Raw genomic sequence first — 60,948 nt, forward strand, 5'->3', positions numbered from 1 at the left:
CTGAAGATGGAATCCAGAGACAGGAGCAGGGGCGCCTGTACTACCCCGACACCGAAAATGAAACCTATGTTGTGAATGGACAGTTCAAGTAAGTTATATTATTAATGTATTTGAAAGATTACGATTTTCTTCTTAATATGTAAATCAATCTTTCTAATTCCATTCATTTATCTGCCCTGACAAGCACGTGACGAATTCTGTTTCACTTAGTTTTACCACGCCATGTATACTCTTCTGAAATCAAATTCTACTGCATTACAAATTTTGATATTTTCTGTGACCATAACATTAATTTTTCTCAGCCATTCAACAGGTGAGTACCACTCAAAATGGCTCCAAACTTCACTTTTTAATGATTTTTTGCAAATTATATACGGTTAGTTAGGAAAGTATAATTGGTTTCCAATGACAAAAATCCTCAAGATGAGACAATACCCTAAAATAAAGTCTAAATCTTAACAAAGCGGCCCTGTTTATTGGACAGACCTATGGTTGAAATTGCCCTAACATATATCTAAAACAAAATGGGAAACTTAACTACATAAGTGATGTAAAAACAATCTTATGGTCGAATTCGCCCAAGCAGGCCTAGAAAAATTATTATTGAATTATAGTCGGGTGTTACCTTAAACTATCATATATATTTTTTTAATTCTATGAAATACATACAAAAATGTCTATAAAACCATAGTTTGAAAACCATTTAAAACTTAAATTCCAGTATATTTCTACATATTTCATATAGATCTGAAAAATGTAATTTACAGTACCCATAAAAAATTTCTTCACTGGAAACCTTATACATCTTCCGAACTACTCATACAGAATATAGAGATAAACCATTCGTGTTATCTGTTGCGTTAGCCAACTACAAAGCATGTATTTTTGGGTGCACCATTAATATAGCTTCACTCTGGGCTACTAGGCTTGCTTTCTTAGGCAACTTCAAAGGATATAATAAAAAAAATTGGATTAGTTATTAATATATATTTTGTTCCAGGTACACCGGTCCTGATGGAGTAGAATACACCATCACCTACCAAGGAGATCCATCAGGATTCCACCCCGAAGGTGCCCATCTTCCCGAAGAACTCCCCAAGTAAAGATTCTGCCAATCCCGCACTTATCAGTAATAAAATCTATACTGAAATAAGCAATCATTAAGAAAATACGATAGCCAAATAATTTTAAGTTATTGGGCAGATTTTTCAAGAATTGCAATGATTTTTTGTGGATTTCACTATGGACATGGTGAAGAATTCAGATAACCCTATATTTTATGTAGGGACATCGACTGTTAATCGCCTAGTTATATCAGTATCTATATCACCAAATATTATGTTTTCATACGAAATAAAGTTTTTTTTAATCCAATATTTTGTTTAATTTTCTTTATGACTACTCATTTAAGGCGACCTTTTTTCTTACCTTTCTTATTTATTGTTATTAAGTATAATAATTGTGTAATAATTGGTGGAACTCATATGAAACATTATTTATATTCAGCTTTTTAAAGGACGTACTTGACTTACTTTAACCAGTGATTCCTGACATTATTAGGAGTAAAAAAACGTTATTGAAATTTTGGTCTCCGGTGTAATTTTTTTTTCTACAAAACATTTACAAACAATCAATAGGCATTGGACAGCTAGACTAAAATTTCCTGTACATTTTTCACTCCAAATAATGTCAGGAATGACTGGTTAAAGTAAGTTAATTGCGTCCCTTAACACACATTCAATAATATGATTATATAATTTATAATAATTTTTAAAAAACACTTTAGGCTGCGTAATTATTACTACGCGTAACAGCTGTTCCAACTATTGAAAGGATTATCAACTGTTTGATAATGCCTTCAGAAGGCGAAACAGCTGCCAGGCATTATGATAATTACAAGGCAGAACTTGTTAATAAAAACACTGTTTCTTTTATAAGTTGAATTATAGTATTCTTTATTACACGAAAAAACATACTTTGTGATCCACCACTTTTAATGAATTAATAAACGACAGACAATCAGGTTTCGCTTATCTCAATCTTCCTCGGAGCTTATTAACTAAAATGTTTTTGAATTTTCTGCAAGTGATGTCGCATATTAAAAATAAAATAATAAGATAGGTTTATCTAAAAAGACGCTGTCTAGATTGCATTTAGTTCGGGTCGAATCTTGCGATCATACATAAAGATAGTTGCCAATAAAAAATGTGCAGTGAAAAAATGAAGACAATGTTGGTAGTTCTTATTCGAAGCATGATACAGTTAAAAGTGACCGAGGGGGATTGGGTCCCATTAGCTCAGTGGTAGAGCGGTGTCCCGGCAAGACAAGGGTCCTGGGTTCGAGTCCTAGATGTGACCGTATCCTTTTCTGATTTTTCTGTTTCAGATTTTCGTTTAGAAATCGCTAATATTGTTTTCAATAATTAAAATGTGTTTGTTACAAAGTGAGTTTTTTCTTTTTTTTTATATGTGTTTATTCAGTTTTTTTTGTACATTATTTTCTCTTACTTAGATCTTACGAAACTGATCAATCAGTTTAATTGTAAGAAATCTCTCACTTTTTCTATTTATTAGCTTATAATAATATATTTAATTTCAACTTGATATCTTGATCCACAATATTAATTATTTTTATGTTTGACGGAGGTAGAACGATCTAATTTTCGTTATTATTTTTGAATAACATGTCTCATTTTTAATATCTTCTGGTAATGAGTTAAATAATTTCGGAATTTTATGTCTTTTTGTTCTATCTCCGTATACATTTTGCGATATTTTAAAAATGAACATTTGTGCTTCTCTATGCCTAGTAGGGTAGTTATGGTTTACAGGTTTTTTGAATTCTGTGTTCCAGAATTCATCTAGCGTTAGTTGGTAATCTATCCTACTATGTATAGAGAGCACATTACACAAAGAAAACATTTTTTTATAATCGCCTTCACATAATTCTATTTTTTTTTTGCCTGATATCAATTTTAGGAAACGGATTTGTAATTGTTCTATTTTATTTAAGTACGTTTTATACGTTAATCCGTAACTATTTACTCCGTATCCTATAATTGATTCCGCTAATGCATTATATATACAGTATAATATATTTTTATTAACAAAGTTTTTTAGGTGATAAAATTTCCCTAATATGGATCTTAATCTATTACATACATTTTCAATGTGATTTGACCAGTTAAAATTGACATCTATTGTAAGACCAAGGTATGTATATTGGTAAACTTTTTCTATGTTTGGGCATTTACATGGCAGAGATTGGTTTTTTGTGTGAAAACAATCGTATGAATGACTTTTGATATGCAGTTCTTTATCCTGACAACTTGCATATGAAGAGTGTATTTTGTTTTTTTTGCGTTAATAATAATTCCATTGTCGTGGGACCATTTAATTATGTTATTTAGGTCTGTTTGTACAAATTCCTCAATTTTCTGTAGATTTCTGTCAGCACATATGATGCAAGTATCATCTGCAAACATGTAACATTTACAACGTTTTATTACGTTAGGTAAACTGTTTACTTGCATTATATAACACGTAGGTCCCGATATCGACCCTGTTGCTACTCCAGTGTCTGTTAACATTTCATCACTGAAAATTCCGTCAATTTTAACTTTAATTTTTCTATTTAACAGATAATTTTTAAACATTTTATTTAAAGGACCTCTAATACCACATTCTTCCATTGCCTTTAGTAATGTTTGATGGTCCAATGTGTCAAAGGCCTTTTTAAAGTCTATAAAAATTATACCAACGTAATATTTTTCATTTAAATGACAATTTATATGGTCAGTGAAATTAGAAAGTAGTTGTGTAGTACTTTTTTCTTTTTGAAATCCGTACTGTATGGGATTTATGATTCTGTTTTTTTTCTATATAAAATGTATTTGGTTAAAGATAGCTCTTTCAATAATTTTATCAATACACGATAGAATCGCAATTGGTCGATAGTTTGTGAAATCTTTGTGATTTCCTGATTTATAAATAGGTCTGATGATGGATGTTTTAAGTTCGTCAGGCATGATGCTTTTATTTACACAAAGGTTAATTAATTTAGTAAGGACTGGAATTATATTATCAGTAATTAACTTCAGGTCTTTAATTCTTATTTGGTCGTTGCCTTCTGACTTTTTAACATCCATATCATTAATTATTTTTTTATATCTTTTTCTGTTACAGGTCTAAATCTCATTGACATAATAGCAGGAGTTGTATACATGTTACGATCTAAGAATTTTGTAGTACAATTGTGTCTTATGTCTTTTATTTCATTTACGAATGTTGTAGCAAATTTATCGCATAAAAACTTTGTGTCTCCTTGATTTCCCATATGTTGAAGGATTATTTTATCTAGATTTTGTTTAGGTTTTCCTATTAGGTTGTTTATTTCGTCCCAGAGTTTCCTCGGGTTTCCGTTTAAGCTATTTATTACATTTTTGTGGAATGCGTTTTTAGTAATATTAATATGTTTGTTTATTTTGTTTCTATATCGAGTATATTCTAAACGAAATACCGGGTTATTTGGGCTATTCTTACATTTTCGGTATAATCTCTTTTTTAATCATGTTCTTAATTTTTTCAGTAACCCACGGATTGCTGTGCCTAAGATTATTTTCAAATGATATTTCTTTCTTCGAGGACGAATAAATATTATCAAATATATTTTTCAAAGTATAGTACAGTTCTGAGGGACATTCAGTTTGTAATAGTTTTCCCCCATTTACTAGTTTTAATTTAGAATATACCATTTTACTATCAATGATTTCCCTTTTTTTATTTAAATCCTTTGTAAGTACCTCTTTCCCGATTGCTACTCCTGTTATATAATGGTCGGATATTTTGTTAGTTACAATACATGAAAATACAGTGTTAAAACGGTTACGTATTGCAATATGGTCGATACATGAATAAACATTTTTACCGTTTAATATTTCATCCCGGGTCACATCTAATATTACACTTTCTAAACCATTTTCACTGAGTAGATTTTGATATTCTGTGATTACACTATTTTTGGTATCCAATAAGTTCAAGTTAATGTCACCATAGTACAAGTAATTTGAATCAGATGAGGTCATTTGTAATATTTGCTTTAGTTCCTTCAGATATATATTCTTCTTGCTGCTCGGCGGACGATATACTGCAAGTATGTTTATGATATCTTGACAAACGGTGGTTATTTCTCCGCAGATTGTCTCGCAGCTTTTAAAAGAAATGTTTGTTTCCTTAAAAGTATGATGGTTTTTTAAGTACATGGTAAGTCCTTCTCCTCTTCTTTTTTCTCGAGTATTTGCAATCGCGATGAAGTTTGGAATACTGAACATAGATATTGTTTCGTTTTTAGTATTTATTTCCGTTAGAAAGATTACGTCAATAAACTGTAGAACGTCATTAATTTGTGCAATAAATGAATTAAAATTCTTTTTTAGTGATCTTATATTTAGGTGAATAGCCACAAACCTCATTTTGATCTTTGTATCATTTATCCAGCTATCCAAATTATAGCATTTGATAAATTTATGAGTTTGAAATAGTGTTGAATCTTCCATGACGTGAATTTATAACTGATAAAATTTAATTTTTAATATATAATTTCGCACAAAAAAGTATTAGCTTCCTTCGAAAAAAAATCTTACTGAATATATAACAGAAAAAGTTCATCTTCCTAATATGTAATTTTTTTCAGAAACCACGTCATAACTTGGTGGTGAAATAGTTGTAAATTGGATTTTTTATACATTACGCAAAGCGAATATCTCAGAACAGATGTGTGTGGTGTCTCATTTGGTGAACACATTTGGTGTCTCCTATCTATCAGTTCCATCATATATCCTATATCTTTTAATAAAAGTTGCATAATGAATAGTAAATAAGTCGTCAAATGTGTTCTTGCGTTTGAAAAAACACTTATCAACTGGTTACAAAATGTAATCGATACTACATAACACTTGACTTAAAGATAAATAGTTGTCGGCAAGCTATTCATAGTAATAGGACTAACCTACTGTAATTGGTACTACATAACGCTTGATGTACACATAAGTAGTTGTCGGCAAGATATTCATAGTGATTTATTTATTTATTGGATAATTTGTATAGCGCCGCTTTTGTGAGATATCACCTCAGAGGCGCTTTACACAGTTTATGCATGTATTACAGAAAATATAAATATTACAAAAATAGAGTGAAGTTAAGTTAAGTAAAATGAAGTATAGGAACAGATGACACAAAGATAGCAGATGGAGACTCTGCAGCAAGAATCCTAGGTGGTGAAGACACTGGACCATCTTCTGCAGCGAAAGAGTCCACCGCGTCCACCAACAGTGCCAGCACGAGGTTCGCCATCATGTGTCTGATGCTAATAAAGCGCTGACACACTATCCTCTCACAGACACCAGACCTTTGCAGCACCGCTGTGACGTTCTACGAAGATAGAAGATGGAGACTCTGCAGCAAGAATCCTAGGTGGTGAAGGAACTGGACCAGCTGCTGCAGCAAGAGAGTTCACCGCGTCCAACAACAGCTTCCAGGTATGTATCTACTGCTAATAAAGCGCTGACACCTCACATAGATAAGAGACCCTGGCAGCACCGCTGTGACGTTGGGCAAGTTCATCATTTATCTCCATGTAATCCTGTTCCTGGTAATTGTTGAAGTGGTGCATTCTGCCCGCAATAAAAAGCGACGGTCGGGATAATAAATTACCCTGGGCTTAGTAAAAAACATGCCAGGGTCCAAGCTTGCCCAGTTTCTGAGAATTTAGTTGAAAACATCTGGGGTGCATTTACCGATCGTCGTTCGTTTTGAATGTCCAATATTTTTGCGCAAATTTCCGAATATTCATTTTGAAAACACTGCACTCAAACACATATTATAAAGTTTTATTAATTATTAAGTTTATTTTTGGTATTATTTTAAGTTAAAATTTTGATTGATTGATTTTAAAAATAATTTCAAAGGGATGTCGCCTCATTTCCCTTGAAAATACTAAAAAAAAACACAAAGTGGTTGGAGGAAGCGTTAGGACGCGTCCTGCTGCCACGAAGGGCGCTATAATAGCACTTACCTACTGTGATATACTACAAAGCACTCGATACTACATAGCACTTGACTTAAACATAAGCATTTGTCGGTAAGCTATTCATAGTGATAGCACTAACCTACTGTAAACGATACTACATCACACTTGACTTAACATAAGCAGTTGTCGGCAAGATATTCATAGTGATAGCACTAACCTACTGTAAACGATACTACATCACACTTGACTTAACATAAGCAGTTGTCGGCAAGATATTCATAGTGATAGCACTAACCTACTGTAATCGACACTACATAACACTTCATTTAAACATAAACAGTTTATTTATTGGACAATTTTTTGTATGGCGAGATTTCACCTCAGTTGTCGGCAAGCTATTCGTAGTGATAGGGCTAACCTACTGATTATTTAGTTTTAGTAACCGTTTTCGTGTTCGTTCGTTGAACAATAAAACAACAACCAAAAACATTGTCAAAAGGCATGTATATATAATTATAGGTGTTGTCGTTTGACAGCGTTATCCAATAAAATGATTCATTAAGCGTTTGAAAATTGGTCATATTGCATTGAAATCATTATCGATATCATTATCGCTAAAAAATAAACACTTCAATAGAGAGAAAAAATCAATCGTAAGTTTTCATATTTTTATTAAAGCTTTACAAATCTGAAATACATTAAAACTGTTTATATGGCTAGAAAGAAAAATTCAAATATTTGAGACTGAAATAAAGTCACAAAAAATATATTATTTTGACAAATGATATTTTTTTGTAAAAATGAAATTAAAAGCACAAGTAGAAATTAAGCAACGTGATATTTTATAAGACGACTTCTTACAATATTACTGATATGATTGCAATAAAGACTGAAGATTGGACCGCTGATAAATATGTAAGGTTGATTTAAAGCACACGGTTGACGCGGTATCCGTTATGATCAGCGATGTAGTTGTAGGTGTATGTGATTCCATCAGGAGCTACGTAGCTGTACTGGCCAGTGACGACGATGCTCTCCTTGGTCGGGTCTCCTGGGTTCAGGATCTGTGCGTTCTCGGTGCGGCTGGCTCCATCGGAAGTTTGATAACTGAAACAAAAACATATCATATTTATTATTTTCATCCTTTTCATTTTCTACCCCTTTTTCTATTCGAGTCATGGACTCGTCGCCTAAATGATCCTTGAGTAATTATTAAGCGTTAATTGTTAACAAACTACTAACCGAAAGTGTGCACACTAGGCAATGAGCCAAATTAAAATAATGTTACTGAGATTGTCTAATCTATGCTACAATTATAAAATCAATATAACAAGTAGAAATTGAAAACTTCCAACAGACATTTGCTATATTACTCAATTGGTGTTGGAAATTTTACTACCCGGCTTCGTCCAAGATCAATAAATTAAAATCAGTTAAAAACAAAAGTGTTGACCTAAAAATTTCCACAAAGCTGTGCAAGTTTCATAACGCCACAGATCTTCGTTAGAAAGTATTATTTGCTGCTTCAGTAAACAGGTTTTCTGTTTTGAATTTAAGATATTCTTTTCGATAATGTTCAAAAATCATGAAACGTTAAAAAAAATAACCATAATCCCATTTTGGCAAGCCTATTGGGAAGTTTTGCCCATTTACGTATATGCCTTCCAAGACTAAATGGATTATGAGAGTCTTGCAATTTTTGAATAGCAAGAAGATTTTAGAAGAGTCGTGAAAATAAATCTATGTTGACCAAATGATAATGTTATTACCACTAACAGATAAGCAAATGGGATAGTTTATTTAGATGTTCACGGCAATATTCAATGTTTCACAAATACAAACATGTTTAGAATAAATTATAACCACATTATCATTTAAACTAAGTGATTGTTTGTGAATAGGGTAAAAATAACGATGTATAACATTATTACGGCGATGTTTTCACATTTGAATATATGTAAAAAAATTATCGAAAAAATAAATAAAAAAGTTGTCAATTTAGTAAAGAAACTTGACTCCCTGGGCCCCTTTGAGATATAACGTCAAATTAATTAACACAGTATAACAAAGAAGTATTAATTAAACTCTCGAATGCACCGCAATTAGATTTAAACCAGGATGAGAACAATCAAAGATTTTAAAAAGTGTGGTTGGATTATATGTTGACTTGATTTATATTTCACTATGGATAATATTGTATAAAAATATAAATCAGAAATCAAGCTGTTAATTTGACAGATATATTAATGAATTGAAATTCATAGGCAAACAGGTGCACATTTTTTTATGCTTTTTAAGAAAATATCGTTTAACGGCTTGGCGTGTTATACCTAAATAACAAATGATACTTTTGCTAATAATAAAAAACGTCTAAATTTATGTGGAAGGTTAAACATTTCTGAAGTCTATAATTTAATCCGCTGTGGTAACAGAAGTAACTTATTTAATCACTTGGAATTATCTAAAAAAACATTTATCATTTCATCCTTTTGAATAAATTTAAAGAGGAAAGTTAATTCATCGGGCAAATTATCTGACCACAGAAAACATAAATTATTACTAATTTGATTTCTATAAGATTAAGTTCCAGCATCTGAACTGTGCCCTCTTTTGTAATGGTAATTTATTTTCAGGTGTTTCGCCGGAATTTTAAACGGGTTTTATTTGTCACGCGGAAAGAGTAATAATTTAATTTATATTTTCGGAATGGGGGATTTTTTATCTTATTGAATCTAGTTGCTATTTACGTATGATTTGATAGTTCAGTGCCCGGAGAAAGAGACCCGAGGTTGATCCGAAACACTTCGAATATCGCAAATAAATGTTGTTTTGACGTTCGACGATTTGACTATCATCAACATGTTTTTTTTAGACAAAAGGTCTTCATTTTATCGAAGTTAATGTTTCTAGAATATCATGTATCCTTCTTTAGTATCGAAAAAAACATGATCATGTGGTCTGTTTTTATCGCAGTAGGAATCAATTATTCGAGTGTCTGGAGGTACTTGTTAAAAAATGTCGCCGTGCATATTAATGACGTTTAGTATCAAATTTCCTCTTTAGGTAAATTTAAAAAAATATCATTTTACTCCTATTTTTTAAATTTTTGCCAGTAAGTAACCTGTAACTAATTGAAAATATAGCAATAATACTTGCTTGACAAGTAGTAATTTATTTTATTTCTTTGTGTGTTATATGAGTTGCAATACTGCATACCTACATATCTATCCATGTTCTAATTCACATATCTAGGTATATATCAATGTTCTCTTGTCAGTGGTTTGTAAAAACTGTACATTTTTTGTGTTATATTATTTGGTCAATATTATTAAGGCGCATTGTAGGAGTAATTTAATGAATATGACTACAGAAAATTAAAATATATTTTTTAAGATTATTATTGTAAAGCTCACAAAACTACGCTATATAAATGTTATGTTATTATTATTATCAAAGCTAGTAAAATGAATTACGATTTTATAGGATCTGCTAGTAAAATTTATTGTTATTTCTGTTAGTTTTTTCACCTTCCGATGACTTTGATAAAATTAACGATACAAGGAGACAAATGAGTACGGTTTTTTTTATCAAAAATCTGTTAGAAATGTGACTGCATGACCATTTTCTAATAAAATATCATTAATTCAGAATAAATCTAAACACGTTTCCACGCCTTGCCTTATTTTAGCCTTTCCTTGCCTTGTCCAAATAAATATAATGGACGGGAAAATATTATTATTTGTAATAAAACGTTTTCCAACTTTCTCATAAGATAATCGTGCTTCATTGATAGTTTGTTAAGAAATTTGTCAAATAATTCTTAAAAACGAATAATTTGACCAAATTTTAATAAAGAACAATTTTCTAGCAGTAAGTTAAAAATCATCTCAACGGCACTTTGTCTTAAAAAAATCACACTTTTATCTAATTTCCTAATCGTAAAACTATGGTAACAAACTTTTTCTGGAAGTAAGTTTAATTTTAACGATAATGCAAAAAAAATAAAACTGGTTTGTTAACGTATTCCATTTATATTTTAAATATGAAACGACAATAATATTTCTAGAATGTATCATAATTTCTTATACTCAAAATTAAGATACAATTATTTAGTCTAGCCGTGTAATTCTTGGTTCTAACATAATAATGCATAATATCTGTAAAATAAAGGCTTATATTAAGATTCAAAATTGGAAATATTTCTTTACGTTGATATAAAAATCAATACACTTCTAGAGAAAAAAAAAGAGTATTTTTCGTTTACCCAGGTGGCCGATGAAATTATTTTTTTTCCCAAGTAAATATTATGTTCAAAAATGTAATGGCAATTTAATGAACATTTCTACGTAAAAAAGCAAATACTACTTTATAACTAATGTGGGTATATTTTATAAAGACAAAAATTAACATACTTATTTCTAAATGAATTACATCAGTAGGGATAGTTTAATTTTTTACATAAGTATTCCTAATTTTTGTTAATGGGTATGAAAATAAAATATATTGTTAGATCACTTACGAGAAACTGTAGGGCCCTAGTCCATTATTGTCGTTGGTGTAATTAAGTAACCTGGTCTCCTCTTGCTTGGGTGCAGGAGCTGCCAGGACTACGGCCACCAGCGCACAGATCACGAACAACTGAAACGGAGAATTTAGCATTAATAAACATGCAACCATCACTTGATATTAATAAATATTCAATAATAATGTGGCTTGAATGTGTATTGATTATTAATTATTACTATTGATCAATGCACGACTTAGAAAATAAAATAACAAAATAAAAATCACTGACCTGTTTCATCATTTTGGATAAAAAAGGATTATCAACTGATTTCTTTAAGTTCAAGAAATATAATGAAGATGCTCCATTCGGGTTCCTAATTTTATACATTTTGACAAAAGGTTTAACCCGTGTGTGACCAGTAAGAAATATTTTCATCTGACCAAATAATATGTTATTATGTTCGAACTCCTCATTCGGGTGATATTTTTTATCATCAAATAAAATGATATCGGTTTTCTGTGATAATGTGCGTGATGTGAAATGTTCATGCATAATATAATGCGTAAAATTATTCACATTCAATTAACTTTAAATTTTCTAAATTGGAACTAATTGTGGAAGTCAAGCGATAAAATAGGTACCCAAATTATTATGTATTTTGATTTTAATAATAATACTAAATTTGAAAAGTGTTTTTCATTTACTAAAGTTTTTGAAAAAAATCTTTATTTTTCACAAGTTTACTAACTGTGTTCATTCGAAAGGTATATTTCTGACGTCTCTTTGATTTGAAGGGCAATGATCCCGAGAAAATATATTTACTATATACTTTCAGCTATACAAATCGCACAATTATAATATCCCGTGATGTTTCACGGTTTTGCGCAAGAAAATTGGGACCAGCAACGACTTGTGATTTACGGTGGAAATGTTCATAATTTCGAAAATGGAACATTTTACAAATTATGAGAGTTAAATTTGCTATTTTCTGAAGCGACGGAACCTGGGTGCTAATCCCTTCTCTATGGTATTGCACATTTGTTGCTTTTATTGTCATAATTTTATAATAGCTGCGTTCACCCTTTACCGGTGCCATTGGTAAAATGGTAAAGGGCATGATTTACCTATATACGATAGAGTATTAATCTTATTTCATGTAGATGAAATAAACCACAAAATAAACCTCGTTTGGGGAAACTTCCGAGTTTCAGATGGGTATATTATTCATCTTTGGCAATATTCAACTTTATAAAAAATAAATAAACTAACCACGGTTATTTCGGGTTAAATAATAAGGATTCCGGTAGAATCCTGTGATTTATGAAGGCGAGGCTTTTTTCGCCTAGGAAAGCAATTTTCTTTGATAAATGGTTAAGATTTGCATTATTTCGTACCTATTCATGAATAGTCGAGAAGAAGATACGGGTATCTGATATGCATTAACATCGCCGGACCAGCCGGCTGACTTGACCTCGGGCTGGGGACCATTGTTAAAAAAATAAATCATAAAGTGTATTAATTAAATATTCACATTAAAGAAATATATTTTTTTAAATAGCAAGCTTCAAAGCTACACACCTCATGTCAAATAAGATTATATCTAACAATTACAAGAATTCAGTATAATTTTGTAAAAAATAATTTTGTGGTCAGCTGGAATTCGTTATTTATGTGCATGCATATTGTGACAGAAAAACATTGCAGATTTGCCAATTAATTTATTATTATATTTTAGGAAAGATAGTCATCGTTGGAATATAATCGACAAACTCTGCCATTGTTTTTTTATTAAAATGACGCATTTCGGTATTTATATGAGACCCAGAGTGCCTTCTGCAATTTAAATCATATTTTTACTGCGATCATATCTTGAATACTTCAGTTATGACAACGCAGGATGCATTTACCCATCCTGGAGATAGGTATATTTGTGTGATAAGAACATTTATATTATTATGAGGCAAACTTAATTTTGATAAAAACAACTGAAATCTTAAAAGCATGCCACCCATACACTGTGCAGTTCACAAACATAGGTAATCTACGGTAGTTTCAGAGATCAGGTGATTAATTATGGTTGCTACCACAACCTGCTTCCTCTCTCTTTGGTTTCATGGTTTGATCTTTATATTTATTTTTAATCATAAATCAAGATGGGTTTAGGATAGCCTTTGATAAGGATTGGGCCCTGCTGATGTCTCTTGGGCGCCACCTGGTGACGACATTCAGTAAAGAAAAATAATGTTGTTCAATCTTGATCGATGAATAAACGAGATAGTTCGAAATACGTGGAAAGACAAACTAAAATAAATAACTTCTTCAAATTTTGCAATTTAACTTTGTGGCACCATTTTATTAATGAAACAAATTAATACACTTTGTTTTTACCACGATAATCTTTATTTTTTAAAAATCAACATGTTTCGAGAACGATGTTCTCTTCATCCTATACTAAACATTTTTTTGTTTATATTAACTCCACACAGGAGGCCCTGAAGAAAATAATTTCCCTCAGGGCCTATGTCATCTTTGGAGATGCTGTGTGGAGGGTCTTTTTGTGGAGAGGAAGGAGTGAACATGGGTCTTGAAGAGTCCCATGTTGTAGGAGGGAGGAAACACAGAGGCCGGCAGTTCATTCCACAGCCGAGCCGTTGAACATATTTCCATTGTAATTTTTTGTCTTTGATCTTCTAAGCTCCTCCCCTTTCTACCTCTCTCTCTCCCCCCCCCCACACCCCCTCACTTTCATTTCTACCCACGCCTTTTCTATACTTGATAATTAGTTTTAGTACAATTTATGTCCTGATGAAGAGAACATCGTTCTCGGAACATGTTGATTTTTAAAAATAAAGATTATCGTAGTAAAAAAAAAGTGTTTTAATTTATTTCATTAATAAAATAAATTAACTAGCAACCAGCTTAGGGAAATGGCTTAATTTAAATACATGCGATTGTAGAGTTTTGGGATTCCGGAAAGCCGTAGAAGTCGGTTTTCCAATTCTCACGATCTATTTCTATAGTATAATAATAATTTTCAATCTTTACAAAAATATCCTAGAAATAGAATATGATCGAAATCTATGTAAATATATATAAAGGAGAGTGTTCCGGCATAGGTTTGAATTTAAAATAAATCATTTTTATTCCGAGATTCATGAAGTTTTGCTTAACCTTCAAAATAGTGGGAAGCCACTGTTTTCAAAAAATTGCCGCCACCCACTTTCTCATTCCTAAAACCAGAATTTTGATACTAAATAAAATCAGAGGAAAATTACTGTGTTTGTCGGATATCTCAAAAAATTTTGTATAGCCCGGATGACGACGCGACGCGGGGACTTCACTTAGTTTAATTTAAAAACAATGCTGCTCTTCAAGAAATGTCTTGCCGATATCGTTACTTCCAACCCAAAGGATACTTAAGGCATCGGATTGTAAAACTTTCAGAGAATTGGAAGTCAATCAAAACCATAGCATGAAAAAATAATTTTTATTTTTTTACTACAAAGAACCAATATTTTAACAATGTTTTCTTTACCAACTTAGTGTATAGCATGGTCTCCTGTAAAAAATAACAAATTTTAACAAAATTATAATGATGTGTTTTTACCTCATGACAACGTCTTGCTTTCGAAGGAGATTTATGCCATAATTCCTAACTAGAAGTTAAGGTGGGGCATAGATCGTAACAATAATTGCAACACAGACCTTGACTTTTTTCTCATACGGTCAAAGAACTCCAAAACTCCAACTAAAATAACCATCGAAGACTGCGGGGTATTTTATATGATATTTGCTATTTTACATTAAAATGATTATTGTCTGTTGCTATGTCTTTCACGTGGTGCATTGATGTGAATTGGGTCTGTATAATTTTTATTACTAGTGAAGCCCGCAATTCTTCTCCATTGCTAATGTATTTCTCGGGCATCTCCGACTTCTTCCACCATTCAATACTGTATACCACAATGTTACTGTTAAAAAACTACATTACATCGATTTTAATTCGACTCCGTATCTCATGTCGGTGCAGAGATTTTTTTTATGTGACACCTCACAAGAGCGCCCCTGTCTGCATAGTGTAAATGCAGGGGAGCTACGTCGTAAGCCAGTTGGGCAGCGTTGTGAGCAGGGTTAAAGTAGGGGCTATAAGAAGGGATTTATTTATGCGGGTCTTGAAGAGATTATATGAAAGACGAAAAACAGATGCCGGTAACTCGTTCCACATACGAGCCGTCTTATAAAAACGAGTCGAAGAAGCAGCCCGTTCTCATGAAGCCAACATCAACTGTGAAGTGGTGTTCCGCCCGTGTACGTCGTGTTTCACGCACGTGCATCGGTGCACCGGGGATCAATGCTGCTAGTTATTGAGAGATATTGCTTTAAGTATTCCTCGGGCGTCCCCGACTTACATTTAAACCACTCTCTAAACACTCCTGGCACTAACAAGAACAAAACTTCAGTATCGGTTGACTACTTTTCGAGTTTTGCTAGCGCAAACACACCCATGATGAATTTTTATATATTAAAATAACGAGATCTGTTTAGAAGTTATTTAAGCTAGTTATAAGAAGAGGAACGGTTGCGCGACCATTATTGAAACAAACTTATTTTTTGATTTTAGGCCAACAAACCCAACCAAACTGAAAAATATTTTTTAATCAAAAAAGTATAACGAGTATCTAATACGGATATGAGTTTTTTTTTGTGTTTTAAATTGTAAAATAAAGGCCATTATAGAATTCGATTTTATATGATTTCAAGCATTGGTAAATTATTGTGTTAATAATAAATAGTATAAACTTAATGAAATATAAAATAAGTTACGTTATTAACTGTCTCTAACCATTAAAGCGTTTTATGGTGAAAGAGCACAAAGATCATTTGTGGAAAACCATTCAGCTGGCGGCCGGCATAGTCCAGTGGTAACGCATTGGACTGCCATTCCGAAGGTCGCGGGTTCGAACCCGGCGTGCGCAAATAAATTTTATTTGATTAATTTGTGTTATTTCACAATTAATTAATTAAAATAATATATAGTATATTTGCGGCACGTTCCAGAGTGGAAGATACTACCAGTATCGCCCTGGTGTAAGACCACCATTCAGAATTGAAACGTTGCTCCAAATGGCTTTAGCCGTGTTTAGTGACTAGATATGAATAGCCAGGTGCTTCCCCACCTTCCTCTTTCCCTTCCCTACTTACCTTCAGCCTCACAACACCCCCCAATTGGGGATGCCATAGTCTCACTGGCTCCAGACGGGAGCAGTTGGGACTCTTGTGAGGTATTCACTATAAAAAAAAAAAAGCTGGATCGAAGTGGGTTAAAACAAAAGTGGAAATTTAAATAGATGTATATGTTTTTAAATTCCTTTCTTCGCTATCACGGCTATCGGTCAAATATTTATTGGGTATTAATTGTCATTTGTCATTATCTTTAGGAAAAAAAATATGTTTGAAAAAAATATAATACAATACATTTTCGACACTTTTGGCCTTTTTTATTAAGTGTCAGGCTAAATATATTCAATAATACATCAAACACTAATGGCTTTTAAAAATCATGTTCATTGCTTTTAAAATAAAACAAAAGTATCTTTACTGAAAATCAACTAATATAAGCAAAATTCACAGAAAATTGTTTATGATTAATGAATAATATTAGAAAAATTATTAAGGTTAAAACATTACATATTTCTATCCTTTTTATACTAAAATTTTAATTAAAACAATTCTTAAAATGATATCTACAGTCCCCCACCCCCCATTTACTGTGGTCTTAAATTTGTTTGTCGTGTATTTATTTGACCCGTTATATTTCCCTTTACTTTCGCTGTAATGTTTTTACTTTTTTTATTATACTGATGGGGAATTGGAGCATCGTGTTTGACTCTTCAAAAGGTGAAGACCAACAAATAGGCGAACTAATTGAAATAAAGAGAAAAGCTACCCCACATGGGAAGCTACGCCCCTAGCAGAGATTAGCGATTTTACGAGGGGGAAGTATTATTTACCCTCTGGGGTACATTTTTTTGTTTTTTGGAAAATCTAGTAATGACAGTTTATTTTTAATACCACCGCCACGGGTAACATTCATTGGATAACCTCTTAACTTAGGTCGCCGTACTTAGACTTAGAGTGTCCGGGTTTATGGGGTGCTGTTTTTTCAGATCTTGGGTGGATGGCTAGAGTTTGGTTGAGGGAGAGGTTCTCTCTAGACCCAAGATTGATGGATTCATACTTCCGTCACTCCTGGATACATAAATCCCCAGATAAAAATGTTAATAATAATGCCTTACATTAAAAAAAATTTGTTTTAAATTACATCAAAAATTTACAAAAAAGGAGAATATTTACAAAAATCAAAAAAAAAATTTAATCTCATCCAAGTTCTTAAAAAGATCCTCCATACAGAATCCCCAAAGGTGAAATGGACTCCTATGTTGAGTTATTGTAAAAAAAAAAACCATTGCTGAAAGAGGGTTTCATAATATTTTATCAAAAAGACAACAAAACTAGGTTAAATAGTTACCTATGTAACCTACTTAACCTAGTTTTTGTTTCATCACTTTCCATGACTTTATGTGACTTTTTGTGGGTGTGTTGAACTGTCATTTTGATGAGATACCCGGTCACCAGTATAACTAATGTCCAATATCGCTTCTATATTCATTCGAATGTTAAGCATCCTGAAGATGAACTTAATTTTCTGCTCTCAATTTAGTTTGGTTGTAATGCATGTAAGCTAATCGCTCGGAGTCAATTTATGCATAATGATCGAAAAAATATTGGTTCATTAACATTCCATATCTAAGTCAGGGGTTTAAAATTGTTGTCATTGTACGGTAACAACAGTAGTTCATGCATGAAACTGTTCTACGTAGAGGTACTCCACCAATCTGACCAACTTGAGAAATATAGAATCAAAGGATACTGTAAGCTGTCATAAGATCTGTGCGAACTCTGATATTTTTTGAAAATTGTCATTAAGGCTGCACGACACAATATCTATTTTTATCAAATTGTTGACCAGCTATCACAACTGCTTCTTCACTTGTGGACGGGGCATTATAACGCTGCTGTGTTCTCCAACAGGAGCCGTATTTGCATGGATTACGACATTGAATTCGGGTGTGCCTGGTAGAATGCTCTCAATAGCAGTTTTTAAAGACTGTATGGTAGTTTTTATGGGAATGTAATATATCTTGTAGAGATCTTACCAAACCACTATCAATCAATCAATTGTGTGCATAAATAAACCAATCAATTGTGTGACACTGTTACACCGCGTTGATGCTTGTATTTCTGGATCTGAGATAAAATAGATTTGCTAAAAGTTATGATCATCGAGCCGATATGGTAGCAACCTCGTTGCTAAATGAAATACTTGCCCCTATGTTTTAAATATATGCATAAAACATCTAAAAGTATGCAAAATCTAAATATTTTAAATATTTGCAAAAGTCATCAGAAATGCGTTGTTAGATCAGCGTATATTGAGCATGAATTATTTAGATTTAGGATGATAACCCATCAGAAGGGAATGTAGTGGTTTGGATGGGGGAAGAATTTCCTTTATTTTATTTTTTTTTGTAAGCAACACATACCTTTAGATTCATCTTTCCATTTCTATATAAACAGACAACAGACATTATACCTATTGAAACAGAAGCGCCTACATTTGTGCGTGCGGCCGACCATTTTGTTGCCAATGATTTTAAAATTACAAAATCCTCTACGATATTAAAACAATGTTTATCTACAATTAAAGACAAATATTGATAATATAAGTAATTGGATAAGGATCAAAAATATATCGGTAAAAGTAACTTCTTAATACTTTTTTGTTGCTGCGCGTAATTTTAAATCAATTATTTATTCAAAGATATTAATTTTAATGCTCTGCTGGAAAGGGGAATTTCAATCTAAATTAAATGCCCAACGTAACTAACACATTCAAATGGAAAAGGATTAATATTTTATTGGTCAAAATAGCTTCGCAAATAACTCATCGCATATGTAAAAAATAAAAATGATTACTGTAGGTTACCCTTAGGAGATAAACATATACCATCGCGGACTTTTTTGCAGAGTTTTTAAGATATACGATTCCGTAGGACATTATTTTGATGTATCTCATAAGGTTTAGCCAGCGTTACCAATTTAAGCTTCCGAAAATATTTTGACTTGATTACAAAACATCGACTTTTCTCTACTTTCTATAAATATAATATGCATGTATTATACATATCAACCTTCGGGAAAAAATATCTTAATGATAGCGAAAACCCTATCAAAATCTGTTGCGTAGATCAGAAGAACTAAACGCATAGACTATTTAGATATTTATACTATTAAGATTAGAGATATTGTATAACTACGTACATATAAGACCTAGGTATATAAAAATAATACAAACACTAACACTGATTATCATCGAATCCAATTAATAAGGCCTGATCCTGTAAATAAAGCAAAGCATAAAATACAAAAGTAAAAATGTACATATGTATACAATTATTCGTGTTTGTGGCAAACATAGTATTATATAATATGTACAGTTAATGGTACGTATACATTTGCCAACCTGCACGCAAACCGAGCCACGAAATACGAAAGGAACGAATCAACTGCAATCAACTTTGCGGCTGCTTTGTTCCTTTCCCATAAGTTGAAGTTCAGTTCGGCAGTTCGGCTCGCGTATGTATATGTAGCATAAAGACTTGATGTGAAAAAGTCGGGTTAGAAGGATTCCACTTTTTTGTAATATCTTATCTTTGTCTTATCGAAGAATATTATGGTCGGCACAGATTGACAAATTACCTACGTATATTTTAAATTATCTTCAGACCAATCGTTAGGTGATGATGTTTTTTCACCCTCTTGTTTTATCTTCAATATTCGCAAAACAATACCGTTCATATTTGGGTTGGGATACAATGGAAATTCAAATATCACTCAATGTGTACAAAATCTTTTTTTGATGTTGTTGTAATCGGAATAATAATTTTGGAAGATGGGTATGGGTACTCCCGCCACATGAACCATTCATTGGATAGATAACACCTCTACCTTAGGCCACCCAAGTGGTTCGCTACGTTTGATGACTTAGCAGGGCTTCACTGTTTATGAAGTGAGGTTTGTCTAGGTATCACCAAATGCGGGCCGGAGTGAGAAGGCCAAATGTGGAGACCCTTTCACCCCTTCAGCCGGACTATCTCGACCCATCACTGGCATCAAAGTGGGGGGGATGTATTCATACCTCTGTCGTTCCTGGACACACTGAACCCCTGATTTTTACCAGCCCTTCATACCTTTTTTCTTCCAAGAACCTCTTCTCATTTACTAAAAAGACCCTACAAATAACATCCTCAATGATGATAAGGACCCTGAGGATAATAGGGCAACATATTTTTGGTTTCAAATTGGTATTTTTGAAGAAATATACTCATCCTGAACGGCGTCGAAAGTTCACCTGAAAAAATAAAGTTTCTTTTACTGAAGAAACACGTTCATAATTATTATTTCGGGGATTATCTTCGGAACCTCAATGATATTCGTATTATGGGCACGGGAGAGAAAAAAACTATCTTTGACTTGACGGTCGACCTACGAGTATATTTTGGCAACAGTACTAAACAGTTTTGATAAAGAGGTCTCTAGCGAATAAGCACTGAAATCAGGCGGCATGTTGTATCAATCCCTGGACACGATTGAACCAATGGTTAAACCAGGTGAAGTAGCCTCACACGATGATAGGTGATGACCTCACTAGTCTTGGTAGTGAACGGGATCGAATAAAGTGGAAGTGCAGAAAATAAATGTTTCGAAATCGTCTTGAAAAAAAATTTAATACGTTCTTAAGAAATCAAAACAACATCATTTTCTGCGACCCACTGTACAGAGACGATTGAATAAGATAATAGTAAATACCAATATTTTAAAAAACATTAAATTTGCGAACAAATACGAGGGTGGGGTCCGAATTATGCGAACCCGCTTATCGAGTTTGTCCACAAATCTAGTGATTTTCATATAATTGGTACTCTGATGTTGTTGATATATTTAGTACATCAATTTCACTATATAAACATACCTTATTGAAGTTTTTTTCATCAACTAGGGGAAAATTTTGATAAAGCTATTTAAATTGACAGTATTACAGTATTTTGCACGTTAACAGTATTTTGTCGGCTGAAAAAAAAAAACAATTTTGGATTTTTTATTTTTATATTTTGAACACTGTGTGGATCAAATTTAATAATATTTTTATTCATATGTGTGTTTTAAACAGTCATTTCCTGCACGATTTACGAGTATAATTTCGTAAATATTGTTATTTATGCATGTAAAAGCCTTAATAGGCTTAAAAAAAATAAAAAAATAAAAATCACGGAATCGTATCTTAGTACCAACCCAAAAATTATGTTGGTTCATTGATACATATGTATGTATCAATGTAACCATGTGGTTACATTGATAAAACCCGAGAAAAGGCTATTAAATTCCGAACCTGATGACAAACAGCTTTGGCAGTTTAGCGGGTGTAAAAAATAAGAAATAAATTAAAAAAATTAAAAAAGGACTTGTGGTTGTCCCTAAACTTATTAATTATCAAACACCTTTTGAAGGAAGCACATTCAAAATTGTCCAGGGTTTTTAAATAAGAGGTGTTATTTTGATATTTTTCCCGTAAAAGATCAATGGTTTCGTTGCTTGTGTGGCACGTAGCGCCGTCTTATTGAAAGTAAACGTTGTCCAGATCAATACCATCCAATTCCGGCCATAAAAAATCGTTAATCATCTCTCGATAGCGCAATTCATTCACCGTAACTGTTGCTCCAGCCTCATTTTCGAAAAAGTAAGGTCCAATGACTCCGCCAGACCATAAACCGCACAAAACAGTCACACGTTGAGGATAGAGAGGCTTTTCAACAATAACTCTTGGGTTTTCCGAGCCCCAGATGCAACAATTTTTCTTGTTGACGAAGCCACCGAGGTGGAAATGGGCCTCATAACTCAAGATGATTTTTCGCTGGAATTCCGGATCATTTTCTCGCATTTCAATGACCCGTTTTTGAAGCGTGTATCGTTCCATTTTTATTAATGGCGTAGTTTCTACTTGTCAAATGTCAAAAAATGACAGATTCAAAAGTAACATCTACCGAAATAGCTGGCCATTCAAAATAACACCTCTTATTAAAAAACCTGTATAATATTGATAATCTGAAATTTCATGTCCTTTGGTCAGGGTTAACAGTTTCTTAAAAATGAAATTTTCTGTTCGGTTCGGGGTAAATCTCCCTGGCAATTCTAAAACTTGCAATCCAGAGATCGCGCGTTCAAATTCCGGAATTGTATTTGATTGAATTAATTTGTGTTGTCTCACAATTAATTAATTAAAAAATAATACATAGACTCGTTCCAGAGTAGAATACATTCTAATTCCCAAGCAAAATTAAGTAAGGAATAATGTACAGCACAATAATTATTGATGTTTAATTAAAAACAATTAATTATTAAAGAGCTCAACTAACCCACATTCAAAGGGGTGCAAATATTTCGTCGCAGAGACAGACACCTATGGATTTTTGCTAAAAGCACGGTGTACGTTTGATGTTCACTTTTGTTTACATATTGGTAAATGAAGAAAACGTTTTTATCAGCGATTTTTTAACATATACATTGTTGACGAGGAGTGTCAATTTTTTTATTTGTTTCCGTTCAAACAGAACTTTTACAAATGTAGTTTGACGCGTAATCATCATAAAAAATGCAAATATTATAAGATAATCATCTTGCACAGACCCGTGAAAAATACCGGCAAATTATATTTTGTATTTTGCAGGATTTGTAAAGCCTTTCAAAAACAAATATAAATTATATATTTCTTGTCGACATATTATAGTTACTAAAATTAAAAAATAATCTATCTTAAATTTAAACAAAAGAAAGACACGTTTCAAATATAGAATTATCATTACTGAAATAAAATTAAGGTGACATAATACTATTAACTGGGGTATTCTGATAACGTTCACATTTTAATTATTTCTAATTAACGTATAACTAAAATCTCAAATGTTTCTAGAGGGGTACCGACGGATCTATGTTATTTATGTTTGAGATTTGTAAAAATAGGACCTTACCATAAAATATTTTATGTAAAACGGTTTGAAAAAGTTATTGACTATAAAATTAGCAGAAAGCACCAGATTTTATTTTTCTAAACGATGAATTAGTAACTTCCCGAAGAATCCCTTTAAAAACATCTGGGATTTAAGTAACACGTTAATAAAAAACAATTAAAATAATATCAATTTAAAGACCTGCTAGGGAAAATTCGACCATAGGTCCGTCCATTACGCCGGGCCGCGTACCGAATATTGTTTTACACGACTTCAGCACTTAGGAGTTCCACTTTATTTTTATAGGTAAATTCAACCACAGACAACAGACCTGTCCAATATACCAGAGCCTACCGTCGCATATTTTTGTGCATGGCTGCTTCACTTACGTCGTTAAGATTCTGTCTTTCTTTTAGGGTGTCTCGTATTAAGGGATTTGACATGAATATTGATGATGCACGTAATAAATGTAATCATGAATTAAATTTAGCTTATGCACATATGTGGAACCTATTAGTGATACAGAAGAAAAGGATGTATTTTTATTTTATTTACACCCTTCAGACTTTTACATAAAACAAGTATAAATTAATTATGTTACATGGCGCATTAAAATTAACGTAATAGTATTTTTATTCCCAGAATGGGAATTGCAATTCAATTTATCCATATAGGCAGTATAGCAACATTTTTTTTATTTGTACATTAGAGGTGTTTTTTTATAAAATACTATTTGTTAATGTGAGTCTCACTGGGTAAGGTCCCCATATCATTTTTTGTTAAATTCGATACGAACAAAAAAAATTAAATAATTAACAAAATAAATCACAAATAATACAAACAAGAGAGAAGACAGAAAAGGTATTGATGCCTGCCTGGGGCAAATAACAAAAATCTACGTTAAAAGAAAAAAAGGTTTAAATATAGTAGGGTAAATATTTGCTTAGAAAGGTAAGTTACAAAATTATTTAATATAATAATGTTAGCCAAACAAAATGTTAGATATTTTCGATTTAAATTTTTAGTATGGAATAAATAAAAATATCAACGAAACTGAATTTATTTCCAAGCCTATGTAGTCTTTTGACTGGGGAATTAATATAATAGTTTATTTTAGATTAATAAACAAAGAACAAGTCGGGAAGTCTTGTGTTACGATTGAGTACCTACTCGGAACGTTATTAGCTCAGTTGAGTCAGGTGCATCTATTAACCCATTATCTAATTTGAAGTACCAAATCAGTCTCTGTTCTTTTGTGAGATGAGTTAGTTTAATCAAGTACTTTCAATAAATTAAAACTATTAATTTGGTCAATACCTACTCAGAAGGTTGTAGCTTAGTTGAGTCAGGTGCATCCATTATGCCATTAACTAATTTGTATAAACGTACCAAATCAGTCATTGCTCTTCTGCAAGATTTGTTAGTTTTAATCAAGTAATTTCAAAAAATGAACACTATTAATTTGGTCAATGGGTGTGGATAATTTGAAATCGATGACCTTAAAAATTTGTGTTGATCTCTCTCAATTTCAATTTGATTATTATTATGTTTACATTAGTTATTATTTTAAATAGTTATGTTATTATAGCCTTCTCAATAATATTGGACTGTTTTATACAGCACCGTTTTTTGTGAGAAAATCACCTCAAGGGCACTGTAACTATATTCCATGAAATTGAACACATCTACTTCCAGGAAATTGAATCTATGGCTGAAGAAGGTTTACGAGAGATCCTCGCACGGGGAAAGAGAAACAGACTGATCTTCGCTCCTCACAAGACTGTGGGTCTTCTTATGAAGGGCATACTCAGCTGAGACAGGAACATTTTCATAAGATTTTAAGAGAACACCAGTAAAACAAGTATCCAAGCGTCAATATGGAAAGATTTTCTTCGTTCCTAGCCCATGTCAAGAGCGTTCCCAGCAGGGCCCAGGATCTGTTTCAGAAACTGAGAAGACGCTCAACAACCTAGTGGGATTGCGTTCTCCGGCGATGCGCCTCCTTTGCAGTTGGGTATATATGGTGCATGTCTCGTACGCTGCCTCTGGGTGGGAGCACTGTTTGGATAATATCTTAAAACACGCGGAGTCAGAAGACTCCCCTGTTTGCGCTCTCGGGCGCTTATTGGACTGTGGCCTTAGGGGTTTAGGGGTGTGGGCTTAGCTGGTTCTGGCCAGCGCTCTGCCAATTGATTTAGAAATAAGGTAAATTTTGTCAAAAGAGGAACTCATCAGAGGAAGACCTGTGGCCCACCTGGGCGTCGAGCTGATACCGGGAGGAGCAGTAGCCCTCTCTTGTTTGTTCAAAGCAATGCGTGAAAGAACGCAGTGAAAGAAAAAGTGTCTGGCAGGAGCGATGGGATATGTTGACGAAGGGCAGATGGACTTTCTCCTTCTCAGATATAGATATAGATGTAGATTAAGATAAGATAAAATTATGGTAGTCAGATATAAGATAATTAATTGTTTCTGAAATAATTAAGAAAATTTGTGGCAAATTTATCTATATTTAATATTTCAAGAATTTTATTTATTTTGTTGACTTTGGCTTTTCACTTGTCTTTAAGATACCTCCTCCCAATAGCGATCCAATCAAAGAGCTCCCCTGATCGAAAGTTTTAGAACTAGAATACCCCACCAGTTTGTGCACCATCTGAAAAGCACACAATATCAAGTATTAAGTAATGCCATTTCGTCGAAATCAAATTCGTATAGATCCTCAAATCTAGTTTGACTAGTTATTTTACATTTCCATAAATAATGGCTAACAGCTAATAGCATGCCCCGGTAGGTGAAACTATTTTAAGCAAAAGTGTATTCAAATTACAAATAATCTCCTTTTGTTTTTGGAATAATTCAACGAGTAAAACCTCAAATTGTAATATTTTGATTTTAAATATACTATTAGTGATTTTTAACCAAAAATCCGATAAAGATATGGTCGCATCTAGGATCATCCCAACGTTCAAATCCTAGATGTACCAGTAATGAAAGTAAAGTTGATTTACCGGCATTAGTTCTTCACTGATCAGCTGGGGTGCCACGGGAAGGTGATCTCCTTGGGGATGGAAACCATTCTCGTCAGCTGTGTAAGTCACTGCGTAGGTCACTCCGTCTGGACCAATGTAGCTGAAGGATCCACGGACTATAACGGATTCCTTCTCGGGGTCTCCAGCGTTGATGACGTCCAACTGCTCTTGTCTCTCGATGCCATTGGACGTCTTGAAACTAGAAGGAAAAAACGTAAAAAAATAACAAAACATATGTTTTGTTTATTAGGATTAACTTATGAAGCTTATAAACCTCATTGTAATATATCTAATCAATAAAGAATATAATATCAAAAACTCTCAATGAAAATTAGAATAGACCCATGAAAAACCACGAGTAGTCTGAATTCTCGACAAATCAGTTCCGATTCTGAAAATGGCATTTAAAATAATTTTCTGTTAAAATATTTAACTATATTTATTTAAATTCACCGAACAAAACGGGTTGTTTCGGAGGATTTGAACGTTTCATCAAATTTCAATGTTGATTTCCGGGTGCTGTGAAAGTCCTATTCAAGTTCTGTTATTATATCAGCATAAGGTAGTTGCTTGACAGAACTGAAATAAAAACAAAACTTGAAAAATCTTTCACAGAACCTGAAAATTACCTTTGAAATTTGAAGAAATGTTCAAATTCTCCGAAACAACCCGTCCTTAAAACTTTTTTTAAATGACGCTGCTTAAATTCAAATCAAATCCGAGTTCTAGAGTTCATTGAACCGGAGTTACAGATACACAACCAAATATTGTATTTTTTATAATATTTAAACATAGAAGAACATAATATAATTAACTCTCAATGAAAATATGGCACACCAAAAATATGGTAAACAATTGAAATTAGTGTTGGTGATTCATGAATTAAAGTATGAGATTGATAAAAATTGCGAATGTAATTGGGTGGCAATAGCTCAATTGGTAGAGATGCCAGTCCCGGTAAGAATATCTGAGTCGAGTGATGACCGTTACCTTTTTAATTTGTGTTATTTATTTTGTAATATTATCTTCAATGATTAAATAAAAATATGGTTGGATTCATATTTTCATGATGGTGTCTCTAAGGGTGGGTTGTTTCATAGAATTAGAACAATTGATCAAATCTCGAAGTTAAGTTTCGATTGCAGTGAAGCAACTGGCCCATGATGATAATAACAGAACTTGAATAGAATCAGTGGGTAACATCCCAGCACGAAATTTGGCCTCCTGCTCCATTATTCTCCAACAAGCGTAAGTACTTAGCTATTCTGAAAATAACTTCAGTTTATAATTCAATACCTGTCAATTAATTTGATATATCTTAGAACTTCGAGAAGTCCTCTAAAATAAATAACTTAGATCTTTGAGAAGTCTTTTGAAGGGAATACCTTAGAACCTATAGAAATCGTTAAAGAGAATTCCTTAGAAAGTTTAGATTTTTTAAATTCTAAAGAGAAAACCTTAGAACTGTACAAAACTTTTAAAGAGAAATAAATTTAAAAAAAATAATAATATTTGACAGGTCAAAAATATTTCATCAATAAATGAAGATATTATATGTCTCGTTGCTTACAGGTGGAAAAAATATAATAAGCAGTAATTGTTGATTGAGGTACTAGTACATATTTAATCATTTGGCGGGTTGGAAATAAGCCGACATAGCTCAGTGGTTTCAGAGCATCTGACCGGACATCAGAAGGCACGGGTTCAATTCCCGTTGGTGGCATTTATTTTTACTCGGGAGATATTTTAAATTTGTATTGATATTTCAGGCGACTAATTATTGCTTATAATTATTTGTTATCCTTTATGCTATGCATAAAACCTTGTTTTATAAACATTAGTTTCTAATTTTTATAAAAATACTTAGAACTTTTAGAAGTCTTATAGAGAGAATACTTTAGAACTTTTAGACAACTTCTAAAGAGAATACATTAGAAATTTGACTAGTCTTCTGAAGAGAATAACTTAAAACTTCGAGAAGTCTTCTCCAAGTTCTAATGCATGTTCTTTATTTTTGAGTTATTCCAGTAAACAAATTAGAGATGGTGCATTATTTGGTAGAATTTCAATTGTTTAAGTAGGTAAATAATATTTTTCGAGAATGCGGGCAGAGTTAAAGTAATTAGTGGGTGCGTACTATATTATGAACTAACTGAAGTAATAACGAGCTTTTTGACTGTTTGCGTATCTTCAAAGTACTTACGAAAAATAATAGTTTCCAAGTCCTTCATTATCATTTTCATAACTTAATATCTGAGGCACTTCAGCGGGAGCTGCACACGCAGCCGCCAGAAGACCAACCACCAGTAGTGAGACCTGCAATTTTTCGTTTTTTCTCTTTTAAAATATATGTAAAACATCTACATAACAAGAAAATATTCGCCAATTTCTGAAAAAATAAAATTTGTAAAACCAAAACACCCGTTTCCTTTATTTAGGATATTTTTTTGAACGGAAACTAATATTCTTTTCTTCTCAAGAATCCAGTGCTGTAAAACCAACCATTTTATAATTTTTTTTTTACCCTCATTATTACAATAATGAAGGTATTTTTATTTTATCTTTACGCGCATGGCGACTAATTTCTACAGCAGTAGTGGTGTTTGTTTCTTACAAATAAATAAATACACATTAAATTAGAAACAATTTATTCAGAAATGAATTGTACCTACCATTAAAAAACTTGTACTTTGCAATATAATACAATAATTGTATCAATAACATTAGACTTACCTAGTGCATTATTTTTTTCTTTTTTGCTTCGTTTTTATTATTTTCTACTACTTGTAATATTTAAATGCTCCCCCTTTCTCTCTGAAAAGTTTCTGAAGACTTAATTTTTCTTCTACTAAAACTTATTTTGTTGTTGATCTCAAAAAAAGTGTAACACTATGTTTTATTATACATAAAAAATAAATTATATCTATAATCTTTTATTTGTGGTTCCATGATATTTCATCAAAATAAAAATTCGACACACCTCCAAAAAGTGATATGGAGTCATGAAAAGTGATGAAACGAAAACTACGTTTAATAGTTACCTGTGTAACCTATTTAACCTTTGTTTCATCACTTTTCATGACTTCATTTCACTTTTTGGAGGTGTGTTGAATTGTCATTTTTAATGACATACCCGGTCACCGTTATTTGTTCATATTAAAATTAATAAAGAATAAAAAAAAAGTATTTTAAACATATTATTTTATTTAACTTCGAATTTAGGGGTGTGTTTTATGTAGGAAGAAAATTATAAGTGACAGAATTGATAGAATGTGAAACGGTATCCATGTTAATACTTACAGTTCTCATGATAAACAAAGATTCTCCAACTTAAGATAACAAATGCCACAATAGAAACTCGAATGTCCAACAATCACCTGCAGCAAGTTGAAGACACAACACCGTATGAAAAATTCTTAACATACAATATATATTTCTTGTAATCCTTCCTCCATCGATATTTCAAGGAGATCAAGATGTTTATTAAGTGAAAGGTGACATAGTTTTCCGGTTATAATGATAATAATAAAAAATATATTTAAAGAATTACGTAATTTATGAATTGTATAAAAATCTGGTTTTAGTTAGAATTTTACTTGAAGTTTTCGTTTGAGATGTCGACTCTTATACCAGAAAACTACACATAGAAAAGCGTGATGCTTCCACAGCGCGCCTATTTTGAATTCATATATATATTTTTATTACTGACTATTTTAAAAACACAAAGTACAGTAGTTTATCCACAGTCAAACTGACTAGGGATTCCTATTCGGAGATGGTTTGTAGGATGCTGTATGGGTGTTACATCATTATTTACTCATCTTCTTGTATTTAGATTTTCACAAAATAAATAATATACAAAAATCTTCATGTTCGTTGATTGTAAGTTGTGTTGATGTTACTTCATAATTTTAAAAATTTCCTCATCTTCATGTTTAGTTAGCCATATTTTGATATCGTTTTTAAACTTTTTCTACATGGTGTTTTTAATTTCATCTGTATAGTTTTGTAGAATGAAAATTACGTTTTTTTAGCATTTTTTTATATTCATTTAAATGTCAATAATTAATCAACAGTGATCTGGAATTATTTTAAGCCTGTTTTCTCTTTTTTAAAATATATTAGCATTTTTGAAAAAATCGCTAATTCACCTCGTGACGTCATTTTAAATTAATGAAATTATACCACTATAATAAAATACTTAATCATAACACATAATCCACAATAAGTAAAGATCAATAATCGACAACCTTCGAAACCAATGTTTTCTTCGACAGGATAAACGTATGATTATTATTATTTTATTTCTAGAGTGGCAGATACTTTCAGTATCGCCCTGGTGTAAGACTACCATTCAGAATTGAAACTTGGCTTGAAATGGCGTGTTTGGTGACTTACAATTTTTTTTTAAATATTTGTGAATATGTTTTAGAAGAGAAGGTTTATGGGCCACCTAATAACATAATTGAATATGTGCTATAGGTATGAAATAAATAAGAAACAAAAGGTTTGAACTGCTTTTATTAAAACATTTTAGGTAAAAATTGACTGAACGTAGGTATTGAAGAATAGGTAATACTAGCAAATCTAAAGGAAACATGAAACAGAACAAGAAAAAATATTTTTAAAAATTAAGTAAGACAAAAATGAAATATAATAATTAGGTCCCAATGGCCGAGTGGTTAGATGCATTGTCCCGGTAAGACAAGAATCCTGGGTTCGATTCCCAGATGAGACTGTGTCTTGTTCTATTTCGTTTTATAATTATAATCTTTTTCTCCAATGCTAATATAATACATTGATAGGTATAACCTTCAAAAGTCAATGAAAAGAAGTTCCAATAAAAAAATGAAATATTTTTTATATTTCAATTTGTTTTATAAAGTTTAACCTTTTGTATAAGAATCCCTAAAAATAGTTGGTTTTCTAGTGAGTTCATCTTATGGCAGCCTTCGGTCATTGAAGCGGACATCGTGTTTGTGTAAACTCCCCTGTGATAAAAGTACATGATACACAAATGAAAAATAGTTAATAATGTATTTATGAAAAACAGTTAATAATGTATTATTTATGAAAAATCGTAAGTAAAATACTACTAAGCCTTTGTGTTACGAAGTTCTACAAAAATATATCTATATTATTCAATGTTATTATGTTAATTTTTGTGTTACGGAGTTAGTGTTCTACTTAAAAACCAAGTGTTTATTTTTTTTCTTCGAGTATTATCTCTTAACTTTGCAAGACCCTAATAATAGTCAGTTTTCAAAGTATTTTTTTATTGTATTATTTTTACATAAGTACAACAAAAAATGTATTTTCAGAATCATTCGAAGTTGTATCGATAACATTACACATAATATCAAAGCTATAGTGTAAACGGACTTCAAGAAGGTGGTATAGCTAATCTGTTGCTTAGAAGGAAAATGTCAATTTGTAACTCCCCTTTACAGACGAGTATTATACTCTCGTAAAGGTAAATATGTTTTAATTATAATTTGAAATATGTACTTATTATGTTAATTTAAATAAAAATTTCTATGTTAAAATAAATTAATAATTTTTTTTTAAATAACAATGTAATTCAATTAAAAAAATATGTAGTTAAAGTCATAATATGTTCAATACACAACCGAAAGATATGGTTGTTGACATGGATATTATATGTAATCTGCTCTGTGTATGTACAAGTTATGAACACGACTGCTCAATGAAGATGATGGCCGCGGATAGTCAACAAATGATGTGATGAAATTTGCCTCAGCCGAGTAATGATCCGATGACTCCAGCAGGAAAGTGTAGCGGCGGTGGAACCCCTAGGTATAGATTTTTCGCGGGGATGTCAATTGGCTGGAAAACAGGTCCATACAACTTATCGTCGATATCAAGACATATTTCACGGAATAAAAATCGTGAGAAAATGTCGCCAATAGCTTATCATCACGAAAACCCAGACTGGGAAAGGAATTACGCCTCACTGCATGCAAGGATCTTATAATACACATAGAGAAAATGTAGACAGTAGCTTATTGTCACGAAAACCAAGACTGGGAAAGGATGTAAGTTCACTGCTTGCAAGGATCTTACAATGCACATGGAGAAAAATGAGTTTTGATAATTTACTAAGAAATTCTTGAAATGCAGGCCTCGACGAATAAATTAACAGGTTTTCATGATGTCGTGCACGTGCATAAACTAAAAGTTTTTCAAGAAACTTGTTAATTCATTCGTTAAGCACTGCAATCCCGTTTTTAACCGGATTACCAATCATTTCCAGAATTCCTTAACATATTATCAATTCTTATTTTCTCTGTGCATGTATCAATCACATTTATAATAGAAATAATTTGGGTTACCTCTTGAAAATAATTTATTTCATGCATTCACCAACAATCAGGTATCATTCGATCATATTTATATGAATCTTTAGTCTGATTACAAAACAAATAGAATTTTTCATAGTATTTGTGATTAGTGTTATAATATGTCAATAATAATAATAGATTAACAATGTCTAAAACAGAGTATAAGTATTTAGGTTTGGACAAAGGGACTATTTGGGAATTGTTATATTTGAAATAAGTAACCTTAAAGTGGATAGCACATATTTATATTATTTATTGTAAAAAGGTTAATACAAATTCTAATAGTTATTTTACAGAACTACACTATCTTTAAAAAATATACATTATTAACAGTTCTACGATTTAAAATAAGTTGTTAACCATTTTTAATTCCAAATTGACTACTTTTATTATATATTATGTACTCTTAATGACAGCTTTACCATAGACTAAGCATACAAATAATATACCCAAGGTAATAGTAGTACAATAGACACGTAATTAGACGTTTACGACATTTTTATCCAAGAAGCGAAGCAACTACTCCAGAATTTTTGGAAAAGGATTTCAGCAGAACTTTTCTCACTCTCTGTAATATAAATCAAACATCGAATGAATGGCAAATTTTGTGACATGCTCCTTGATTATGTGTCGTGATGTGTATTACATTTTTTTACATTTGTTAATAGATATTACTGTTAAAAGTGAAAATGAAGATTAATACCAACCAGATGTTTGATATGAATATTTTGGATATGCACAAAATAAAATTTTACATAAAATAAATTGTTAACCTAGAGAATTCAGTGGTATTCCATAGTGTTATCTCAGAAAAAGAAAATCATTGTCTCCATTGACATTAAAATTGATGAAGTCTTTTCTGAGTGGAATTTCTACGTTAATGCAATTTCTTCGCTTCGCAACATGATAAAAGAAAACATACCTACTATTGTTTTTTTTGCACATTTTGGAAAAATTCTCCTCAGTCAAGTCGGGTCATTAGAATTGTCATAAATTTTATAAAATAGGGTGAATCACACTCGATAAAATTAGGAAAGTGGCAATCGCTTTTATCAATTTGGCAAAGTTCTCTTCTGTGTAGGTACCTTTATAATTAAATTACCATATGAAACAAAACGGTTAAAGTCTTATTTTTACAAAAGCATTAATTTTTAACATATCTACCGAGCCGAAACAAAACGATAACGGATAAAAAATAATTGCATTTATTATTTGTAATGCTAATGTGCTTACGTGAATTCAGGAACAATTTTGTTGACTTAATGTGTAATATTCAATTCATACTTTCTCTTATAACTTTTATTTTTAATTATTGGGTTAAAAGTTAAGTTTTGCGAAGTAATTTATCCCAGAAGTGAGGCTATGACTCCGGGCGGGAAGGGGGCGGAGGGTGGTGGTACAAAACCATCCTGAAATAGTGTTACACATTTAATTATAAAAATTACAAATGGTGTGAAAAAAATGCTTCAAGCGACAGAAATAATAAGAAATAGCGATGAAACGGCCTTAAGCAAATTAGGTATAGAAGGAATAAGGACAAAAAACGATACAATTAAATATGAACAAACGGTGTGATGTAATAAAATTCAAAAAAGGAAAGGTCTAAAAAAATTCGGAAGCGGAAATTACAGCAATCGAGTTAGCTGCAAAAAAAGTTCACACTACGAGTAGAAGTTATACTCATATTATGATACCAAGACACATTTTATTGAACTAAATTTTCGAGAGAATGACATTTCGATGTGTTCTGGAATCAAATTAGAAGCCTTTTAAATGTGTGCCTATTTCCGGTAAATAGTTATCATTTATAAGCGGTTACAGCAGAGTACATAACATAAACAAAAAAATATATAGAATATTGCACGTTATATGGAGGAAAAAGTGTTATTTTGCGAAGATAACAAATAAAATTATATTAATAAGAATTATCAAACATACTATCCAAATATTCCAAATACAATTTATTAAACTTTATGTAGGGGTTGTTTTATGGAAATTATGAAATATTGTTATTGTATTGTGAGAATAAAATACAACGTGTATCAATAATATTAAGTTGGTTGGTATTTAGATAGAAAAGTGTGTAGAAATATAATCGTAAATAATATTCTGTTAAGGTTTTTATTATTAAATGACTACATGACAAAAGCATTACATTTTGACATATCGACTCAACCGGTTTCAACAAAAAGATAACGGATTAAAAATAATTCCATTTCAACTGTATAGTTGTAATGCTAACGTGCGTTGGTGAATTAGAGACCATTTGGGAATAATTGTGTTGACTTGATTCATAGTATTCAATTAATGCTTTTTGTTATAACAGTTTTTTCAAATTATTGGGTTAAGGGTTAAGTATTGCGACATAATTTATCCCAGAAGTAAACCTATGTCTTCGGGAAGTAACGCAGCGGATGGTCGTAATACTCGTACTTCATCTTCCTAAAACAGTACCACATTAAAAAAAATAATAACCAAAAGATGCGATGAAATACCTTCCAACGACAAAAGTAAGAACATAGAGTGATGAAGTTGCCTTAAGCGTGTTAAACAATGATGAACACCGATGTGTTAAATTGACTTAAACCGATTTAAAAAAGACAAACGATGGGATTGAATAGGGTGATTAAATAAATGTCATCAACTAGGAGGAATCTAAAAATATCCAGTAAGTAAGGAGACCAGGGAGGGTTCACAGTGTTTGAGGGCCATTAGTCAGCTGACAAATAATTCTAAACTTAAAATATGATACCAGGACATATTATATAGAACTGAAAAATCTGAAAAAAATGTCTTGCAAATGTTATGTATTCTGATATCACTGTGGAAGCCATAATGAAATGTGTTTATTGATGGTATATAGTTGCATTTACAAGTAGTGATAGTGGACTACATTATATAAATATAGGTAGAATATTGCATATTATCAGGAGGAATTAAGTGTAATTTTTCAAAATTCAAATTTTGTGACACGATTTTATATAAAGTAATCAACACTTATTTTTAACCACTTTTAATGTTTAAAAACCATCATGTTTCGTAAGAAATGCTCACTTCTTCAGGGGTTACTTAAAACTATTTTAAGTAAACCACGATGAAGTGAGCATTGCTTACGTAACACGTTGGTTTTATAAAAAAGAATTCAAGTGTTTATAACTTTATAAGTGTTGATTATTTTTTAAATAAATAAAAAGTATCAAACATATAATTAAAGTATCAAACATATAATAAAAGTATCAAATATATAATAAAAGTATCAAACATATAATAAAAGTATCACACATATAATAAAAGTATCAAACATATTATATCATCCAAATATTAAATAAATACTAAGCTTTATGTAGAAGCAACTATTAAATATATACTAAGCTTTAGGTAGAGACAACTATTTACCTTAAATAGTTGCCTCTACAAATATTAAATATATACTAAGCTTTAGGTAAAGGTTGTTTGTAAACATTTTAAATAACATATTGTAAGAGTAAAATAAAACATGGAGTAATAATATTATTATGTTTGTTGATATAACAAACAGAAAAGTTATTAGAAATATAATAGTTTTTTTGCAAACATACATACCTTATTCATATAAAATACATATTTTTATTAACTGCCATCAGATTTATAAAAAAATGATTATATTAATTAAAAATATAAATATTGTATTTTTATGCAATATAATAATAATAATAAATTATACATATTACATACGTAATTAAAATTAATTTAACATATTTTTATCCCAGAAGCGAAGAAATTACACCAGGATTAAGTCGATTTGACTTCGGCAGAAAGCTTGTCAATGTCTGTAATATAATATAAAACAATGTTTGAATATACGGCTTTATTTAATTCGTGCTCCTTAACTATTTTAGGTATAGTAAATATCTCTCAATGTTCACATGCTTTGTGTATTGTTAAAAGTAAAAATGATAGTGTTGACAGAGTTGTATAGATATATTAGATATGAACATTTGCATAGTAATTAATACCAGCACAGTGAAGGTTTAAAACGCATTGTGAATATTAGAAGTTCATGAGTTTTCCCGTAACTACTGTTAAGAATGAAAATGAATAGTTATGTCAATCAGAATTGTTAAGACATGAATAAAATGGATATGTACATAGACATTAATACCAGTATATTTTTCTATAAAATTGTTTGTTATTCATAGAAGTTCGTAGATGTTTCCATAACAATCTTAGCTGAAAAGTTGATCATCTGTTTGTAAACTTGCGAACGGTGATATCTGGGAAGAAATTAAAACACCATGTTCTATCAATTGGCTGATAAACCCAGATAATTTTATATCACGACGTCATTTCTGTGGTGCAATTAAGGGGAAGCAACAAACCAAAAATGTACATATTCTTGGTATGTCTTATATCATCACGAATATAGGTAATCGACATTAAAATCGCTTGGCAAACGGAGTCAAGAAAAGCTCGATTTCAAGCGCTAAGTGGTTTTTATTTATTTTTTAAGGCGATGCCATACGTAGTAATGCAAAATCATGTGTTTTTGGTTTGAAAATTTGGTCGCCTAGAAATGTTTCAGATGCTTTAATTAAATACTGCGAGTAGAATACATCTTGGCCTTTGAAATAATCGAGTATTTTTTAGATAAGTCTTTTTATAAGCCCAGAAAAAAATAATGTATCAGGCCTATAAAAACTGCTTTTAAGTTCAAAATCTCCTACTTACGAACCCATTTTCGGTTATGATTTTATTGTATAATGTGGCAAATTAAGTTATTTATAAAATGACCGAAAAAAATTAAATATTTATGCCTTAACATCCACAAAATAAAATAAAAGGCACTTTTTGGCCATGTTTTTTTCTTTCATAAATCAAAACAGGCGGATGGTGTTGGCGGGAATTTAAACCTTATCGCCATCTACGTAAGGGTTATTATTGTTTATTTTACAATTTAAAATATTTCACGACGTAGTGCATCGCCTTAAACAATTTTATAAGAACGCAAAAAAGTTAATCAAGAGAAACTGTCACAGATAACCTTAGCCTAAATATTGTATTTCTTTTCTTGTTTCTTTTGTTCGTTCGTACATTTCTATTGAATAAATACATTTTTTAGAAGCTTACGTTAATATTTTTTGTTGAGTAATTAGAATATTTATTTGTATTTCTACTCAAAGGAAACGATAGCAAAAGCTTCAATTTATCTTTATCATTTTTTTATATTTATAATGTTTACCAATTCGTTATAAAAATTAATAAAAAAATACTATTTAGCATCAGGCTTTGCCTTGACAATTAAGTAAATAAATAAACCATGTCCTTACACAGCTTGCTATTTTTTTAAATAAGAAAAAGTGTGTTGAAATCTCGGGTAAAATGAGTCAGGAAGTAAGAAAAAAATATTATTTATCAAAGAGAATTAAATAAATAGGTACTCGATTAAATTATTTTCAAGGGTTTTTTTTTATTTTTTATATTAACTCCACACAGGAGGCCCTGAAGAAAATAATTTCCCTCAGGGCCTATGTCATCTTTGGGGATTCTGTGTGGAGGGTCTTTTTGTGGAGAGGAAGGAGTGAACATGGGTCTTGAAGAGTCCCATGTTGTAGGAGGGAGGAAACACAGAGGCCGGCAGTTCGTTCCACAGCCGAGCTGTAGAACTTAAGAACGAATCGTAGAAGCGATCCGTTCTCATGTGACAAGTGTCAACCGTGTACAAATGTTGGGCACGCACGGTTTGGAAATAACAACGACTTTTTTCAAGTTAAAATACATTTTCTTTGTTTGAAGGCACATGTCAAAATGAATTTATTCTTGTTACTAATGCCTACTTAAAGTTTATTAAAACTCTTATTTCAACCAATCGGGTTTCGACCGAATACTAACAAATATCTATCCATTTAAAATAAATTCTAATAATTGTAGTCCCAATGTTTTCATTTGCGTATTTCTCGATATAGATTCAATGTATTTTTGCCTAAGTTCTAATAAAACTGTTTGTCAGTACAAAATATTATTTAAATGGAAAAAAGTGAAGCTAAACAAAAGTATAAAATTTTAAGATTGAATTTCTTATGCGCGTATTTTAGGGGCCATTTTTGTTCAATTGTTTAAATTGGTTAAGTAAAGTGTGTTGTTTCCACAAAATTAAATTAAGAAAATGTTAGCCGTGAATATATTTGACACAGTTATTTATCCCAGAAGTGAGGCTATGATGCCGGGAGGAAGAGGAGCGCAAAAATCAGAACCGTAAACATCTTCCTGAAAATAGTGTCACACATTTAATTTTATAAATTACACGAAAGAGCTTGAATACGTCCACCTAATTTTTTTAAATTATTTTTTGAAAATCGTAACCATTTCTTAATAGTGTACAATTATCTAGCACTTTATAGTCTTCCTAGCAATGACGTTACAATATATCTACAATTATTATTGTCTTAAAATTAAAATTCCGATAAAAAAAACTCTTTTTGCCGTTTCCAATAAATTCTTAATTCAATAGTTGCTTATGTTTGACAAAGAACACTATTCAAAAATATGTATGTGTATGAACGAAATAAACGATAGGACCCGGCGGCGTTTTCGTATTCAGAAGTTGAGTCGAATACTCCCTCAAGGACTATTATTCTTGGCGCCTGATAGATCTTGAGGGGTGAGTAATAAGTCAGTGCCGTGCTATAATAGAGCAACGACTCTTGTTGATAATCGTTGTTACTGCTGTTTTGTATGTTATTTTACCGCATGCACATAAATAAACAGATTGATTAGACTATTTTAAACAGTGAAGTTTAGTTTGTATTTTTGGAGGAAACAACTGAATTAATTATAATTATAGAAAAGTAACTTTCGTGTATTTACAAATTAAATGTTATTCCATAGCTTTTACTAGTGTTTTACGAGTAAATAAAACACTTCCTCAACATACACGACGGCATTGTGGCACTTTTAAGGCAATTTACTTAGAGGTAGCACACGATCTTACGCGACGCGTGATAGTGTAGAACTAAAACTACGAAATAGAAAGCACTACAATTGACATGCTTTTTACTTGCCACTTTGAGATTTCTACAGCGCGTATATATATATTGTAATATCATTGCATCCCATCATTTGAAGTGGAAATAAATACGATTTTATTTACTTTACAGATATTTTCCTAGGCACCAACAAATAAGCCAAATGTGAACCTAAAATGCCATCAATACGGAAATGGACAGACTATGAATTGGACAGACTATGAATTGAACATTAGCAATATTTCAACTCTGACGTTCGTTCGACTCTTCGTTTTTTTATGCTGGTCTAACAGCGCTCCCTAAAATAAAACAAAATAATAAATATCAGGATCAGTACGCAACGCCTTAGAAAAAAATAGTTTTTTTTAAAGGTTTTCGTAAATTTCTATAATGATATAAAACCTAAATGAACTTATTTACACAGTTTTATTTCTATGTATATTTCTACATCAGCGTTATTTGGATTTCTTTAAGCAGAGGCTGATCACGATTCAATACAAGGATACGAAGTATAAATTCCTAAAATTTTAAAATCAATTTTAGAATAATTTAATAATATCGGTTTTACAACATATTTAAATAAATAACAAATTCAAGTTATCGAAATTCATCTTCCAAAGTTTTGGACAGAGACATAGGATTGCTACGTAAATTATAAATAATGTAATGAAAATTTAAACTTAAACAATATTTTTTAACGAAGTGGGGTAGTATGGTAAATGGCAACGTAATTAAATATATTTTTCACATAGTTTTTTTACAAACGTTATAATAAAATATAAATAAAGCAACAATATTTTAAATAATTTTCGTAAAATAATAATAATATAATGTTAATGTTCTATGTATTTGTATTTATATTATATATATGCTACAAATATCAGTAATATATTAATATTGGCAATGAAATAATTCACATATAACATATAATATAATGTACAGGTAATATAATTATTCTAATATATTTCTATCCCAGGAGTGAAGCAACTACACCGGGGTTAAGAAACGAGCTCAGCAGAGATTCTCTCAATGTCTGTAACATTATATATTATAAGTAAATTGGTATTAATTATTAAATCCTTAATTAATGTCGTTATTTATTATAATTAATACTAGGGCCGCCTTTTGGTAAATTTATTCTAATGAACTTATTTTAAATTAATAAAAAGGAAAAGCAACATACACAGGTTATATCATTTTTGACATAATTTATCCCAGAAGTGAGGCTACGACTCCGGGAGCGAGCGGACTGGAAGCAGGTTCTATAACACCTAAACCTTGAAGAATCAGTTGCTGAAATAGTATCACATGTTTAGTATGAGTAAACTACGCAGTCGTACATAACACGTAACATTTTTCTACCAGATTTGCATATTTTATTATTAATAAGTCGTTAAATGTTCACTTGTACTTTTAACGACACTACTATAACACTAGTACTTTTAAGGATGCTACTATGTCACTAGTACTTTTAACGACAGTACTATGACACTAGTACTTTTAACGACAGTACTATGTCACTAATACTTTTAATGACGCTACTATGTAACTAGTACTTTTAACGACATTACTATGACACTAGTACTTTTAAGGATGCTACTATGTCACTAGTACTTTTAACGACAGTACTGTGTCACTAGTACTTTTAACGACAGTACTATGACACTAGTACTTTTAACGACAGTACTATGTCCCTAGTACTTTTTATGACGCTACTATGTCACTAGTACTTTTAATGATGCTACTTTGTAACTAGTACTTTTAACGACATTACTATGACACTAGTACTCTTAACGACGCTACTATGTCACTAGTACTTTTGACGACAGTACTATGACTAGTGTACTTCGGATAGCTTTTAGTCAACTTTATTCATACAGTGAGCAATTATTGCAGAATTAGATTTGGAAAAAAATATATGAAAAAATATTAATTTTGATGAAAACAGCACTGCCGTTATAAAGGAAAAATTATTCGAAATATATAATAAAACAAGTGAAATGGCTTTTACGGCTATTTTACGATTATGTTGTTAACACAGAATTCTTCTCAAAAATGTATATATTAAAATTATAAACATTTGTACTAAGCCTTTTACGGGTAAGATAGCTGAACCTATTAGTAAATTATTTTTTCTCCAAAAACATTACTAAAAATTTTATCATGAACAAATAACACCTTCACCATGAGAGTTTCTGTAAAAACCACCAAAAATGAATAGCAAATCCAGGAATAATTTTACATGCCATTTTGGCACCACATGCATACCTGTTTATTATTTATAATCATTTCAGTTTACAGGTTTAGTTTAAAATATATAAAACATTTTTAATCCAGCATGCAGCGTGTTTGTGCATGATTACGAATGAGAAGGGAAAACAAAAAAAAATAATGAAACAAAAACTTTTTTCAAACCCTATTTTTTATACTTAATGCCTACCGGGTTTCAAAACAACCATAGCTTCTTCAGGGCAGTACCCTACTAAAATCTACAAGTAACATGTGTTACCAAATCCATTGAGCTTGGGTTGTAAAAACGTGAGCTGAGTCTCAGTGGAGGAGGTGACAGAAGTAGGTAGGGGCTTGGGAAGAGAGTGTTCTTTGTCAATAGGGAACAACCTAAGCATCGAACTTTTATTTAGGTTGATTTGGTTGCTGATGACTTTGCTATTAATGTTTTTTTCTTTACGTTTATACTTATATTGGTAACACGTGTTTCTTGTAGATTTTAGTAGAGTATTGTACCGCCTTCTAGAAGCCATGGTTGGAGCAAAACCCCGTCGGCATTAAGTATAAAAAATAAAAATGGTGTTTACTAAGTTATTGATATATTTTAAATTATCATGTCACATCCCAAAGTACCTGCTTCACATGAACAAACAAAAAATAAATTGTTAATAAGTTGGTTAATCGAGTGCTCGAAATGTTAATATAAGTAACAAATATAATATAAATTTATTGGACATGTTTAAAACCGTTAAACCCACATCTTATACAAAATCATCAGTGGAAAGTTCATAATTGGCATAATTAATAATATTATTATTGTATCATTATATAATTACAGATTTGCTGTCAACTTTTCCAAATAAATTAAAAAAAAAAAAAAAAAAAAAAAAAAAAAAAAGCTTTTCGGCAAATCTGTTATTTAAATTGATCGTAGTTTAAAGTTTTTTTCGTAGATTTCATAAAATAATAGCTGAATATAAAAAAACTGTCTTAATAAATTTAGGGACTTATTGGAAACTAGATGTGAATACCAAACTGTGAATTCAAAAGGAAATAAAGTTCAAAACAGTATGTTAAGAAATCACTATATAAAATTAACAGATTTGTAGAAAAACTGACTTAGGTACGTAGGAAAAATCTAATTCTATGGCAAATTTCTTTCCAACAATCATTTAAAAAAAATGTTAAATATGAACAACGAGTAAAATTACAATTTATTGGTGAAATTGATGAATTTGAGTGACAAATTAATAGCTTGGGGTCAAAGCTACGTGTACACATGCGAACCGAACTGCTGAGCCGAATCACGAATTATGGAAAAGGAACGAAGCAACCGCAAACGACGCGAAAAGCCGCTCTTTGTTGCTTCGATCCGTTCTCATAATGCGTAGTTCGACTCGCACTTCGGTTTGCATATGCATCATGAACAACACCAATTCTGAATTATTATTGATCCCGTAATACGGAGATGTTTCTGGGATTTTTAGATAAGTGCTTTACTAACAACGATGTTTTTTTTAATGTTATTTGTTAGGTCATCTAAATTGCAAAATGTTTTTAAGTGTATTCTAACAAAATTTTTTTTTAAAGAATATTAGATAATTTAATTTATAAACAGTGAGGCAAAAGGTGACAGCAATACGTGAGTCAGAAGACTCGACAAAAAATGTACCGGTAATGAAATTAAAGTTATTTTACCGGTATAGGTTCTTCGCCGATTAGCTGGGGTGCCACGGGGAGGTGATCTCCTTGTGGGTGGAAGCCATTCTCGTCGGCTATGTAGGTCACTGTGTAGGTCACGCCATCAGGACCAATGTAGCTGTACGATCCTCGAACAATCACAGATTCCTTCTCCGGATCTCCTGCATTGACAACCTCCGATTGTTCTTGTCTCTCGATGCCATCAGACGTCTTAAAGCTGTAAAAAGTTCATCAAAATTTAAAATTATTTTCAAGTTCTCTGAAAAAAACTAGTAATTTTGTGCCAAAGTGATAAATATGGCAGATTGATCTCCTTAACTTAAAGATATGATTATCCGACTCTGGATCCCCCGACATTTCTTGTATAATGTTATGTTTTTCTTATATAATTTACCTCTTGTTATATTTTGAAACGCTTACAAAAATAAATAAAATAATAAAAATAAAAAAAAGTTGATTCACCGTAAAGTTGATCCCCCGGAAAGTTGATGCCTAAACAGTTGATCTCTCGAACACCTGTTCCCGCGGGCAATTGATTCCCAAAAGGTTATTTCTATAGAACTACAGAGGATATACGGACGTATAATAAAATTTTATATTTATGCTAACAATAATGCCGCGTCCCGAAGGAGTATGCAGACAGTACACACCGCCAAATAACAAAAGACAACTTACGGAAGGAAGCACGTGAAACAACTGAAATAATTATTTGGGGGATGGAGTATCCGAAAGGTCAACTGGCAGATGGAAGGATAAAAGAAAAAAAAGCCTGGGGGATAAATTTCTCCGGAGACCAACTCTTGGAAGTCAACTGTCGGGGATCAATTCATGGAATTCTGGGACCGATTCATGGAATCGGTTCAAACGCAGACGACATTTGGGTATTTTGCATTAAATGCAAATTTTGTTTTACCAGTATTTTAATGGGAGATTCTACTAGGAATAAGATTAATTATTGATCTCTTTAAACACTGAAGAAACTTTTAATACGTGACCAGCATTCCTACACGGTTAAAATTATTGCATGCTTTTCTGCTTTCTTCATCGACCATCTCCGTACGTCATTAAAGGATGCAGTTTGCAGGATTAAGATCCTGTTTTGGTGATATCCAGCCTCAGAGAAGTTGAATTTTCTCAGGTTTGGAATTTAGCAAAGCTAGTAAACGATTAGTAAAGGCTGAATTTCGTAAGTTTGGTGCTGTATTCCTAGTTTTAGAGTAAATAGGTCGTCCAGCTCCATATCCCCAATGAATGTTACGGCCATACTTGAATATAAGAATTTCATTGACTGAAGCAATAATTTGTATAGGTTCAATGAAACCGAATTAAGCTGCCAACATCTTAGAAGGTATTGCATTGAGTGAGGAATTATTGAAGACAAGGCGTAATATTAGTTATTTCATTAGTTTCATCAGTAGGATCTTCGTGGTTATTTTGATGCTAATGGATTTATCATAGTTGAAGGCTGAATTTAATCGTGACACTAGTATAACCAGTGGATCTGGGAATATACAATTTATACAAAAATTTATTTCGTATTAGATTAGTGTTGGGAATGATCGAAACGATTTAAAAGTCACAAGAGTTCTTACTGCCTGAAGCCAGTGAAATTATAGCATCCCTACTTCAGAACGTGAGAAAGGACGGGTAATTTCGGAGAATTTGAACAATTCATCAAATTTCAATGTTCATTTTCGGGTTCTGTAAAAGTCTTATTCAAGTTCTGTTATTATATCATTATAGGCTAGTTGCTAGACAAAGCTGAAATAATAACAGAACTTGAAAAAATCTTTCACAGAACTTGAAAATTAACATTGAAATTTTAAGAATTGTTCAATTTCTCCATCAAGCAACATTCTCATTATATTTAATCTCTACAGAGGTAGAAATAGTCCATCTTTCTGAGGTGAGATACAAACTAGCAAAATACCTTTTTTTAATACCAGCTCTTTTAGCCCACCCCGGATTTTGAACACTCGACCTCTGTGTCAAAAACCAATATTTTCTGCTTTTCAAACTCCAATGAAGATTGAGCTTGTTACCGACTAGAGATAAAGATCGGAAGAAATGGAATACTAATTTTTTAGCATAATATTTCGTAACATTATTGGATTAGTAATTCAAATGCATTTAAATCTCTTATTTCAAAATTGCCCATCCTCAAAATTGTCACACCTAGGTTGACAAGGTATTCAAGTACGTGTGAATTGATGTAACATTGTTTCACATTAGTTTTGTCGAATTTTCATCAAACCCGTTTATTTTTGAAATAGACATTAATCTGACAGTTGGTTCTTAGTAGGTTGAAATGTGAATAGAAATGATCACGTTTAATTGAAATATGAAAATTGCATGATTTATCTGCTTTTAAATTGGCTTGGGAAAAGTATGTGTAGGTTGGCAAATCAATTAGCTGAGAAAACATCAGTCATTTAAACATGCAGTTCAAAATTTCACAGACTTGAAACCAATTCACCTCAAATTTCTCAACATATGTAATATAATTATTTAACCTGTATATAAGAGATACCTGAATGATATTTTTACGTAATACAATATTATTGTTTAGGAGAATCGCGCAGGAGCGATTGTATTTGATTTAATATGCAATCCTGGTGATGGAAAATTTCATTTTGTCCGAAACGTCGGCTAAAAAATGATGAAGCGCAAAACGGCACAGTACCCCAAAAATAAATCACTAAAATACTCATTATTGACTTTTAAATTATTATTTAATATGAACTTTTATTATTATTTTATGCCATTTACAATTAACCCTTCAGTACTTTCATCACATTCGCTCAGTGTTTTTTGTGTATTATTTATTTTTGTATTTTATATATTTATTATTTATTTTTTCAATGTTTTCTGTGTATTTCAAATGCGCTATATACATCTTATTTTTTAATTTTCCGTAATAACAAATACGGTTTTATAAACAAGATAAAATTATATTTCCGCTGTACGCATTTAAAATAAACATTACATTTCCAAATGCTAAAATTTTAATATCAAACGTGAAAAATGTTGTCAAAAACGCTAACAACATTTTTACTTAATTTTTTACTCCGATCATAGAAAAATTGAGAAATATTTCAAAAACACTTTCGTTTTGTTTGGGAAATTTGTAAGAAAAATTGCACCTTCAATTTTATCTTATTCATATAATAAAAAATCTGAAATATTTTTTTAAGTCAAACCTTTTGTTACGATAGCGGCGCGAAACATGAATTATTCATTTAGGCTATTTTTAGGATTTTATTAATGGATTCCAGTATGAATGTTTGAGATAAACCAGAAAGATTTATTATTTCTCTTTCCAACGTCAAAAAATGTATTTATGCAATACTTTTGCAAAATATGGACGCCCGGTCATATATGACCCTCAGACGCTGGGGGTTAAAAAACTTGTTTCTTTTTTCTTTTTTTTTTATTATTTTTTCTTCCTCTTATTTTAATTTTATAATATAACTAGCTGTCATGTACCCGGCGTCGCTAGACCTTTTTCTACCTTAATATCCATGTATTATATATATAAACCTTCCAGAAGAAATTTTCTTTATGATAGTGAAAACCCTATCAAACTCCGTTGCATCGTTTAAAAGAACTAGGCGCAAAAACTGATAGAGACGCGTACAGTAACTTTGTTACGTAATATTTAGAGAAATCAATGTATTATCGTGATTTAGAATGTACAAAAAAATTATCAGGAAACGGACTATTATCCCGTTTTTAGTTAATTATGATCTGGGATGTTCCGGGATTTTCCCGAACGTTCCAGACTATTCCGAACATTCCACAACATTCGAGAATGTTCTGGGATGTTCTGAATATTCATTGCAGAATGTTCTGGGATGTTCTGGAATGTTGTGGAATGCTATCGAATGCTCTCGAATGTTCTGTACTGTTCTCTGGAAAATTCTAGAGGGCGAAACTTCCAGCCCTTATATCTTCAAAAGCACGTCCTTCAGGTAAAAACGGGAACCTTATGGATGATGGATAGAGGGCTACCATATAGCTCCCTCGATAGTATCGGGACTCGTTTCTGAGTTTTAGCGGCTCGCACATTGTACACTTACTTTTAAAATATATATGATTATATACATTGAAATGGATATTATATCCACCACGTATTCATGTTCATTTAAAAATAAATATATATTTAATATTGGGCGTTTATAAAAAGCATTATTTAAATGTTCAAAATTAATAATATTCGGATATGGTTAATAATTGCATTGGTATTGGAAATTAAACTACTATTTTTTTTATAATTGGTTATGCAATATTTTTTTCAGAAAAGATTATTGTAAGTCCATTAACATTATGTTTTGAGTCGCAGATCGCAATTGAGAATCTAGATCTGGATTATTCAAATTATTGTTCTTATAGATTACATTTTTAAGTCATCCCAGGCGCCCTGAAAACATACATATTTTTGAACAAGAAGATAATTCTAAACATGAAACAAAACAAGACACAGAAAAATAAATAGATAACGGTCACGAGTAGGAATTGAACCCAGGATCTCTTGTATCACCGGGAAAGGTGTCATAAACCACTCGACCATTGGGACCTATTTATAAAGCGTCATATTTGTCGATATCATATTTCAACTTACACATTTGACTTAGTTTATTTAATCTGAGAAAAATGAACCAAATTTATTTTAACCGTCTACTGATTAGATTCTCACACGACTGTGTAACACTAGTGTGGTAAAGCCGGCCTTGAGCCTGGTTTAATGCCGTTTTAATCAAAATAACACCATGATAGTGAGTCAAGTTTTTCACTGTTCTGATCTTACGTGCCGCGTAACATTGACAACACGTTTATTATTATTTTTATGATTAAGTACAATTATATTAAATGAATACAACCAACTTTGTTTACACCTCTAATTTGTATATTACTTAGGTCTAAAACAAATGTATAAAACATTATTAGCTGCATGGATTAAACTTACTACAGTTAGTACAGTAAATGCTAGAAATATGTATGACCTTCAACAACTTAATAATAATGAACAACTTTAATGATTGAGCGTAACGAAGTCATGTAGAACTGACCGGTCGTGACTGAGTTGGCATCGCCTCTCGTTCCTACCCAGGTATCGGGAGTTCAATTCCTTGGCTGGCTAAGTCCTTCATCACGACACAAACAACATTCTAATATTACTGTGATGGTAGTAGGAGATATTCAAGTATTGTCAGGTTATTCGTAACCCGGGAATAAAAAAAATTAAGTTTTTCTAAAAAAATAAAAATAAAATAAACTCGACCCTTTTGCATTTCGTCTGTCTGTAAATTTATCTGTGCGAGATTTACTTCGTAAAGATGGGTAACTTTGACTTTAGTTCAGTAAATATGATGTTTTCAATTGTGAAATAGTCGTTTTTATTTTGATTTTCCTATTCGTATTTTTTCAGGATTATGGTAGCTACCTGCCTGAAGACATTTAAAATATATATTTTTTTACAACAGCACACAACTGCTGACCCTGTACAAATCGCAAGTGCGTCACACTGTTAAATTTGGCAGCCACCTCTGTTCTGGAGCCCTAAAATATCAGTAAAAATTGACCCTCGACTTAGGTTATCCCTTTGATGGATTCTCTTGTCAATAAAAGGACTGCAATATTTAGAGAAAAGGCGTCGGGTGGGAATGTGTCTTTATTCTACCGGTATTTCAATGGAAGATGCTCCGTGGAACTAGCGTCATTGATCCATTAGGCACAGGTACACAGTTGGCGATTGTCATATTATGAGAACGGGTCGTTTGTGTGACTCATTCTTGAGTACAACAGTTCGGCTGCGAAATGATTTGCCAGCCTCTGTGTTTCTTCCCTGCTACAACATGGGTATATTAAATACCCACGTTCTTTTCATTAAAAGACCCTCCACACAGCATCCCCAAAGATGAATACGCCCTGATGGAAATTATTTTTCTCAGGACCTCCTGTGTGAAGAAGATGTAAAAAATTATAGTTATTTAAGAATTTTACGTTCTTGCAATTTTTTATTATTAAATAAGAGAAAATTGGAAGATTAGTATCGCTCACAGGTTCACTGTTTTCAGAACTACTAGAAAAAATTATATAACACTTCCATTCCATGGGAATACACAACAAGATGCCGTTTACGTAAATTGGCATTCTGTGCATAATATATTCTTATTACAGCGGATTCTTAAGGTCATTCAACACTCATCTTCGAAGTTGACCTTTAACAGACGAACTCAAAGTGAAAGTTAGTCTTTTTTTTCAACAACAATTGAATAACGTAAATTATAAAAAAGTACTGCCGAAAAGTGCAAACTCAAAAAGCATTTACAATTTATTAAGGTATTATTATTATTTTATTTAACCTAACCTATAGGTAATAACTCAAACTGACCTAACCTAATCTAACCTATCCTAACCTAATGAAACCTAACCTATAATAACCTAACCTATCTTAACCTAACCTAACCTAACCTATCCTAACCTAACATATAATAACCCAACCAAAAGCTAACATAACCCGACCTAACCTAACCTAACCTATAATAACCCAACCACATCAAGCAGGAGAAAATATAACATGTAAATCAGAAGGTTTTATTTAAAAATATTTCGTATTATCCCTGGCCAGCGATTCCGAATAATTACCCAAAACTTGATCCTGTGGGCAAAGTGCGTTCAGCTTTACAAAATTTAGAATAAATTATAATATCCGTAATTTGTTTGTCTCTGCGCTAGTTCATTACTATTTTTTTTTCATAAGGTGAACTTTTCAGTTGGGAATGTTGAACGCGGGATTAATGTGGGTTTAAAATATATTATAATAAAACAAATAAAAAACTTTATTCCACTTAATTTTATTTTGACCGTAACCGGTTTCAGCTCGTCAAAGCCATCTTCAGACTGGTACACAAAATTCTTAGTCTACGGTTTATATACACAACATATGGGGGAGGGGGGAGAGGGGTAGTTTATAGGGTTAGTAACAAATAAAATTGATTAAAACCCTATAAACTACCCCTCTCCCCCCTCCCCCATATGTTGTGTATATAAACCGTAGACTAAGAATTTTGTGTACCAGTCTGAAGATGGCTTTGACGAGCTGAAACCGGTTACGGTCAAAATAAAATTAAGTGGAATAAAGTTTTTTATTTGTTTTATTATAATATATTATAATGGAATTCCACCACGAATTATCGGTCTCAAAAATAGAAATATTAAAAAGTGGGTTTTAAAATTTTTTTAAATTTAAGCTATGGACTAGGTACCATTTTATTCATTATTGAACAATTTTATGTGAATCAGTCAAGTACCTATATAACATGAGAAATGTACTTACGCAAAATTATATTTTCCATATCCGTCACTGTCACTCTCGTACTGTATTATGGTGGGGACTTCAGCTGGGGCTGCGAACGTCGCACCCACGAAACACAAAACTAATACCTGAAATTTACATAGAAATAGTTTTGAAAATTGTATTATTTTTTTTACATAAACCCCAAAGTAAATAATTTCCCTCGTTGGGAATGCTGTATGGAGGGTATTCTTAAGAAGAGGAAGTTCTGGAAAGGAAAAAGGTATGAGGGTGGGTAGGAATCTAGAAATCAGTGTGTCCAGGAGTGACCACTTGATAAACCCGGTCACCCCTGCTAAACCACCAAACGTAGCAAACCACTTAGGGTGATCTACGGCAGAGGTCTTGGTTATCCAATGAATGGTTCCTGTGGCGCCGGTATCAAAAAACTCTACTATAATTAATTATAAGTTAAGTTAAGAAATATAATGAAGTTAATACTATGAATTACAATAGAATCGATGCGTTAAAATTATTTTAGTAGAAATAGTATAAGATTTTTCCGCTTAATTAAAATATTTTGTACGTTGGGATGTGTTCATTTAAATGTTACAGCTAATCCAAGTATTCATCAAATTCATATGTTTATTTTAGAAACTGAACGATGTCGATGATAATATGCAAATTGAATAACTAGATTGTACCCATCAATAATTTATCGCAGGTTTACTTACATAAGATCATCTAGTGTATTCAATATCAATCTGCAATTTGTCTTTAATATTAATGTAATTACTGCCGCATATTAAAAATGGACAATTAACCTTCACGCATTTTTAGTGAAACGTGATTTGCTTTAAAACGACAGAGATTTACTTATAATCAATAATTATTTGAAAAGCACTCGCCTTGAACTTTAATTTTAATTGTAAAAAGCTGTTTTGTCTTTGATTCGTTATTTGAAAAATTTAAAAAACCAGGAATTAAAGTCTGTAAAACATTAATTTTAATTTTATTCACTTATCACGATACCGGTCAAGCATGACAAAATATTATTTTACATTTCAATTTGTTGCATCCTACAACGTTTCAACATATGTTTTGTTTTTCAATTATGACATCAGTTGATTGTCTACAGCTATTTATGATGAAATCGAAAGTATCCGGAAAAATACATTCAATAAAATACGTCTTACACGTTTCGGTGCAACGATGTTAATTGAAGTGGGGTTTTTCTTAAATTCATTTGCTACTTTTAATAAAGTCAGCATAATTTGTGAAATAATTTACTTAAAGCTTCCTTGAGGTGAGTTTTCCATTAAAACGGCGCTAAAGAAGAAATAATATTATTATATTTATTATCAAATTATTTTACATGCCTACGATCATTAAGTTCACTCTATATTATTATATAAAAAAAAAAAACAAAAATCTCTTCACTTCATATGTTTTTATGATTTTTTTTCCTTCTATTTACATATGTACTTTAAGTTTTTATTTTTATTTTTTTTCCCTTTACACACGAGCTTTTGACTCTCGTAAAGGAAAACATGTTAACTTTTATTTGAAATATGTTCTTAGTATATAAATTTAAATAAAAATAAAAGTAAATTAAAAATTTCAAAAATCACGAAATAAAATAGTTACTAAGTGAAAAAAAGTTATTATTAAATTGGTCGTTTGTATGTTTCACTATCGTGAAAACATCACAATTCCTGGAATAGAACCTTTCCCATAAAAACATCACAATTTCTGGAATAGAACATTTCCTATAAAAACTTCACGATTCCTGGAATAGAACCTTTCCCATAAAATCATCACAATTCCTGGAATAGAACCTTTCCCATAAAATCATTACAATTCCTGGAATAGAACCTTTCCCATAAAAATATCACAATTCCTGGAATAGAACCTTTCCCATAAAAAGATTCATTTCCAATTGAACGTCTGAAAGTCTTCGTCTTGCACGCTTGTACATATTTATGAAGATAAAATATAAACGGCAAATGTAAAACGATACATTCTAGATAATTGTTTTAACTGTATATAATTGTAATTAATAATCTGTACAATTAAATTCCATAATTATTTTAAATGAGCCATTATGGCAGACTTACCAGTCGCAGCATTTTTCCCAAGTACTACCGATGCACTGACTTGTGAAGAGAAGTGTAAGTTAGCGTAAATTGTGAGTTTGTTATTCGTACGATATCTGTTACAAGAGTGTTCTGGTATCGGCGAAGTGGCCAATTCTTATAGCCGGTTTAATCATCACTTTTGTTTGGATGAATCCTGTGTGTACCTCGCTGCAATCCTCGCCAAGCCGAGGTCTAGCAAGGCTCTAGTGCGGAGCTTCTCAAACTGAGAAGCCTTTTTATTTATAATTTTAAAATCTTAACGACGAACGGCTACGCAGGGTGCAGCCTTTTTCAAGCAAAACTTAAATTTGGATTTGTGGCACAAACAAACAGTTTTAGCAAAGTTCTAGTACGGACAATACGGTTATATGCTATTTTATTTATTTGTGTTTTAAATATTGAAATATGGGCATTAAAAAATCTATTTTGCGTGATTTAAGACAAAAAATGCCAGTTGAAAAAAATAGGTTTATTTCTAATTATAAAATTTGAAAGCGGTATTTCATCACCTTTCGAAAACAGTTTTTATTTTTTTAGTTTTAGAAATACTCCAATTATATGAATTTTATATTCCAAGCGGAAATACTCCAACTTTCTGACAGAATACGAGGCCTGAGGGGTTGATTGATGGTGGATTTCCATTTTAATACGACTTTTTTATGCATTAAAACACCTAAACAGGATTAAAAAATGGCTAGACTACCATTCACTTACACTAAATGCTAATAAAACCAAATTCAAAATAAAAAATACAATAAACTCTGAAGAAAACCATAACTTGAAAATTCATAGCCCGCATCCCTTATGAGCATTAAATTGTCACTCATTAGAAAACGTTGACCATATAACGTATCTATGTCTAAAAATAGATGTAAATTTAAAATGGACCAATTACATTAGCTATTTAGATAATAAGATTAAAAAACTAAGTTATTTTTTCAAAACTATCAGGAATGTGCTCATTAAAAAAGTCTTAATCAAAATCTACATGGCTCTCTGCCAATCACTGTTAGAATACGGTATTATCGAATAGGGGTGCAAATAAAAATTTACTAAATCCAATAATTAAAACTCAAAAAGCCATAATGAAAATTATACAGAAAGTTCCTGTAAGAACTAGCACTGAAGAAATCTTCACCAATCTTAACATCATGTCAATTAAACAACTATATTCTAAAACTATACTCATTTACATTCATAAGTACAAAACCCGAGAAATAACAACAAACACGTACAATAGAAACACTAGATCTTATGGTCAAAAACTTATCCAACAAATAACTACTAATACAACTTTTGGGCAAAAAAGCTTCTTATATCATAGTATTAAACTCTACAATAAAATACCACTCTCACCCAAAAACCTCAACACTTTAACATTTAAATCTCAAATAAAAAGCTGGATACTTAACATAGGGAGATCTGAAATAGAAAATTTACTGAGATCAAACACAGACTAAAACAGAATCAACTGAACTATACCAAAAAACACTATCTTACTTATTTTAAAATTATTTATAAAAAAAACAAATGTATACTACATGATAATATATGTTCATAATTAAATTCATGTGTAACTTTGATGTAATATTAATTTTCTTATAATTATTATACATAGAATGAAATCCTCAGCACGGGAGATCCCAGTGAGGATATCATTATATCTATTTGTTAGCAAAAAATATGATAAAACACTTATTATTATTATTATAATTATTGTAGAAACGTGGTAATAATTTTTCGCCTGGAAAAATCTGATCAAATAAATTCAGACGCCCTCTAGGATTCGATTAAGCACTAATTTTGTTTATAAGTCTCTACCGCCTAACCTTATGGTAAGTATGTACTGTATATAATCTTTTTGGATTTTTTTTATTTTTAAATATATTTTTTTTTATTTTATCAGATGATGGTTTGATAAATAAAAAAAAATTAATGTCAGTTTGAGAATTTCTCCAAAGAATTAAAGACTGTCACGTGAAAACATAATAAAAAACAAGTGGAGGTTTAAAAAAGTATTGGTATATAATTTTTTTTTCTTTGTTGCATTTTTTCTCTCACACTAAAGTTTGTTCATTTTTTTTTGTTTTTGTACATGTATGCAATATTTTACATGTATATTATTTTTTGTATTTTTATTAAGCCTGATCTGTCTACAAAATATATGTAAGTATACTGCTACCCGGCTCAGAAAAGATATTGTCTAGTCAGTTGGGTAGCGCACATGATTTTGTGCGCTACCCAACTTTAAATAAAAAATATCAGTGTAAATATATCGGTGTTTTAGGTGATCATTAGTGGCAGTCAAAAATGCATGTCGCTAGATTGCAGCTGTTTTTACGGTACAGGCTAAAGTGAAGAATAAGTAGCATTAGTTGTAGTTGAAAACAAAAACAAGTAAAGATACAAACTAAAGAAATCCAGTAAAAATGGATTACCTTTTTTACACTAAACGAGTGGGACAAACTAAAACATAACGTAGAATAATTTAGTAGCAAAGATGGTAATAAAAAAGAATTCTAAGAGTCATCCTATAATATTCCTTTTCCATATGTTGTGTGAGGGTTAACGTAACTTACGTTATAATCTACGCGTTCATACATGCGTCGATTTTTCGCAAGATATGGATTCAAATGTTAATATTGTATTTGAGCCAGTACAAATGCAATATGAATATGAATAAATAGTTTTGTCGATGTTAAAACTCAATTCTTTCAAGAATGGTATACAAATACAATAAATTTTGGATTAATTTGGTAAAATATTTGTATTGCTTTTGTACAGGCAATAACAATCGTAATATGTTCCAAAAAGTCATCGACCGCCATTGCTCGAATGTTAGAGAAAGATATGTCAAATTTTTTGCAAACTATTTTCCCAATTACTTTGACCGGTCGGTGGCCGAATTTACATCGCGTTTGGGTCCCACCCAAGCGTAGTATGTTCAATTCCTCCATAATAACACAAGCAACATTTTCCGCTTACTGTGGTGGTAGTAGGAGATTTTCAAATATTGTCAGGTTATTTACTCGGGAATTTTTGTCGGAAATTTTGAATTTTCGGAAGTGAAGTGAGAATAAATAACCTTTACAAAACGTTTGTGTAACTATTATTTTTTTTTAATAAAATGATATTTTAACGGTGTGCAAGAAAAAAAATCGTCCAAAAGTCGTCTATTTTTTTAAACTATTTTTCAAAAAAGTATTTCATTTTGCGATCCGTTCCAGAACAGCGAATCTATCGAAAAATTAATGTCAACCTGCACTATTTTTAAATAAATCAAGAATCTGACAGATAATTTAAAGTAACTTGAAAGCATACTCTCAAAATATTTAAGAATCTCTGCTCTGTACATAATCCACCGACACATGAGATGGTAGTAAGGACGCTTCTTCAATGACTTTAAGATCTCGGGATAGGCCATTTCAGGTTTCAAAATAACCGCTTTTCCTTTAGCTTCCAGCCCATTAAACTTGCTAAATACCACCTTAAAGCTGCAGGAATACAAGCACCCGCTCACCTTAGATATTATTCAGTTGGTGGGCAGCTATAAAATAATACAGAAACATTCACTTTCCGTACAAAATGTTGCGGCCCCAATTGCTGGGTGAATCTCGGCCTTCAGAACTTCGCAATTTACCCAAGTTCTAGGAATACGTAATTTCAAGAGACACATCAGAAAAATTAAGGTATTCACAACATTGTAAATATTTTATTTGCTGGTGTGTTTATTAATTATTTCATTTGTTCAAGTAAATCATATAAAATTTTTGGGTAAACAAACAATTTAATATAATAAAAAAATTATTTTTTTAGGAAATCAAGAATGAAACAAAAAAAACGTTAAAAAAAACGTTGCCGAATAATCTAAAAATACAAATGTGTCTAAAACGGGATACAGTCCTAGTTGGACAGTCAAAAGCTTCCTTCCATAATATATAATCTAATTTAAACGGAATGGGTTATTTTCACAAAATATGAATACATTTATAAATGAATAGAAGATTTAAAGTTTATTTTCTATATTATGATTTTCGTACTAAAAAAATGTAATTTTAATATTTTCATTCGTAATTATTGATTTGAATAACGATCTAAACTGCACAATCCGAAACTGTTCCAACTGACTACAACGTCGTTGTGACGTCATAGAACCGCCAATGTCTGGTAAGACGGCTGTCACCAACGTCGCCCGGCACGATGTCAACGCCGCTGAATTTACGAATAAACACGAACATGTCGTTTTGGAGGCAAATCTAAAATGGCACATTTTAAATCGTTGTAGAAAATTTATTAGTCAACATAAAAATAAAAATTAAAATAACTTCATTATCTAAGTAATTTTTTTCTAGAATAAAATAAAAACAGCGAAACTACCCTATTAAAAAAGGTCGCTACGCATCCATTATCATGGAGCATTTGTTGGGTAAGAGGGAATGTGGTCGGCTGTTTCAAACTATATTATAAAAATAATAATAAATAAACGACCTAACCTTTTTATTAAAATTATTGAACTCTAAATTCGATTGTTGTGAACTCCTGCATTTAATAAATCTACACATACCTACACGAACAACTAGGCAAATATCAACATTTTACATAGATACATCTCATTCCAATTCTCTAAAGTTTTAATTATCCAGTACAACGTTTACGCACTCTTGGTAATAAATACTTAAACAATATAAATGTATTTGACAATAATTTGAACATGGCAAACTTTAAACGGAGTATGTGCGAACTATTTCTACCTACTTTGTAAACTATTGTTATACTTTCTTATTATCATTATCGTTGATTTGGAGGATTTTGGCAGATTTTCTATTTTTTGTCTCACTTATTTGTACTCTTTCCATACCTATATTTTTAAATTCTTATATTTTATGTAACATATATATTGTTAACTCTTTTTTTGTGTAAAATATATTTTGCTAAGACTGATTTTTTTTATGTAATCTGTATAACTAAAAAAAATATGTACATTATTATATGTAAAAGCTCTATGAGCGTTTAAATAAAATAAAATAAACACTTTATGAAAATTTAGATACAATCTATGCGTACAAATAGGTGCACTCAAAACTGTCCTCACTAAAATGATTTGCCTGTACGTATCATTTATTATAATATCGGAATTCGGCAACAGACGTACATAACAGAATGCGTCAAATTCACTTTTTGTCAACTTTAAAAAGATTTATTTGTTGAACCTAAGCTTATTTTTGCACATTATTGACATTGACAGAAGATGCGTCAAGGGAGCTGAATATTGTGAAGGTTAAGGACATTTATATCAACGTTTACATACGTAATTATTTTATGTGGTTGTTAGATATTAATAAAATAAACAAATACCTAATGTCAAATGATTTTAAAGGGACAGTCAACTAAAATTACGAGATAGTTACACGGACAAGAGACGAGAAATACGGAACCCATAGATACCTTTTTCGGTAAAAAAAAAACCCAACCACCCAAAAATTACTTACGTGTCTGGCCATAAACATTGTAAAAGCATTCCAGTATACAACATTAGTCAAATAAATAACATTAATGCCTTGAAAAAAAGAAAGTTCGCAAGCAATAAACATTAATTTATGCACATACATTTGTTTATATTAGAACACACAAAGATAATATCTAACTTTAAGATTTATCAATAAAATAAATATTGATCAAAATTGAATAATTTAACAATTCTTGTATAGTGGCAGATTTGAAAGGCGAAAATTTTAAATAAATAACTCCTAACATAAGTTTTCTTTTAAATATTGAATATTTTCAGTCCGAACAGTGACGAAACGTAATTTAGTTGTTTTTTTTTTTAATAATGAGACATCTGTAAAAAAAACTTGATTTTTAGCTAGACAACAAGAAGTTTGGCGATGATATTTGATACCCAATTAGAAATAATAAGAACTACATACGTACCCGATGCCTATTTCAGCATCAATAGAGATATTACCATAATGTTAAACAAAAACAAGTTTGTGTTAAGTGCACCGCCGACAAGATACAGATTCATTCTGATGCTAATGAGAATGCAATCTAAAACAAATAATGTAATTTCATCTTTATATTAATTTTTCTATGTTTTCTATGTATTTTTATTATATCACCGATTGGGTGTTTTACAGAACACCCAATCGGGAGTAATAAATGTTTGTTAATTACAAACGTGCTTTACAAAAAGCTAGCCATGTTTATTTGTATAATTATGTTAACAAACTTACTTCAACTAAGTTATTATATCACTATAATGCAATCAAATTCCATTTTATAACTATCGATATATCTATCATACTTTTCATAATCTGGCGTAATAAAGGTTTGCTAAATTTAAAAATGCCTTACAAAAAACTGGTCATGTTTATTTTTATGAATATCAAGTTACTGCACATTGCTCTGTAAATACTTTCATAGTACCAGCATCATTTTTTTATTATTTTTTTTATTTATTGCACAACAGATAGATTATCCAATTACTGTACAATTCTCAATTTGACAATCTTAACACCTATGAAGATAATTATTATACAAAAAAACTTTAGGCTATTTAAAGAAGAATTATATATATCTAGTGCTTCTGAGATTTCATTCAATAGCACCATTCCTCTTGTCATGCTATGTTATGCTAGAATATCTGTTCTGCCGTATGGTATTTTGAATAAGTCGTGTCGACGACTACGGTTGAAGTTTTCGGGCACGTATAAACCATAGTATTCCAAGAGGAACGTGCTATCAATATAGTTATGGATTATGTTAAAACTAAGTATTGCAAGATTTGTATGACGTCTAGTTTCCAAGCTAAATCTATTTGTTGCCTCAAGTAAGTCCACATGGTGCATATAACTAACTCTATATGATAACTTGTATTGTTCCTGCTTATATCGTTCACACTCAGTTTATTATGGTGGTATATACCTACTACCCTTATGATTGTTCTACTGAACAACTTACCTATAACAATGTATACACGTAAAAGCCTTTGAGGTGTGAATAAAAAAATAAGTAAATTCAAAACTTTTTTATGAGGATATTTGTTTGACTGAGGATTGAACCTTCCTATACAGGAACTGCAGTCGATAACTCTACCAATTTTGCAAAATGGCGATCGGGTAGGACCGATATTTATTTCATCAAAAGTTGATAGATGCATTGTCATCGACAGTAAATCTATCTGCCAAGTTTCAGCTCGAGCTATATTGTCTACTATAAAATTAACATTTTAAAATTAATATTAACGTTTTTCATCTACGTGTAATTGAGCCGAGCACTAATCTCTGCAACCCCTGAGCAAAGAAGGCGCCAATTCACGATTAAGATGAAAAGGTAAAAATGTAATTGCCCACCTGGTTTTAATTAGGCAATTGTTGTTGCGTTAATTCTCAATGTGGAAAACTAAGTTTTATTATTTATTCATTAATGATCATTTTGACTACGTTTCATTGTATTTTTTTGAGTAGAACTAATGGTTAATAGGCGATAATTTTTATATTTTGTTAAAATAGGTAAAAATTTATCAGTTTTAC

General features: G+C 31.4%; 4 protein-coding genes across 10 annotated transcripts in view; 1 reads left to right on the forward strand and 3 right to left on the reverse strand.

Moving 5' to 3' along the window:
• LOC149426947 (endocuticle structural glycoprotein SgAbd-5-like) overlaps window positions 1–1,374 on the forward strand; it is an 8,438-nt gene extending 7,064 nt beyond the window's left edge. Inside the window, exons 3-4 of the mRNA XM_089639189.1 lie at window positions 1–88; window positions 1,001–1,374. The exon at window positions 1–88 is cut by the window's left edge and continues 8 nt beyond it. Of these exons, the coding sequence (XP_089495315.1) occupies window positions 1–88; window positions 1,001–1,103 (191 nt within the window). The 3' untranslated portion in view covers window positions 1,104–1,374. The remainder of the gene's footprint in view (window positions 89–1,000) is intronic.
• A 6,307-nt stretch (window positions 1,375–7,681) lies between these two features.
• Window positions 7,682–11,880, reverse strand: LOC149426948 (endocuticle structural glycoprotein SgAbd-5-like). Of its 2 annotated transcripts, XM_089639206.1 has the most exons (3): window positions 11,823–11,880; window positions 11,547–11,665; window positions 7,682–8,134 (listed from the first exon to the last, which is right to left on the reverse strand). In XM_089639206.1, the coding sequence occupies exons 1-3, from the start codon at window positions 11,832–11,834 to the stop codon at window positions 7,954–7,956; spliced, it is 312 nt and encodes a 103-aa protein (XP_089495332.1). In that variant the 5' UTR covers window positions 11,835–11,880; the 3' UTR covers window positions 7,682–7,953. The 2 variants fall into 2 exon arrangements, with proteins under 2 accessions (XP_089495332.1, XP_089495326.1); XM_089639200.1 differs by lacking the exon at window positions 11,823–11,880 and having other exon boundaries at window positions 11,547–11,686.
• Window positions 11,881–25,381: 13,501 nt separating this feature from the next.
• On the reverse strand, window positions 25,382–30,104 carry LOC149426949 (flexible cuticle protein 12-like). The gene is made up of 5 exons (XM_089632288.1): window positions 29,989–30,104; window positions 28,892–29,004; window positions 26,668–26,887; window positions 26,231–26,312; window positions 25,382–25,470 (listed from the first exon to the last, which is right to left on the reverse strand). The coding sequence occupies exons 1-5, from the start codon at window positions 29,995–29,997 to the stop codon at window positions 25,382–25,384; spliced, it is 513 nt and encodes a 170-aa protein (XP_089488414.1). The 5' UTR covers window positions 29,998–30,104.
• A 1,096-nt stretch (window positions 30,105–31,200) lies between these two features.
• On the reverse strand, window positions 31,201–53,548 carry LOC149426950 (endocuticle structural glycoprotein SgAbd-5-like). 6 transcript variants are annotated; one of them, XM_089639253.1, is made up of 4 exons: window positions 53,396–53,548; window positions 51,321–51,427; window positions 43,979–44,198; window positions 31,201–31,679 (listed from the first exon to the last, which is right to left on the reverse strand). In XM_089639253.1, exons 1-4 carry the CDS (start codon window positions 53,405–53,407, stop codon window positions 31,629–31,631), a joined length of 390 nt encoding a protein of 129 aa, XP_089495379.1. In that variant the 5' UTR covers window positions 53,408–53,548; the 3' UTR covers window positions 31,201–31,628. The 6 variants fall into 6 exon arrangements, with proteins under 6 accessions (XP_089495379.1, XP_089495343.1, XP_089495365.1 ...); XM_089639217.1 differs by lacking the exon at window positions 31,201–31,679 and adding an exon at window positions 31,703–32,535; XM_089639239.1 differs by lacking the exon at window positions 31,201–31,679 and adding an exon at window positions 33,391–33,618.
• Window positions 53,549–60,948: the final 7,400 nt, after the last annotated feature.

The sequence above is a fragment of the Hesperophylax consimilis genome, chromosome 1, assembly GCF_061612785.1.
Source record: "Hesperophylax consimilis isolate HC1 chromosome 1, BYU_Hcon_1.0, whole genome shotgun sequence".
Lineage (NCBI taxonomy): Eukaryota > Metazoa > Arthropoda > Insecta > Trichoptera > Limnephilidae > Hesperophylax > Hesperophylax consimilis.

What these genes read in the sequence shown, in the direction of transcription:
- LOC149426948 (XM_089639200.1), bottom strand. Translation starts at nt 11,686, where the DNA reads ATGCTAAATTCTCCGTTTCAGTTGTTCGTGATCTGTGCGCTGGTGGCC. An exon ending in CTAGGGCCCTACAGTTTCTC is followed by an intron (nt 8,135 to 11,546) that starts GTAAGTGATCTA and finishes TTTTTGTTTCAG; the next exon opens with TTATCAAACTTCCGATGGAG.
- LOC149426949 (XM_089632288.1), bottom strand. An exon ending in CTTGGAAACTATTATTTTTC is followed by an intron (nt 26,888 to 28,891) that starts GTAAGTACTTTG and finishes TTTTCCTTCTAG; the next exon opens with TTTCAAGACGTCCAATGGCA. An exon ending in TGGATCGCTATTGGGAGGAG is followed by an intron (nt 25,471 to 26,230) that starts GTATCTTAAAGA and finishes TTCCTGTCTCAG; the next exon opens with CTGAGTATGCCCTTCATAAG.
- LOC149426950 (XM_089639217.1), bottom strand. An exon ending in TATGGAAAATATAATTTTGC is followed by an intron (nt 44,199 to 51,320) that starts GTAAGTACATTT and finishes AACTTTTTACAG; the next exon opens with CTTTAAGACGTCTGATGGCA. An exon ending in TCGGCGAAGAACCTATACCG is followed by an intron (nt 32,536 to 43,978) that starts GTAAAATAACTT and finishes CCTGTTTTCCAG; the next exon opens with CCAATTGACATCCCCGCGAA.